Source organism: Lemur catta, chromosome 23 (genome assembly GCF_020740605.2).
Source record: "Lemur catta isolate mLemCat1 chromosome 23, mLemCat1.pri, whole genome shotgun sequence".
NCBI classification, from domain to species: domain Eukaryota; kingdom Metazoa; phylum Chordata; class Mammalia; order Primates; family Lemuridae; genus Lemur; species Lemur catta.
Window position 1 is genome coordinate 27289795 of NC_059150.1, and position 72089 is coordinate 27361883.

General features: G+C 40.0%; 1 protein-coding gene across 1 annotated transcript; it reads left to right on the plus strand.

Annotated features, from left to right (window-relative positions):
- The first annotated feature begins 10117 nt into the window (after positions 1-10117).
- LOC123626874 lies at positions 10118-30813 on the plus strand. Its single transcript, XM_045536098.1, has 4 exons — positions 10118-10246; positions 26528-26664; positions 29279-29366; positions 30505-30813. Exons 1-4 carry the CDS (start codon positions 10118-10120, stop codon positions 30778-30780), a joined length of 630 nt encoding a protein of 209 aa, XP_045392054.1. The 3' UTR covers positions 30781-30813.
- The last annotated feature ends 41276 nt before the right edge of the window (positions 30814-72089 follow it).

Consider the following 72089-nt stretch of genomic DNA (forward strand, 5'->3'; position numbering starts at 1 on the left):
TGCTATACTCTACATTTCTTTTATCTAGTGCAAATTTTTCTGTTACCTTAAAGGACATTTTCTGGATCCCTTCTTGTTACTTGATCATTTTGTTCTTGGTAATATGAGCAGCTCCTATTTCACAGGCCAATGTGTGTCTTGGATGACCATTAGAGGTCATCTAAGAAATTAAATATCCCACCTGCACCTCAAATTTTTCAGTCAGAGGTTGACCTTCACATAAATCAAAGAAAAAAAACAGTCTTGCATTAATGCTTTCTAACTCCAATAACATTTAATATTAAAGTCAAATCTCTTTCCTTCCTCCACTACCCACTTTAAAAATAATGTCTTTATGTCTGTGGAAGATTCAGTGGCATTTGATTGTATTTTCCCTGTGGTTGAGTGGTGTTTTATGGCTTATTTGGAACATATTTCATTTTCATGCTCTTACTTGTTACTTTCACATATTTTGCTCTTTTATACTTATTTGAATTAGTTTATGCCAAACAGCAAATCTAAGAAATCTTGGAGTCCAAATGCCTAATTTAAATTATTTTAAGCCTGTTTTATTATAGTGGTAAGTATTTTTGCTATTGTATTCCTCCCACCCCTCTATAACGATGTTAATTATATATGATATGCCAGAGTTCAAGCAATTGGCATTGTTTTGTTAATACCTTTACATCTTGATGGATATGTCATCATCATTATTCTTTTTTTTTTATTTCAGCTTATTATGGGGGTACAAAAGCTCAGGTTATATATATTGTCCATGTCCCGCCCATCCCCCTGAGTCAGAGCCTCAAGCGTGTCCATTCCCCAGACAGTGCGCCTGGCACTCACATGTAGTCATACCTCCATCCCCTCCCCCCACCCCCACCTCCCCAAGTCAGCACCTTCAAACATGGCCATTCCCTAGACGGTGCGCAATGCACTCATCATGTAGGCATACACCCATCCCCTCCCCCCACCCCCCGCCTCAGTCTGATATCCAGTTGGTATCATTCCCCAATGTGCATTTAGGTGATGATCAGGGAAACCAATTTTCTGGTGAGTACATGTGATGCTTGTTTTTCCATTCTTTGGATACTTCACTTAATATAATGGGTTCCAACTCTCTCCAGGAGAACCAAAGAGATGTCGTATCACCGTTATTTCTTATAGCTGAGTAATACTCCATGGTATACATATACCACAATTTACTAATCCATTCGTGAATTGATGGGCACTTGGGTTGTTTCCACATCTTTGCAATTGTGAATTGTGCTGCTATAAACATTCGGGTGCAGGTATCTTTTTTATAGAAATGTCATCATCATTATTCTTGAAGGCTGCAGTCATTACACTTTATAACCATTTAGAATTGGTCTAAGTATGTGAAAATTATTTCTTTCTATGTTCTACCATTCTATATAGGGAAAATAATGCAGAAAAGATTACAAAGCACAATATAAATTATTAAAATTAAAACAAATTTTGTTCTAAAAAACTTCTTTCTTTGAAGACAGGTTGGAGATGACAAGCACCAGCTGTCATGGTGAATTTCATATGTCAACTTGACGGGGCCACAGGATGCCCAGATGTCAGATTACACATCATTTCTGGATGTGTCTATGAGGATGTTTCTGGAAGAGGTAAGCATTTAAATTGGCTAAGTAACATAGGCAGTCCTCTCCAAGCAGATAGGTATTATCGAATCCCTTAAGGGCCTGAAGAGAACAACAAGGTGGAGGAAGGCTGAATTTCCGCTCCCCTCTGCCTGGCTGCTTGAGCTGGAATGTGAGTCTCTCCTGCCCTGGGTGCTGCTGGCCTTCAGACCGGGTCTGGGGTCTACACCCTCATCCTCCGGCTCTCAGGCCTTTGAAGGACACCGCTGGCTTTCCTGGGTCTATGACGTGCAGATGACAGATCATGGGACTTCTCAGTCCCCATGATCATGTGAGTCAATGCCTTATAGTAAATTTCTATATCTGTCTCTCTGTCTTTCCATCCAATCTATACCTCTTGGTTTTGTCTCTCTGGAGAACCTTAATATATCATCTAAATATATACTTGCTAGATAGGAACGTTAGTTTGCATTAAAACATATAAGTACTTCCCATATAGCAAGAAAGTTATCCTGATAAAGCAGCACCAGACTGTCCCGAGCTGGGGCTGGCTGGGATTCCAAAGAGAAGCACTAGACGCCAGGGTGGTCAGTCCAGGACATTTATTAGCAGAGCCACTGGCAGAGGTGCCGCAGCTCAGCCAGCGGTTCTACATGTGTCCGAAGTAAGGGGCTCAGGACACGGAGTTTTTATGAGGGTTTAAGGAAATTGGCTCAGGGATGGGGCCATTTCTTTTAGTGTTTTGGGCAACAGCCTGGCTATCTGGATCAGGTCTGTGAGTGTTCGAGGCCCCAGGTTGGGTTGGAGGCTGCTGGGAAGAGCCTGCAGCCGGTGGGTCCCACGGCGGTCACTGCAGGATTTTCAGTCACGACACAGACACGGGGCAGGGACCGGGGAGCCCACACAGAACTAACCCGTTTATTTAAATTGTATATATAATATAATAAAAATTAGATATAATGTTATTGTAGTTACCGTTTTAAAACACACACATATACACACATTTTATTTTTTTTGAGGTTAAATGCTGGCCATAGCTGTGCAAGCTGAGTTCTTCACCCTCTTTCACCATGTTATGTGGAAGGGATTCTTTGGCAATCTTTTAAGATATGAACTCCTTTTAAAAAACACATAATAAAATCTCATTTTGATAGAATCACTCAACTTTTCACCTCCTTAATTCATAACCCACTGTACTCCCAAACAATAAAAAAACTTCACATGATATCACCTGGCAAAAATCTCTTGGAAGTCCTTACATCATGGAAAAATGCCTTCAAATTGGGTAGATGCGGTGGCAGAAATAACATTTGATTTTAGGGTGCCCAGATAGCTATCAAACTAAATTAGGTGCTCGTTGAAAAACACTCCCTGTATGATATTTTTTGCTCACTTATGATTTTGTATTGACAATGGCATAAACCCTGTAAATGTTCTTCACAGTCCTCAAATCTTTTGTTCTTAGAACACCTTTAGACTCTTACAAATTATTGAGGCCCCCAAAGAGCTTTTGTTTATGTGTATTATATTTAGATATATTGAGTGTATTTAAACTAAAACTGAGGAAATTTAAAAATATGTACTGAAAAAAATGACCAGAAATCAAATAACAGCATGGCAGTAGTAAGTCCTTAACTTTCAATAATAATACTGAATATGAATGGACTAAACTCTCCATTTATTTTAAAATAACAATCTATTATTTTAAAATAACAATCATTTAAAAATAATCTATTATATAAACTATGTATTGATCATTTATTTAAAAATAATCTATATTATATACATTTTAAGATTTATTTTAAATAAATTATTATTTTAAAATAATGATCTATTATTATATCTATATATGGATATGTAGATTGTTTAAAATAACAATCTACATATCTATTATGTATATGTACCACAATTTCTTTATCCATTTTTCTGTTGGACACTTAGGTTGATTCCAAATCTTGGCTATTGTCTCATTAACACAAAAATCCTACCCATCATTTATTTTTAAATAACAATATATTATAATATTATATATTATAAAATAACATAAATAACTTTTTTGTGAAAAATAACCTTATTTTTTAAAACTAAAAAAAAGCTTTAATTAGAAAATTGGCATTGTTTCACATTTTTGCAAGTTTCTTTATGGTCTGGCTTAATAGAATACAGCAGGATTCTTGTATCTGCCTCTGTGTTTTATTTGTTACAACATTGCAGATGATGTAGCCTCTGTAAAACTTCACTGTATGCTCATGAGAGAATGAGAATGAAAAGGGAAAATAATGTCTCAGTATTATTATGAAAATAGTTTGACCTCATGGACTCCCTGAAAAGGCCTCATGGACCGCCCCTGGGTTCCCAGGTCCCACTTTGTGAACCACTGTGCTAGACTGTAAAAATTTGGCTATCCTTATACATCTTTATTGTGGAATAAAACCACTTATTGGAACCATTATTGCAGCATGGTATTGGAGTGCTACAGCCTAGGATTTGAAGAATAGCTCTGACATTCAGTTGCTTTGTTATCTTGGGAGAGTTAAACTTTTGAACCTCAGTTTCCTCATCTGAAAATGGGTATAATAATGTTTACTTCATGGGTTATTTTTAAGGATTGGCATTCTTAGACACCTATAATTTCTGGTGGTTTTCAGTTATCAGAAGCTTATTACTGAGAAACTGGTGGACTCTGGGTATCTTGATAAAGATCTCTTTCTGGTCCTCGAAAGTGGAGAAACTGTCTTCGTATTATGGTAATTTCAGAAAACAAATGAATGGCTGAAAGATACTGTGGCACCTGTGTGTGAAATTACTGCCAACTGCTACTACTGGTATTATCCTGTGTCATGACGAGGACTCTGAGGCCCACAGGTGTCCAGTCACTCTGACGAGACCAAGGCCAGCAGGAGGGGGAGGAATGGGACCCTGCAGGGTCTGCCTTCAGAGTCCTTACTCTTAACCAGCACTCTGCATGGCCTCTCCTGGCAGCATTTTTATTGTCATACTACAGATTTGGGAATTGGACTCTTGAGTTTAATGTTTGTCATTTTCTGAATGAATTTTATGTTACAGAAAAAATATTAAAATTTACATCCATGTTAGATGAACCACGGGCCATTGCTATGAAATAAGGGCTGTCCAATGTGGATTTCTTCAGTCCTTCACTTGTGGTCAGCTCTGCTTTCCTTTGCATTTGGTTTGATTTTGTAGGATTTCATGTTACTAATTGTGGAGATATGTTCTTATAATATTCTCTCTATGGAGTTTCTCACCACTGATTGTCTAAAGAATAGTTTTCAGCATGATTATTGTCCAAGTGATGGCATTTTAAAAAATGTTAAGCAAAGAGAAATTCCTTCATTTGTGGGATTTTATGAATGAAATAGCTAAAACATATTTTCCCTTCATTCATTTTAATGAATTTTTAACTGCACTGGACATGATGCTTCTTACTGTGTCAGTGACATCATTCTGCAAAGCACTTGCACCAGAAGTGGTCCAGGGGCAAAGCTGGGCCCGAGAGAATCCCTAAGCTGGTCTCCTGGTGACTCCTGCTTCTCCTCACAGCCCGGGCCATACCTCTGTCCTGACGCGTCTGGTCCCTTATGCAGAGCTGACAGTTTCCTGGAAAGAAATGATCTCTTAGCTTATTACTGCTTTCATTTCGGTTTCATTTGTTTTTTCCAACAAATATTTGATACAAAAATTGTATTTTTATATGTATGTAGCAATTACATGGCTGATTCAGATCTCAGTGTAAGAGGATAAAATTAATCTTTTCTGATGAGTTTTATTTATTTTATCAGAGGAGAAACTTCCCTGTGAAGCTAGACTGCTAATATTCATTGTTTTTCTTCAATAAAATTATGTGGCACAATTTAGGTGACGTGTGCAATCTAATTAGTCTTAACAGGGTCAGCATTACCATCTGGACTATAACATAAGACCACCAGTTGAGGAAAAGAAATTATGGAATTTTTAAACTTTTTATAAGAGTTTCCTTTTAATAAGGTTTATTTAATTATGATATCAAAGGAAAATTCCATTCTTTGAGAGTCAGTTTTAAAAATATTTCACAGTTAAAGTTAGTGCAAATACTATGAAGTCACTTGGTTTCAGCAGTTTGAAGAAAGCTCTGAGCGAAGTGTGAGATGTTAGAGATCGATCGTAGTTCCTGCGCATGCTGGCTCCCACTACCTTAAACATTTCTGGCTCTATTTGCCGCCTCATCTCCTATAAGCATTTTGTTTTTAATTGCTTTTTAACCCTGAACTCTGTAAGTCTCTCTCTGGGGTTTCTCATTGATCATGAGCATTAACATCCTTCTTCCTCTACTCCTAATACTCTCTAAAACAGACAGACTCTTGCCAGGCTGGGTCTATAAGGTTTCTTACATCTTTCCATTTCTCTCTTCTGCACCCATTCTTACCCTACTTCCAGCCCATCTCCATCTGTATTTGCTATAATGAAGCAGACTCCTCCTGCTTCCTATGTTAGATTAAGCTAAAACCCCAAACATTTTATGAGATAGTTTTAAAAAAATTGTACTTTGATTTGCTAAAATTTTGTTGAGGATTTTTGCATCTATATTCATGAGGGATATTGGTCTGTAGTTTTCTTTTTTTGTTGTGTCTTTTCCTGGCTTTGGTATCAAGGTAGATAATTGGCTTCATAGAATGAGTTAGGAAGAATACCATCTTTCTCAATGTTGTGGAATAATTTCTGTAGTATAGGTATGAGTTCTTCTTTGTATGTTTGGTAAAACTCTGAAGTGTAGCCATCTGGTCTGGGACTTTTCCATTTCGGGAAGTTTTTAATTGCTCCTCCAATTTCTAAGCTTGAGATTGGTCTATTCAGAAATTATATTACCTCCTGGGTGAACTCAGGGAGGTCGTATGTTTCCAGGAATTAGCAGCATGTCAAAGAAATAATTCACCATGACCAGGTGGGCTTTATTCCAGGGATGAAAGGCTGGTTCAACATACACAAATCTATAAATGCAATTCACCTCATAAATAAATGAAAGAACAAAGACCATATGATTCTCTCAATAGATGCAGAAAAAGCATTTGACAAAGTCCAGCACAGCTTTATGATAAAACTCTTTACAAAATAGGCATAGATGGGTCATATCTCAAAATTATCAAGTCCATTTATGATAAACCCATGGCCAATATCATAATAAATGGGGAAAAATTGAAACCATTCCCACTTAGAACCAGAACCAGACAAGATTGTCCACTATCTCCAAGTCTATTCAACATAGTGCTGGAAGTCCTTGCTAGAGCAATTAGACAAGAGAGGGGAATTAAGGGCGTCCAAATTGGGGCAGATGAGCTCAAACTCTCGCTCTTTGCTGATGATATGATATTATACCTAGAAAACCCCAAGGATTCAATGAAGAGACTCCTAGAATTGATAAATGAATTCAGTAAAGTCTCAGGATACAAAATCAATACACACAATCAGAGACATTGATATATGCCAAGAACAGTCAAGCTGAAATTCAAATAAAAAACACAATACCTTTTACAATAGCCTCAAAGAAAATTAAATATCTAGGAATATATTTAATGAAAGATGTGAGAGACATATACAGGGAGAACTGCAAAACTCTAAGAAAAGAAATTATAGAAGATATAAACAGATGGAAAAATCTATCTTGCTCATGGATTGGTAGAATCAATATCATTAAAATGTCCATACTACCTAAAGTGATCTACAGAATTAATGCAATCCCTATCAAAGTACCATCATCATTCTTTACAGATCTAGAAAACATAATTCTATGCTTTGTATGGAACCAGAGAAGACCTCATACGGCCAAAGCAATCTTAAGTAAGAAGAACAAACTGAGAGGTATCAGTCTACGGGACTTCAAGCTGTACTACAAGGCTATAGTAACTAAAACAACATGGTATTGGCACAAGAACAGAGACATAGACCTTTGGAACAGGACTGAGAATCCAGAGATGAAACCATCTGCATATGGTAATCTAATCTTTGACAAAACAGACAAAAATATACACTGAGGAAAAGAATCTCTTTTCAATAAAGGGTGCTGGGAAAACTGGATAGCTACATGCAGAAGATTGAAAGTGAATCCCCACCTCTCACCTCTCACAAAAATCAATTCAAGATGGATAACAGACTTAAACCTAATGCATGAAACCTTAAGAATTCTAGAAGAAGATGTTGGGAAGACCCTTTCAGACCCTTTCAGATTGGCCTAGGTAAAGAATTTTTGAAGAAGTCCTCCAAAGCAATCACTACAGTAACAAAAATAAATAAATGGGATCTGATCAAATTAAAAAGCTTTTGCACAGCCAAGAAAACTATCATTAGAGTGAATAGACAGCCTACAGAATGGGAGAAAATATTTGCTCTCTACACATCCGATAAAAGGCTGATAACAAGAATCTATATAGAACTTAAAAAAATCAACAAGAAAAAATCAAACAACCCCATTAATAAATGACCAAAGGAAATAAACAGAAACTTTTCAAAAGAAGACTGAATAATGGCCAGCAAACATATTAAAAAATGCTCAACATCTCTAATCATTAGAGAAATGCAAATCAAAACCACAATGAGATAGCACCTAACCCCAGTGAGACTGGCCTCTATCAAAAAATTCCAAAACAACAAATGCTGGTGAGGATGTGGAGAGATAGGAACACTCTTACACTGCTGGTGGGACTGCAAATTGGTGCAACCTATGTGGAAAAGAATTCGGAGATACCTCAAAGAGCCAAAAATAGAAATACCATTAGATCCAGCAGTAGCACTATGAGGCATGTACCCAAAAGAGCAAAAGACATTCTATAATAAAGACATCTGCACCCACATGTTCATGGCAGCACAATTCACTATTGCAAGGATGTGGAAACAACCCAAGTGCCCGTCGATTCATGAGTGGATTATTAAAATTTGGTATATGTATACAATGGAATATTACTCAGTTATAAGAAACGACAGTGATCTAGCACCTCTTATATTTTCCTGGATAGAGCTTGAGCCCATCCTCCAAAGTGAGGTGTCACAAGATTGGAAGAATAGGCTCCACATGTACTCGCCATCAAACTGGCACTGACTGATCAACAACACTATGATGCTCACACGGTAGTAATGTTCTCCAGGGATTAGGGGGTTGGGGGGGTAAACTCACAACTAATGGACATGGTGAGCATTGTAGAGGGGAAGGGCATGCCTCTAAACCTCCCTTGGGTGAGACAAAGTCATAAAATGTAACCAAAATGTTTGTACCCTCATAATATCTTGAAATAAAAAAAAATTGTACTTTGAGGTGTAGTTTTTGTTCTTGTTGTTCTTGTTTTAAATGAATCCTTCTGATAACTCCCAAATTAATTACATGGCATAAAATTTTATATCTCACCCTCCATAACTTGGTAGAGTGATTATGTATCATTCTCATTCTTCTGGGGATTGTTAAACCTAAAGTATTTTTAAACAATTTCCAACATAAGTTATTTGAATAAAATAGATCTAAATATTCAGTTTAGAGAAGCATTTAAAAAATTTCCTCTGATGGTTTGGTTTACCTGTAGGTGATTGGTTTTAATTTTAATGAGTTATTATCTTTTCAACTTCAGACTACACAGTAAGAAAGAGAATACTGGTTGCAGTAAACATGAGACTGTGAAGGTGAACAATATTTTTGATGTCCCAAAAGTATTGCCCATTTTATACTTGGGGAAATGACTAAGGATTTCAAAGACCTGTTTTCCTAGGAACAACAACAAGAATTGCTTTTTAAAGAGCCATGCCGAAGGCAGGGATTTTAGGATTTCCTCATCAAAATCCCAAAGGGAAAAAGGACCCTAAGCACAGTCCTCTAAAAGGTTATCATGCAGTTACAAAAATCATGTCTTAGATTAACATGGCCTCTTATGTATGGGAGTCAATGTCTTCAGTAACTACAGTTTCAAACTGTTTATTCTGTCAAATGAATGCATTTTACTATGGTGGGATAGTACACTACATTTTTCTTTTGAATGACTGCTGAACTTGTCCTGGTACTTAAGATCTATAACAGATAGGAAACTAGAATTGTCACACAAAGACTGAAGGGTTCAAGGAGCAAATGTAGGCAGTCCGTTTCTTCCTAAGATACAGATTTATAAACTCTTCTGATGTGTGAGGATATTCCAAGGGGTATGCTATTCATCTGTAGTTCAGATGTATTGAAAGCATACTAGAAGGAAATAATGACTCTGTTTCTGGAAAAATACATTTATTTTTATTGAGTAATTATCCTTTCAATCAGCAACTGTCTAGTGAGTATCTACTGCGTGCCAGGCATTCTTCTAGTGCAGGAAGATACGGTAACGAGTAACAGAGCGCACCCCTGGCGGTGTTTGGCGTGCTTTGAGGAGTGGGGTTACGTGACGGAGGAAAGACAGTAAGCTGAAGTCATTCCTGTTAGCAGCAAATACTGTGTGGATAAAATCAGGGAAATGGAATAGAGGGTAGCTGGGGAGACACCTTTTTATTGAAAGCTTTTTTCTAAGAAGATGATTTTTAAATATAAGGCCTACCTGGAAATGGGATTGGCCCTGCATGGATGCGGGGCTCGCACGTTGCAGGCGGAGACAGGGGTGCGGGCAGAGGCGGTGCGGGAAGAGGCCCTGCGGGCAGAGGCGGTGGGGCAGAGGCGGTGCGGGCGGAGGCGGTGCGGGCGGAGGCGGTGCGGGGGGAGGCCGTGCAGGCGGGGGAGGTGCAGGCGCAGGCGGTGCGGGGGGAGGCCGTGCGGGCAGGGGCCGGGCGGCAGCAGCCGGGGCGTCCGGGCGGTGAGGCCAGTGGGGGGAGGATGAGAGTGCAGAGGCGAACGCAGACAGGGGGGCAACCGACAGGCCACACGGGGCCTCGTGGACCTTGGTGAGGTTTTTACTTTATTTCAAGTAACTGAACAGTTTGTAAGCAGGGAATTAATATATAATATTTGGATATATATTGTTTAAAAAAAGATTATCCTGGCTGCTCTGAGGATTATGGAATGTAGAAAAGATACCATATTGGTGCCTTGCATATATTATTTTTAATCTTCATAATATACTGATGGAGATATTTATGATTTCTATATAAAAGATAAAGAAATTTATGATTTCTGTATAAAAGCCCTGAGGCTTAGAGAAGGGAAGTGGTTGTGCAAAGTTACGCAGCGTGTAAGCGGCAGAACCAGGAGCTGTGTGTCAGGCCAGTCTGTCTCTGAAGTCCAGACTCTTTCTGGGAGGTGACTACAGGGTAGGGCAGCCTAGAGCATAACCGTAGAGGACAGTGAACCCCCATAGTCATTATGTCAGAAAAGTTTTAAGTAAACTTATTTGATTGTTGTATAACATGCAGACAAAAAAAGTGCACAATCGTATAAGCTTATCACTGAGGAATTTTTACAAAATGAACACACCTGCATTGCTACCACCAGGTCAAGAAGCCTCCCTAGGCCCTTCATAGATGCTACCATCTACACAGGTAACCGTTTTTCTGATTTCTAACACCAGAAACTAGTTCTGTCTGTTTTAAAACCTTATATAAATGGAATCATTATTCTTTGGTGTCTGGCTCTTTCTATGAACATTATGTTTGAGAGAGATGCATCTGTCTTGTTGGGTATAGCAGTAGTTTGTTCATTCTCATTATTGAATATTATTCCATTGTATGTATATACCACAATTTATTTTTTTCCCAATCAATGGACATTTGGGTTCTTGCCAGTTTTGAGCTTTTATAAACAGTGTTGCTGTGAACATTTTTGTATGTAGCTTTTGATGAGTGTATGTATACATCTCTGTTGGGATTGTAATTAGGAGGAAATTTGCAGGGTTATGGGAAATATGTGTCTTCAGTTCTAGTGAGAGGTAACATGGATTGGCTCGTACCAGCTTACAAAAGCCAACTTTGGACATCTCTTCCCAAGTTCATGTTCAGGGACATCACATGGGTAGCTTGAGATTGGCCATCAGGGGAGTATTTACACCATGGAAATTGGCAAGTGCTACAAATTACTCCCTCACCTCCACCACCAGAGAACCAGTTGTTAGACATTTACTGGCACACCACTGACTTTAGTAGTTTTCTTACAGTTTTCCAAATTGTACCAATTTTTATCCTACACCAACAGTATATGAGAGTTCATGTTACTTTACATTCCCACTAACATTCAGTGTCTTGGTTTTAACAGCCATTCTGGTACATATGTAGTGGAATCTCATTGTGAGTTTAATTGGTATTTGGAAAAGTTTTGATTTATTCAAATTAGCCTGGTACCTGCATTTGTGAACTCAGTTGTAACTTTTGAGAGCAGATGTTTCTCAATGAAGACAGAAGCAGTTGAACAAATTAAGATTATTTACCCAAAACTTATGCTGTAGGAGAAATTTTTTCATTCTACAGAAGGGTAGCAATGCTTTTGAAAGCTTAGATGGTTTTCTTTCATTTAGAGATATTTGGGACTTTATTTGAAACTTTCTCACTACTTGTTTTACTTAGAAACTTTGGGATTAATTTTGATATCAAATGAAATTTAACAATATCCATAAATAGAAAACGACATCATGTGATGTCAACGTAGAAGATGAATTTTTTCTTGACTGCCACTTGTGTGGTGCAATGGGATGACAGATGGCATGAACGACAGTAAACTATTAGCTCTAACACCATGTCAACTTCTTCTCGGCTTATTGTGTTTGGGGACAGAGGCAGAGCAGACTTTTCAGCCTGTGTCACCGCTGCACGCAGCCTTCTAACTGGTGATTTGTGGAGATGGCTCCAGCTGCTCTAGCTTTGTCTAAGTTACATGCTCTTCTACACCAGGCAATTGACTGATGGTAGCAGAGCTTAAAATAACTCAGCGAATTTGGATTTGAAAAGTTAAAAGCTCTTTTATACTAAGACAGCATTTGCCACTATGTTTGAAAATGATCTAACTACCCTGGTGGACAAAGCACAGTGATATGTTTTATTTTAGATCTCCTATTATTTATTTCTTAATTGAGTAATGGAAAAGAAATGAAAGGATATATGAATATAGAAACACATTTCTAGAGCGGAGATACAGTCTGTGAAGTACTGGTGATATTATATCCAAGAAGTAATTTGGAAGCCACACTGATATAAAAAATGAAAGTGGCACGAATGGAAGCGAGTATCAGGACCCTAATAATATCATAAAAGGACACTGGGGAAGAATGTATGGAAAACTATATGTAGTGACTCTGCATCCTGCCACTTTTTTTGGCTACTCCTAATTTATTTTTTGTCCTGAAATATTTTGCTCATCACATTATATTGTGTAAATAAAGTTATAGGGTTATGCTGTCAACCCCTGAATTGGCAGTGCAAACTTTGTAAATACTTCTTGTTTTAGGAAAATAACTTTTACATGGAATTCTTGGAGATTTTAAGGCAGATAAGATGTGTTGAAAATTTAAATGTAGAAAGAGTTCCTGGTGGTAAAGAGTAAATGAGTTTGCAGGAGTAACGCAGAGATTCTGAGTTATGGGGAGGCGAGGACAGGGCTTCCAAAGCTTCCGCCAGTGACTCCACAGCTTGGCCCACACAATCTCTTTTCCCACCTTGTGGTCTCCCTTTGCATTTAATCTTTCACTTGTGCCCTGGACCCCACTCATGCTTCTCATCAACCTCTCCATCATCCCTGCACCATTACAATCCTATCAGAGCACAGACATGCTCTGTCCTTTCCTGTCTTTGGAAAAAAAACAAACCCAAACTTCCTGGGTCCCCACAGTCCTTCCAGCAATCTCTCCATCCCCTGCGTCCCCTCAACAGCTGCACTTGAGAGAGACAAAGATGTGAATTTCTTTGTGCGCTCTCTTTTTCCTTGCTGCCTTTCTCTCCTGCTAGTTCCAGAGACACCTATTTTTTTTTGCTCCTTTGTCTCCATTTATTTAGTTATTTTTATGTTTCTTTTTCTTTTTTTAAATTTCAGAATATTATGGGGGCACAAATGCTTTGGTTACATGGTTTGCTTTTGTACTGCTTTAGTCAAAGTTGTAAGTGTGCCCAGCATCCAGATAGCGTATATTGTACCTGTTAGTTATGATTTCACCCTTCCCCTTCTCTCCCCTCCTACCTGAGTGATTCCCTTTGAGTTTTACTTCTGTCTGTGCACATGAGTGCTGATCGGTTAGTTTCAATTTAATAGTGAGTACATGTGGTGTTTGTTTTTCCATTCTTGTGATACTTCACTTAGGAGTATGGTCTCCAGTTCCATCTAGATTGTTGCAAAAGTTATTAATTAATTTTTTATGGCTGAGTAGTATTCCATGGTGTACCTATACCGCATTTTATTAATCCACTCATGAATTGATGGTCACTTAGGTTGATTCCACATCTTTGCAAGTGTGAATTGTGCTGCAACAAACATTTGAGTGCAAGTGTCTTTTTGATAAAATGACTTTTTTTCTTTGGGTAAATACCCAGTAGTGGGATTGCTGTATCAAGTGGTAGATCTACTTTTAGTTCTCTGAGGAATCTCCATACTATTTTCCATAGAGGTTGCACTAGTTTGCAGTCTTACCAACACTGTGTAAGTGTTCCTTTCTCTCCGCATCCACACTAGCATCTTGTTTTGGGACTTTTTGATAGAAGCCATTCTCATTGGGGTTAGGTGACATCTCATTATGGTTTTGATTTCCATTTCCCTGATGATTAGTGACACTGAGCATTTTTTCATATATTTCTTGTCCATTAGTCTATCTTCTTTTGAAAAGCTTTTATTCATGTCTTTTGTCCACTTTGTAATGGAGTTGTCACCACTTCTATTCAACATAGTGCTAGAAGTCCTAGCCAGAGCAATCAGACAAGAAAAGGAAATCAAAAGCACCCAAATGGGGGCAGAAGAGGTCAAACTATCACTCTTTGCTGATGATATGATCTTCTATATAGAAAACCCCAAATATTCTGCCAAGAGATTCCTGGAATTGATAAATAAATTCAGTAAAGTCTCAGTCTACAAAATCAATGTACACAAGTCAGTAGTGTTCCTATACACCAACAGTCTAGCTGAGAATCAAATCAAAGACTCAATACCTTTCACAATAGCTACAAAGAAAATAAAATACCCAGGAACATATTTAATCAAGGGGGTGATATATCTCTACAAATCACAGAGGAAGAAAATTGTAGATGACGTAAACAAATGGGAAAACATATCATGCTCATGGATCGGCAGAATCAACATTGTTAAAATGTCCATACTACCCAGAGTGATGTACAGATTCAATGCAATCCTCATCAAAATACCAATGTCATTTTTTGCAGATGTAGAAAAAATAATTCTACACTGTGTTTGAAACCAGAAAAGAACCTGAATAGCCAAAGAAACCTAAAGCAAAAGGAACAAATCTGGAGGCATCACTATACCAGACTTTAAGCCATATTACAAGGCTACAGTAACCAAAACAGCATGATACTGGTGCAAAAATGTAGACATAGACCAATGGAACAGAACTGAGAACCCCGATATAAAGCCATCTGCATATTTCCATCTGATCTTTGACAAAGTAGACAGCAACATGCACTGGGGAAAAGAATCCTATTCAATAGATGGTGCTGGGAAAATTGGGTAGCCACATGTAGAAGATTGAAACAGGATCTGTATTTGTCACCACTCACAAAGATTAATTCAAGATGGATAATTGACTTAAATCTCAGACATGAAATCATAAGAATTCTAGAATGAAATGTTGGAAAAACTCTTCTAGATATTGGCCTAGGCAAAGGATTTATGAAAAAAGACCCTAAAGGGCAATCACAGCAACAACAAAAATTAATAAATGGGATTTGATAAATTAAAAAGCTTCTGCATAGCTAAGGAAATAATCAACAGTGCAAATAGACAACCTCCAGAATGGGATAAAATATTCACATCCAATAAAGGGCTAATAACCAGAATCTATAAAGAACTCACCTGACTGTTATTTCTGGTATAATTGCATCTGGTATAATCCATGTTACCCAAAACATGGTGGCTGCCAAGTCCAGCAGCCTCGTCTGTCACCGTTTTTCTCTGCTGTCTCTCAGCAGCACAGCTTAGAAGGCTCTCATGGGCTGAGCCCTGCACTTTCTCCAGCCTCATGCTTTGCCCTTCTCCATGCTGACCATGTTCCAGTCACATTGGTCTTCCCTTAGGCCTTTGAACACGTCTAGCTCTTTCTCTCCTGAGGGCCTATCCCCTGTTGTATTTTTGGCAGGAAAGAGCTTCTCCCCACTATTTGCATGGATAATTTCTCATTCTTAGGTCTCTGCTTTCATGTTGTCTTCTTAGAGTTGCCTCCCTTAACTACTTTATTCCAACTCACTCCCTGATTCTTTATTTTAGCTACTTTTTTTTTTTGGCATTTATAATTTACTTTGTATAGTTGTGTATTTACAGTTGTGTTTACTTCTTTCTTTTCCTCATCTGTCTTACTAGACTATACAACCCATAAACTGTATCTATGCTCTGTTCACAATGGCAGCTTTGCTATTTAGAACTGTCCTAGATATTATCTATGAATAAATATAAATGGGATCTAACTGATTATAGTTTATATTAATATTACCATGGTTTCATTCCAATAAATAAGTCTTGCTTTGAATTCAAATAGTTAAATGTGAGATATACCATTCCCAAGCATTTTTAAACAAAGAGTTTAATTTTTCCATAGATAAGATACTGCTATAAATAAATTGCCTTTTCATTTGAGGTTTTCATCCAAAAATTTTAGGTAACATTTTAAAAGCTTTGGATCTGATTATAACACCTCACTTAACTGAATCTGCATGCTTGTATTCAACCTAAATTAAGTAAAGGTGTGCAGCTTGACACATTGTAAACGATGCTAAAATCCCCACACTCTCAATTTACTCCTCCCTGGTCTGTGAGGTTGAAGTTCTGCCTTGCCCTGAGTCTTAACTCCTGCCCTCGTAATTGCAGCCAGAAGTGCAGAGTAACTTGAATGCTTTTGATAGGGATAGCTTCAGATAATACTTTATTTATGTAATTAGTTTGGCTTAATTAAGGGTCAAACCTGAGGGGCTTCTCCTACCGTCCCTACCTATACCTTGTATTAAATGCTTTTAGTTTTGTCCAAGGTGATTCTGTTCCAGGACAGATAAATCCCAGCAGGACATTCTGTCCTGGTTCTGTGCCCAGTACACACAAACAGATAAACTCAACGTTAGCTCCAAGGTCCTTGTGTTTTTTTTTTTTTTTTTTTTTTTTTGAGACAAAGTCTCACTCTGTTGCCCGGGCTAGAGTGACGTGGCATCAGCCTAGCTCACAGCAACCTCCAGCTCCTGGCCTCAAGCAATCGTCCTGCCTCAGCCTCCCGAGTAGCTGGGACTATAGGCATGCGCCACCATGCCCGGCTAATTTTTTCTATATATATTTTAGCTGTCCATATAATTCCTTTCTATTTTTAGTAGAGACGGGGTCTCGCTCTTGCTCAGGCTGGTCTCGAACTCCTGAGCTCAAACGATCTGCCCGCCTCGGCCTCCCAGAGTGCTAGGATTACAGGCGTGAGCCACCGTGCCCGGCTGGTCTTTGTGTTTTTTGATGTGTTCATCTTTTCCAAGGCTGCATTGCAGAGACATTGCTTCTACCCTGATTTCATTTCATTCTCTTTTTCTAGCCCCCAATGTTCTCTTTTTCTAAAGCTAAAATAGAAGCATTATCTTCAAAAAGCTGTTGATAACTGCTTACATATCTGGGAAGAGAGGCAGGCCCTGACTAGGACATGTGGCTTTTTCATTTCTACTCTGCTTTAGCACAGAAATTCTTGCTAAATAGTTTCTTGTCATTTAGAAATTTTAATAGATACATGGAGTTAAAAGATAGGAAATAAAGCAAAGATATTCTGCATTAACAGGAGAAGGCCTGGGGCTGCTGAATGAAGGAGAGTGGCTGCGAAGACAGGCCCCTGAGGAGCAGGAATTGACAGGGGGGCTTGGAACTGAAAGAGATGGTAAAAGTGCTAGAGATCAAAGTTATGTGTGGTAAATATGAATATATCAAGTACTCATTCTCCAGGTTTTCTGTACCTTGGTTTTACTCCTACCAGACAAATGCCTATGACTGTGTGAATCTTGTCCAAACTCCTTAGTGGCCTTTGTTATTCTGCGGGAGGAAGAATGCATGGTCCTTAGGGAACGCTCCTTGCCTTCCTGACCTTCCCCTGTCAGTCCATTCTGTGCCTTGGGTGGCAAACTGATTTGCTAAAACGCCCCTTTCGTCCTGTCGCTTTACTACTCAGGAATCTGTAACGATCCCTAATGGCCCACTGCATAGAATGTAAACTTCCCATTCCCCAGTCTACCCACAGCCAGCGTTATTTCCCACTATTTCCCCACTCAGATCCTTTGCTGTCTCCCTCAACTCACTCCAGACTTCTTGGCTTTGCCTTTTCAAATTAATTTCTATAGAACACAGATATCTCTGATACCAACAGTAAGACCGGTGCTACCCCCCTCTGGATGATACAATTATTAATCAGGTAAGTGGGGAAGGGGAAACCCTAAAGCCAAATACACAGATAACGATCTTTATGCAGTTCTTTTGCCTGGAAGGCCTTTCTTTTCTTCTTTTTATTATAATGTAAATTATTTAGTGTTCACAATTTTTAATTCTTTATCATGTATCATTTTTATATCAGTGCTTCTCAAGCTTGCATGTGAGCAAGAATCACCAGGAGAGCCGATAAAACAGATTCCTGAGCCCCACTTGCTGAGATTCTGAGCCAACACATGTGGGTTGGGACCCTAGAATTTTCATTTCTCCCAAGCTCCCTGGTGCTGCTGATGTTGAGGGTTCAGGAGCCACACTCTGAGCAGCTCTCGTCTATCCAGCAGCCCTGGCAGGCAGGTTGTATCGTCTTCAACATAGACACGGGGAGAAGGACACTCAAAGAAAAACAGTTGACAAGTCATAAGGCCTATGACTTGTGAATGGTAGCACTGAAACTCAGGTCTTCTGGACTGTGATCAGGTGTCATTACTACACTGCTGGTGGGACTGCAAACTAGTGCAATCTCTGTGGAAAGCAATATGGAGACACCTCAAAGAGATACAAGTAGAACTACCATTTGATCCAGCAATCCCATTTCTGGGCATCTACCCAAAGAACAAAAGACATTCTATAAAAAAGACATCTGCACTCGAATGTTTATAGCAGCACAATTCACAATTGCAAAGATGTGGAAACAACCCAAGTGCCCATCAATACATGAGTGGATTAATAAACTGTGGTATATGTATACCATGTAGTACTACTCAGCTATAAGAAACAATGGTGATATGGCACCTCTTGTATTATCCTGGATAGAGCTGGAGCCCATTCTACTAAGTGAAGTATCACAAGAATGGAAAAACAAGCACCAAATGTACTTACCATCAAATTAGTTTTAACTGACCAATATTTAAATGTACATATAGTAGTAATATTCATCAGGTGTTGGGCAGGTGGGGGAGGGGATGGGTACATACACACCTAATGGGTGTAGTGCACACCGTCTGGGGGATGGACATGCCTGAAGCTCTGACTTGGGTGGGGCAAAGGCAATATATGTAACCTAAACATTTGTACCCCTGTAATATGCTGAAATAAAAAAATTAAAAAAAAAACATATTCCAGGAAAGAAAACCAGAACACAATAAATTAAGAAAAAAAGGACTGCAAGTAGACACCGTAATAAGTAAAAACATGGCTTTGTAAAGGTATCAGTCTGTGAGTGATGTGTTTTATTTTCTCTGTTATCTGTGATTGGTTATATTAAATTTCTAACTAAAATGTAATTATTAACATTTGTTAAAAAAATAAAAACAAAGAAAAAACTATTGCATCCTACTGCCTGTGTACAGCCTCAGTCAGGCAAAGGGTGAGAACTCTTGTTTGTAATCATTTATGGTACTTAGTACCTGGATTAGTAGTTCTCAAAATGCAGTCCACAGACCCTATGGGTCTCTGAGATCCTTTCTGGGTGACTTAGAGGCAAAGCTCTTTTCCTAGTAATACTAAAACGTTGTTTACCTTTTCACTAGGTTGAGATCTGCAAAAGCAAAAGCAATGGTGATTTGTAAAGCTGCTGGCATTTCAGCATAAATCAAGGCCGTGGTACCAAACAACTGTACCAGTAGTCATTGTATTTCTTTATCACCATATACTTGCAGTTTAAGAAATGCCAGTTACACTGAAGAGTATCCTTATGAAGCAGTAAATCCTTCATAAATCTCAGCCTTTGAGTGGATGTCATTTTAACATTCTGTATGACAGAGTGGGAAGTAAGCATAAAGTACTTCGGTTGCATTCTGAAGGGTGATGATTGTGTTGAAGAAAAACCCTTGTATGTGTTTGAGTTGCAAGCTGAACTAGCTGCTTTTTTCATGAACGTCATTTTTACTTGAAGGAACAACTGACAGGTAAACTAGAGTTATTCTAATTTATTTGGCAGACTTTTTTTAAATACATAAAGTGAGCCAGTTGTTTTTTAAAAAGCAACTGACATTTTTTGTTGCCAATGAAAATAAATTGAGTTCTCATACAAAAATTCAAAATTTGAAAAATCTGTATTCATCACCATGAGCTAGACAGTTTCCCAATACCTAAAGACTTTTCTGATGAGATGGTTGGTGGTATTAATGATTGTGATTTTGGGCTATATTATGAAATGGGTCAGCATTTGGAAGACCTGAACAGTTTAATGAACCAGTACTTTTCACGTGGCCAACGCATTATGTTATAAAATCACGCATGGTTGACAAAAAGGCCCATTTAATGTGCAATATAGACTAATGACTTTTAATGTAATAGGATATAAAAAGTTCATGTATATGGTTTCAAGTGTTATATTTTGATGTAGTATCAAAGAAAAATAAACATAAGTACCTGAAAAGGCTATTACAATATTCCTTCCTTTTCTAATAACACATCTGTGTGAGGCCACTTTTTTTTTGTAGATTTTAACTAAACAATGTATCACAACAAACTGAATACAGAAGCAGATATAAGAAATAAACTATCTTTGTTAAACCAGAAGGTAAAGAGAATTGCAAAAGTGTTCATCAATGCTACTATTCTCACTAAAGGATTTTGTTTTAGAAAATGTGGTTTTCTAAAATAAAAATATTTTATTTATGACAACATACAGTGGGTTTATTATTGTTATTTTAAAGTAGACCAATAAGCAAACATTTTTGTTTCAATTTTATTTTCTAATATGGTAAATATCAAACAACTAAAATCTATAGAATTTTTAAGAGTATGAAGGAATCCTTTGACCAAAAAATTTTAGAAGTTCTGGCCAATTTTATGAATTTTGGTGATGGCTTACATTCACACAGCATGGAAATAGAAATGGCCCAACCTTAAAAATAACAACAACAAAACACTGATTTAGCCTTTGCTAAAATTAAAACAGTTCTTGGTTACAATGGTAAGTGTCTGGAATAAACAATCCTATCATGCAAAGTACTTTTTTTTTTTAACATACAAAGAGCTGAACATATTTAATGTATACACCTTGATGAGTTTTCAGATAAGGATACACAGCTGAAACCATCACCAGAATCTATGTCACAAACTTCTGTTGCCTCCAAAATTTCCTCCCACTCCAGGATAATATTTTTTAATTGTAATATCTGGATGAATATACTCCCTGAAATTTTCCTTGTCCTATTAAAGATAGTTTACTATTTTCCCAAGACTAATAAAGCCATCCTTGATTTTGCTTAATTGCTTTTCAATACTGCATTAGTTCATGCAAAGTACTTTTCATCAAGTTTAAGTTTGTCTTTTTAATCTAATACTACATATATACAAGTTAAAAAATAAAATTACATTTTAAGAGTCCTATTTTAATCTTACTACCCATATTTCATTTTTCCATGGGCAATTCCATCCAGGTCTTTCAGTTTTTTCCCTTAATCCTTACTCCCTTGATCAAACAACTCCCTATGTGCTACTTCAGAGTCAGACAACCTCACTCCTCTCTAGAGGGTGTGGCACTTGTTCTGTCACCTCCCAGTGACCAGCTCTGTGTAGACACTAACAAACATCACTGAGCCGTGCCCAAACAGCCCCTCACTTCCAGCTCAATGCCCATCCTCTTATCTCTCATCAGGGCTTCCCTATGGACACTGAGGTGTCGCCTTGCTCACCTGATGATCACGTTTGCTTACCTCAAAAATATGAAGTGAACCTTTGACCAATAAGGTTGGAAGCTGGTGGTTAAGTCTTCTCCCCTTCCCCTTATGGCAATGGACTGTCTCGAGTCATGGTCATTTCCACAAGGAGCCGTCCATCAGTCCAGCTTGATGTCAAGAGTGGCTGACTTGATATCAACTATTAATACCTTGGCAACCGCCTCCGATCAGTGCTCATCCTGTCTTTGTCAGTCCCCCTTTCCTTCATTTCTCCTAGTAAGTGAGCAGCACACCAGCCTTTGCTGCAGTCTCTGCTTTTTGGGGAACCCAGGTTCAGACTTTCCATATAGATAAACATATGTAAACTCTTACCTTTTTATTTTTCAATTTACAACATTATCAACTAACTTTTTTCATGAACAATGAGGATTTGGCTCTTTTACATCTCCATTCCCCATTCCCAATACATGTGTCCTCCGCTATTCCCTCTACAGGTCATACTTTTTCGTTAAATGAATATTCAGTGTTTATGTTATTAGAACTGCCTTAGCATAATTTGCATATGAGAGACATAGTACACTAGGATATATTTCTTTTCTTTTTAGTTACTTAATTTTATGTGCCTATCACTAATTAAACTTCCTAGTTTCTGATAGAACATAAAACTTCTCTCAGTACAGTTAAACATAGCAAGGAATCTATGAGTTCAGTGTGTGTGTGTGTGTGTGTGTATGTGCACATGCTTATTGTTTCTTATTCATCTTTTTGCCCCAATCAGAACCTCCTCTCCATGTTTGCTGCACCGTTGTCATTCTAGAATATGTTTTCACCATTATCATTGGAATTCAGTTCTTTTCAACTCTTGTTTTTTGGGTCTTCTCTTTTTGGGATTTTGCATCTTCTTCTTTCTTGGATTTCTCCTTTGGTTTTGCAGAACCCATCTTCCGGTAACTTCCTGAGAAAGTTTTTGGAGGGTAAATCTTTTGAGACTGCACAAGTCTGCAAAGTCTATCTACCTTTATATGTTGATGGTTTGGCTAGATATAGAATCCTAGGTTGACTATCATTTCCCCCCAGAATTACGTAGGCATTTCCATTGACTTTCTCTATTCCTCTTGAGAAATTTGATGACATCCTGGTTTCTGGTTCTTTCTAAGTGACTTTTGTTTCTGTCTTTGGAAGCTTTTCGAGTGTGTTCTTTATCACAGGTAATTTTAAATACAACGGTAATATGCCTTCGTGTGTGGCAGGTGTGGCTGGTTGTCCAGTGAAGTCCATTCTGTTCTTCACAGTGCAGAGCTGAAGCTCGAAGAGGCTGACAGATGAGAAACCTTATTTCCAGCTCTGAGAAACTCTCTATGGCCATATGACTAGTTCTCATCAATAGCATGTTAGCAGAAAGGGTGCATGCTATTTTTGGACCAAGGCTTTTATGAAACAGGTGAACTTTCTCTATGTTTTTTCTTTCCCCTTCCATATGCTGGACGGTGAAGAACTAGGGGATGGCAGAGCCACCAAATGGAATGATCATGGACACCCGAATCATTACGTGGAAGAGACTTCCTTGCCTCCTTGAATGTCTGTGTGAGTGAGATATAAATTTCTATTGTGTTTGAGCCATACTGTTTGGCCTTTTTTTTATTTTTTTCAAACCATGGTGTCATTTACTATAACATAGGATGGGTCTATTCATACATTATTTGGGTACTTTGTGGGCCCTATTTATCATAATGAAAACATGCCATTTATTTATGGAGAACTTTCTTTTATCATTTCTCTGTTAATGTATTCCACGTCACCTTCTCAGTTCCTTCTTTCTAGAACATCAGTTAGGCAGATGTGGATCTCTGAATTGATCCTCTAATTTTCTCATTTTTTCTTTTCTGCCATCCAAACTTTTTTTGGCAGGGGGGTGCAGATTAGGAATGCTCTCAAGTTTGTCTTTAACACTTCTAATAAATTTTTAGTTACATCCCAATTTTATTTCTAAAAGCTCTTGTTCTCTGAATTTTTTTCTAACATAGGCTGCTTGTTTCATACTGGACCATCTTCACTTATCTTTCTGTAGGTGTCAATTATAACTGTGTGGAAGTTTTCTTCTGCTTCCTTCATTTTCTCTGTTTCTTCAAATTTTTTTTTCATCTATTTGCTTGTTCAGGGTTCTTTAAGATTAGAGGCTGCTACTTCAGTGATTACTAATGTCTATCTATAGAAAGGAGGGAGGCATTAAAAATTGGTTGGAAGCTCTTGTGCGTGGGTGGAGACCTTGCTTTGGGCCTCACTGTAGTGTGATGGAGGTGACAAAGTGGCTTTTTCATTAGGGCCTCCCATCATTTCAATGTCTATATGTCCTTTTTAAATAAATAAATTCCAGTGATGTATAGTATGGAAATAGCATTCGTACTATATCCTGAGGAGAGGCCTTTGTGGTCCCTAGCCTGGGAGACTTCGGCTTGCTCACCCTGGTTAGGCAGGGGCGGGGCAGGGGAAGGAGCCGGGCGTGGTGGGGTCGGGTGTTGGGGAGTTTCACCGTTCTTCATGGTGGCTTTCACTTAATCGGTTTTCCTACAGCATCTCACTCTTGCAATCATCTTTATAAAGAAAACTTTAAATTTTGAGTTCCTGAAAGAGCTTGGTTTCTTAGCTTGTATGTGGAAGGATTTTAATTGTTCCTATACAAACATTTAACCAGTCTTTCTGTTTTCAGTGCCGGGCTGTGTCCTCACCTTGGTACCAGGCAACTCCAAGTGCCTGAGTCTGAGGCTCTGGGGCAGGAATTACCGGTCTCTTATTGGCATTTCACCACAGAAAGCTCATATTTTAGCCTTCTCTGCTCTAAATCTGTCAATGGTTGTCCATAAATTTTTCAGATTCTAAAATTTTTTAAAATCTTTTATTTGGTGTTATCTCATTCCCTGTTCTCCTTGTCTTTGTGGTATTATATGTTTCTCTTTTATGTCACATTAGTGGAATCCCAAAGAGAGAGAGAAGACAGAGATGTGTTCAATTTGCCACATTTGACCCAAAAGATATTTCCTTGGATTTTTAAAAAGGAGTTTGGAAAATATTTGTAATTTTGTTATCCCAAGAGTACAAGGCAAGAAGAGACCAGATAGGTGGGGGAAAAGGTCTTATTAAAATTTCAACCCTGTGCTTTAGTCCTTGTAATTTTACTGCAAAACTTCCTGGGTTATTCAGTCCAAGGGTCTTCCTGGGCTAGTTATTCAATGTGAAACACAGAGCCTCCCTTCAATCTTCCTGGAAAGTGACATTAAACTTTAAAACGTTAAATTCTTCACTTAATCTATAGAATGTATTGCTCATATAAGTTGTAAATGAACTGTGTTAATCAGATCCACCACTAAGTAAATTGCTTAAGCTTTCCTGCCAGTTAGAAAAACCTCAGACTCTTGGGCCTAGTTTTTCTCTTAACTGACAATTCAAATTAAAGAAGAAAAATGTTGACTCTAGTGGATTAAAACCCACACACAACTTGAAGCCTAAATGCTATTTTATATTATTCCCAGAAATGTCTTTTCTGTTAATTCAAATTAAGTTGCTGGAGGGCAGAAGCTGTGGTATGTACTTCTTTTCTGTACTCTATCTCCTCTTCAGTGGGATTATTTTTAAAGATTTTTTCTATGCCACCTGTATCAGAATCTTCTTAACTGCTTGTCAAAGATACACACCTACTGAATCGGAATCTCCGTGGATGGGCCTTGGAATCAGACTTTTTAACAGGCATCCAAGGTGATTCTAATCACTTTAAACTTTGAAATTCACTGCCTCACAGTGTGCTAAGTAGTGTAGATGCTTTTAAATCTTTATTTAATTAAGTAAATGTTACTTCCATACTATATGTCATTGGAATTTATTTACTTAAAAACAGAATTATGACAATTAATAATGATTAGGTTTTGCTAAGCAGAGTCTCCAATGAAGCTTGTGTAAGGATTTATATAGCTTCAGAGGAAATTCTTCTAAAATTGGGGCAGGAACATTTTATAAGATGTTAACAATTGAATCTTGATGTTTTAATGTTATCTGCTCTTTAAGTTCAAGCTATGCAATATGCATGAGACAATTTCCTGTTCCCTTTTGGAGTATTTCCACGGTTTTGCTCTCTTGCTGCTCTGGTTGTATATTTTTGTGTCACAAACCACCCCAAATATGGTAGTAAAGACAACAACCATCTCATTGTGCTTATAATTTTTAAGAGCAGAAATTTGAATAAGGCACATTGGGGTGGCTTTTCTCAGCTCCACTATGTGTGGGGCCGCAGCAGGAAAGACCCAGAACGGCTGGGGCTGCAGCCAGGTGGGGACCCCCCACTCACACGTGTGGGCTGGAGGGGCCGGGGCTCCGCTGGGACCCGACCAGGGCACGGCCCGTCCGTGCGGCTCCAGCCTGCAGCCCGGGCCCGCGTTCCGAGGGGGACGTGCGCCCTGCCCGGTGCCACAAGGTCGCTTCTGCCCTGCTGTGTTCAGCCATTTCAAACCCACCTGTAATCAAGGGGCCGGACATAGACCCCGCCTCCTAATGGGAGAAGTCCTGAAGAATTCTGTGGCCATGTTTTAAAACTACTACAATGGCTAAACTGAAAGCACTTCAAATCATTTAATTTCTAAAATTCCTCTTTAGCCTTTTGTTTGATCTTTAAATATAATAGTATTCTGTTTCTCTGGTGAAGGCAAATGCAGCCACACACTCTACCTACATATTCTTATTTACAGGAATAATTTTCACAACAATTCTGTTGTTACCATCCTCCTCACATCACAAAGGACAGCGACGCGCTGAGAGGCAAAGCAGCTCGGTCAAGGTCACGGGCGGAGGGGTCTGGCTCCGGAGCCGGGCCCTGGCTACTGTCTGATCAGCAACACTTCCATATTCATGTGAGGTCCTCACCGAGGGAATCCGGGTGAGTTTACATATCTAAATGTCACTGGTGAGAGCTGAAATAAATTTCTAAGCTCACTCTATCAAATATCCTAAACCTTTTAAAAAGTTGCTTTTGGCTAAATGGTGGCTGGATCATAAACCTTATAATCTATGAAACACTTAGGGGCTACAAATTTTTAAGGTTTTCATTTCCTGTGGAAAAAAGAAAATGTTCTTATTCGTACTCTGCTGCTGAATTTGACCAGGGAGTAAAAGATGCCTTTCTCTTGAAAAAGGGCAGGACATTTCCATTTGTTTTTCCCTGAGGGGTTGGCTATTTGATCTAATTTTCGTGATAAGCTGACTAAGGTTTAGGGAATGTCAGGCGTGCACAAGGCAGCAGAGCCTTGGATGGAGAGAAGAAGGCTGGTAACAGGCGGAGGCCAAAAATAGAATAGAGGGAGGGGCAGATCCGTGGCATGACATTAACCATCCTAAATCAGTTAAAGCTGGACTCAGAATCTGTATACCGAGTTGAGTCCAAATGTGGTTAACGAAGCTGAAGTCCAAACTGGAGATAAAAAAACCTAAGCCAAAGAAGCAGCAAAAGTCACCTTTTATAGAATAAAAAAACGAGGCTACACCAATGTGCACCTCCTCTCCTCGTAGGCCTGTTGCGTAGGTGGTGGAGGAAGGGACGGAGTGGGTGTCCACTCTCCCAAGGTTTGCTCACAACTCACAGAAACAAGAACAGAACAGTTCTAATAAGGAGCTTGGGAGTCAGAAAGGATAAGGCAAAACTCAAACTTATTTTTATCATTTCTTCTTAGATTTCAGTTTCCTAGCATAGTGTCACTCACTTGTGAAATTATTTGTATTTCTTTTCTATGGAGAGATGATGTGGTTCTAATTCTATCTTTAAAGATATGGGAGCATCTTTTCTTGATATTAGGATTTCCCTGAACCCGTGAGTTCCATGCAGACTTACTCCCTATCTCGCCCCCACATGCTGCATGAATTTGTGGAATCAATTCATAATCGATTATATAATAATTTGATAATTACTATATACAATTATCTATTATATAACTATGATATAATTATCTATTATATAATTGTTATGTAACTATTATATAATAATTAGATAATTATTACCTAAACTTCTTTCCTTCCTGAACAATCTAAATAATTAGTACAATGCTTTAAGTCAATCAACAACATTTATTTAGCACCAATTTTGGTTTTTTTTGCCCACTTTTGTACTAAGTTAAAGGACAAAGGGATATATGGGAAATCTAAATATGTCCCTTGTCCTTTGTCTGTGGAAGACAGACAGTTGGTCACTGTGCACCAAACCCGACCTCGGATCTTTCTCGACAAGTTTCAGGTAGCCACTCCCATTGGATTTGAGTTGATACTTGAGGTGAAACCTAAGGTGTTATTAAGTGCTAATGGTGAATAGAGAAAGAAAATAATCAATTTGGACTAACTATGGGATAGGTCAGATTGACTTAAAGGAATGAGATGTGTGTAATAAAATATCTAATAGCAAATGGAGGTCAACTCGGAACTAGGTGCAACAGAAGCTGTTGATGCTCCTCTGCTGTCCTGGTGGCTCCTCTGCTGTCCTGGTGGCTCCTCTGCTGTCCTGGTGGCTCTCGGGTTTCTAGCGCCCACCCAACCAGCAGATTCCCGCTGTAACAACTGCTTCTTTCCCTATCTCTACCTGAGAGCTTTCTCCAGTGTTACTAGAGTTTGCTCAGCTGCAAAGATAAAGCCAGAAGGTTCTTCGAGGGAGCTAACCCGCTGGGAGGCAACCCTGGGTCAGTAGGGAGGGCGGTGGCTGGCAGATGCTCCCGCCCCCTCTGTACTGGTGGGAGGGTGCTGGGGTTTGTCTTGCAGGGTTCTTCAGAGGATCTCCAGCAAGATGGAGACCCTCGAGCTCGTTATTGGTTCTTCTCCCTTCCCTGTCTCAATTTCCTAACTTCCTTACATGGCTTCCTGGTTTACCTTCCAATTTATCTATCTATCTCTAAGTCCTTGTCTTAGGGCCTGCTTGTAGAGAGCCCAAATTAAGAGCCAAGGCTAACAAACCATTAGAGGAACTATGAAATCAGTTAGGCAAGATGTGTGAGTTCTAGAGGTCTGCCATACAACACAGTGCCCAGAGTTAACAATACTGTATTGTGCATTTAAAAAATTTGTTAAGAGCATAGATCTCATTTTAAGTGTTCTTGCCACAAAGCAAAAGAAAAACAAATGAATACCTACAAAGGGGAATGAGGACATTTATGGAAGTGATGGTTATGTTTATCACCTTGATTACAATGTTGGTCTCACAGGTGTATACATCTGTTCACACTCATCAAATTGTATTAATTAAATATGTGTAATTTTTTACATATAAATTATACTTCAATAAAGTTAAAAAATAATTTTTATAATCAACGTCATTTTTAATATATCCATACGGGAGTCATTAATTTTATTGTACAATCTTTAGAGTTGGAGAAACCAGTGGTAGATTGTATTGTTGTTGACAATTATTCATTTCCTCTCCCTGCAAAAAGATTGTACAATCCTACTATGCTGCACTCACGAGTGGCCGTGTGACAGTTCATGGTTTTCCTGACATTTTTTCCCTCTGCCTTAAGGCGGGCAAAGTTCCAGATGCAGCTACTGAAGACTGGGCTCTGGAGCGAAGATGATAGACATGGTGCAGAGCCTCAGTTGGACTACGATGTACGTTTACAAAGATTAAGAGATTAACTCTTTTTTTCCTTATAAGTTACTGAGATCTTGGAGTAATTTGTTATCACAGCATAACTTAGGCTAACTTGACTAATACAGAATTTTTAAGTATAATTTAGTCCAGTGGTCCCCAATCTTGATGAATCATCAGATTAATTAGGGGTATTTACTCAGGAGATTTTTACATTTATAGATTTAAAATTCTGTTTCTAATTCAGTAGGTTTGGAGTGGAATGCAGGAATCTGCATTTTTAAAACTCTTCTCAAATGGTTCAAATGATCTCGTTGTTTGTAACTCAACTATTTTGCTTAATTTTAAGGTAAAAGGAGTGACAATTTGAAAAGTTTTCTATTCTTTTAACTAATTTACAAAAAAATCATTGTGCTCTAGATCAGAGTTTGAATTAATTATAAAATCTATTCTCCTAAAGAGCAGAAAAATGAGCTTAATTGTACACCTGAATAAGGGAAAGTTCTGAATTTGTATTATCAAAACTAGTAAAGTTTAATTGTATGTCATATATAGGCCACCTAGGTTCAAACCTAATCAAAAATTATAAATGCAGCATTTTACTAAGGTCATTAGTAGTCCAGAAAGGCAAAGAATAGTAAGGCTTTAATAACAGAAAGTAAATTTGTTGCATAGACTCAGAAAAATAGTGTCCTTGCTATTAACAGATTATGGGTCTACAAGGAGAACTCAGTGTGGAGACCAGCAGATCAAATTAAAGGTGGTTCAAGGGCAGCTGGTGAAATTTTCTAGTGTCGCCCCTGGCGGCTCTGTGCCATCCACTTGCTTAGGTCACTGTATATGTTTACATTATAGAAATTACTTATTCAATTCAATTTTGAATTTTTCCTTTGTATCTAATCTGAGAAAGGCATTATAATAGATGCTCCTGGTGCCCTAAATTCCTTCAAGGGGGAGAGAATGGAGGCAAAATACTGGCTCACATAGAAGGTAATATAATGCAGAATATGATAATCAAACAAGAAGGGAACATCCCCCAAACTGACTTAGGTTCTTTGCTGATCTATTGCTGTAAGAGAACGTCTGTGTATGGGGACTCTCGCATAATTGCTTGACTTAGGTCCCACAGTCAGGGATGTTGCTTCGTGTACTCCACAGGACTCACCGGTGTGTGAACTGCTGCGAAAGGGGCGTCGTGGGCCAGCCTGCACGTCATCGCCCCACTCATCTCAGCCCGCCGTGACCTGGCGCTTGCACTGCCGCGTTTCTCAAGCTGACCTGCCCAAAGTTCACCAAGGACTTACCCAACTCATTCTCTCTCCAAATTTTGACATTATTGATAAATCTTTTTTTCTTGAAACTTCTTTTTCTCTTAGATGTTACAATATTTCAGTATTAATTACATGTCTACTATATACTCACCCTGTGCTTTAGACATGTAACAATAAAAGTTTTCATTTATAAGCACTTGCTACATGCCAGGGACTTTCTATATATTATTTTAAGAACTTGCAATAATCCACTGAAGTACTATCTCCATTTTTTGTATGAGGAAATTGAGGTTTAAAGAGGGTCAGTCCTTACCCATGGTCCTCCAACAACTACATATTAGGGGTGAGACTCGAAGCCACGTTGAACTCTAAACTTGTGTTCTTTACCTCTATGAGGGTCTCAGAACCCCTGCGATGGTGAATTTTTGTGTCCACTTGACTTGGCTAAGGGATCCTAAGATAGCTGATTAAACAGTATTTCTGGTATGTCAGTGAGTATTTCTGGAAGAGATTTGAATTTACATTTGAATTTGAATTTGTAGATTGACTAAAGAAGATCCCCTTCATTAATGTGGGGGGCATTGTCCAGTCTGTTGAGGGCCCACATAGAACAAAAAGGTGGAAGAAGGGCAAGTTCACTCTCTCTCTGTTTGGGCTGGGACATCCCTTCTCTCCTGCCCTCGGAAGTCAGCGCTTCTGGTTCTTGGGCCTTCGGACGTGGACTGGGACTTAACACCACTGGCTGTTTCAGTTTTCTAGCTTATAGACGGTAGACAGTGTGAACTAAATCCAATAATAAATTTCCTCCTATATGCCTCTATGTATCCTATTGGATCCGTTTCCCTAGAGAACCCTGACTAATGCAGATTTTGGTACCAAAAGTGGTTCTAGGGGAACAGAATTTTAAAGATGAGTTTCACGAATTGGTTCTGGAGTTTCTCTAATTTGGCTTTTAATCTGATTAGATACTGAGAGCACTGATAGCCCATAGTGTGAACTGTTTGTAGTAGAGACACAAAATACCTGCATTCCATACTCAGCCACCTAAGAGAAGCAAGAAGCTAAGTGACTCTGTGTGTAATACTTTCAAACATTTTTGGAAAACAAAGGAATATGATAGTGTTGATTGGCTGCTCCTAATGTCTCTGGACAAAGTGGTGAAAGAAAAGGTTGAGCCCAGGGATTTGAATTCCTGGCTCAAGTGCCTCATAAATGACCTAAGAGCCTCAAGGTGTGTCCTGGGGAGCCGCACCTCCTTTAGCAGCAGGGCTGAAATAGCTGAAAATTAAATGCAAATACCGTCTGCAATTGGCTGAATTACAACACAAACTGGACTCCCAGCCTCACGGGGTCTCCACTGTTGAAGTGAGGCACTGACTGGGGAAGAATGGGGTTCTATACATCGGGATGGGATGTGTGGGAGGACCCTGAAGAAGCTGGGGACAGTGAGCCCCTAAATTCTGAGACTCTCCTTTGCTAGTGGAAGAGGTCTCCCTCTCCCCAGTGGAAGGGACTTTCCCGCCCCCAGCAGAATTGGTCTCCCTGTCCCCACCCCTAGTGGTGGCTGCCACCCTGTGCATGACATTATGGCCTTTCTGCCTTAGTCTGGTGGGATTAAGGAAATGGCAATGGCCTTCCCTGAGGCCGTTTCCACAAACGACAATGCTCGTTCTGCTCTGGGCCTGCCCCCACCACCCCTCTTTGCTTCTAGACCTATGAATAGACTAAAGTCCCAGCTGGCCTCTAGAGATGAGAAACAAATTGTGACCCATGAGGAAGTGCACTACACTCCAAGAAACTGCACAAGCAGGAATCTGGGGAATGTGTGTGGCAGTGGATATTAAAGGTGTGGATAATGATGGAAGGAATATAAAGTTGGATCAGGCCAAATTTATTGGTGTGGGCTCACTAAGCAGATTCTGCATTTAATGCTGCAGCTTGGCGAGTCAGAGAGGGCTCATCAGTCTGATTAGCTGACTGAAATCGGGATTGAAAGGTGGCCCGCTGTGAGTGACTCGGCAATGCCCGGACTGCCTTGCTTTCGTGTGGAGGGAAGGATTCAAAGGCTCAGGAGGACTAGAATGGTAGAGTGGATTTTCCTTGTAAGACCTAATCACCCCCACTGGAAGGATCCAGAAGACATCACTTTCACTTTGAGAAATAATTTATGAGAGAAGCCTCCGTGTTCTTGAAGAGCTCCATGATCAATTCCTTTATGTTGGCCAGACTTTACAATGGGAATTGCAGCCACTCAACTGGACAACCTAAATATAGTGGGAACAATTAGATCTTGGGGTGGTGCTATAGTTTGGATGTGTCCCCCAGATTTCATGTGCTGAAAAATTGCTCACCAAATTCGTATGTTGACTGGAGGTAAGGGCTTTGGGAGGTACTTAGGATTAGATAAGGTCATCAGTTGGGGCCGTACGATGGGACTGGTGGCTGTATCCTAAGAGGAAGGATACCTGAGCTGACATGCATGCTTTTGCCCCTCGCCAGGTGATGCCCTGTGCCACGGTGGGTGACACAGCAAGACGGGCCTCGCCAGATGCCAGCGCCACGCTCTTGGAGTTCCCAGCTTCCAGATCATGAGCCAAATAAACCTCTTTTCTTTATTAATTACCCAGTCTGTGGCATTCTGTTATAGCAACAGAAAACAGTCAGACATGGAGCAAGGGCCAAGTGGTGGCCCTTAACTGTCAAAGTCATGGTAGGCGTAGTTAGCCTAACAGACGTTAGAATCAACACATTAATCAGAATAGCCGGACCCCTGTAGACCTATAGTGTTGGCTAGTTATTTATAGTGTTTCTAGAAGTGAAATAGATAGGAATTCTACTAAATTCTTAATTTGATCTGTATAAACATAAAAGTACCAGGTCAAGTGAACAGAAGTCTAACTTGAATCATAAAAACAGAGTCACGGACCCTCAATCAATTCTTGGACTTCAGCCAGTTGACAGACCCAGAAGCCCTTGAATGAGGGGAAGGCTGAGGAAGGATTCCTCAACCCTACTGAGAATCTGCACTATTAACCTTTCTCCCAGCCTTCACCAAGGGGTGGTATGGCCTCTACAAGGGCACTTTTGTACTGGGGAAAAGGAAATAATCACACTTTGTGGGGACTACTGGACATGGACTCTAAACTGACACTGATTCCAGAAGACCCAAAATGTTGCTGTGGCCCTTCAGTCAGAGTAAGGGCTTATGGAGTCCGGGTGATTGATGGAGTTTTAACTCGGATCCATCTCGTTATAGCTCCAGTGGGTCCTTGAAGCCATGCCGTGGTTGTTTGCCCAGTTACAGAATGTGTAATTGCAGCAAATATACTTGGCAGCTGGCAGAATCTGCACACCCTTTCACTCAGAAGTTATTAACAAGCCCAGGGGATTTTTCTTATGTGAGTTGTATCTATTTATCACAATAAAAATTTAAACAGAAAATTTAAGAATATCTGCTAGGCCAGGCACGGTGGCTCACGCCTGTAATCCTAGCACTCTGGGAGGCTGAGGCGGGAGGATCACTCGAGGTCAGGAGTTCGAGACCAGCCTGAGCAAGAGCAAGACCCCGTCTCTACTAAAAATAGAAAGAAATTATCTGGCCAACTAAAATATATATAGAAAAAATTAGCTGAGCATGGTGGTGCATGCCTGTAGTCCCAGCTACTCGGGAGGCTGAGGCAGTAGGATCACTTAAGCCCAGGAGTTTGAGGTTGCTGTGAGCTAGGCTGACGCCATGGCACTCACTCTAGCCAGGGCAACAAAGTGACACTCTGTCTCAAAAAAAAAAAAAAAAAAAAAAAGAATATCTGCTAATTTATTTAAAAATAATGAAACCATTATACATTGACATAAATGTTATTACAAGAAATAACTATTTCTAAACAAAAAGTGTAGTAATAAAAGTGACATCCTTCACATTTTTTACAACTCTTCTTCGTGTCTGGTTTAAAGGCAGCCTAATTCTTATATCTGCTTCTGCATTCAATCTGTTGCTGTATGTTATTTGGCTGAAGTATCTGAAGAAAATCCAGCCTCACACAGGTATGTGGTTGGCAAAGGAAGAGTATTGTAATAGCATTTTCAGATAATTGTGGATTTCTTTCTTTGATAGTGTACAAACATTCAGGAAGTGGAAGTTTCTTAAAGGTTAGTAGTAATGAGGAACCTGAAGCTGTATCAGTGAACTTCTTGTGTTCTTTTACATCAGAATTCATCGGTCTATTTTGCACTTTGAATAGATCTTTTACCTGGTCCGGAGCTTTAATTATACCTCTTCCTTTTATAACATTCTGATGAAACTAAACATGAATTGTAAAATGTAAAACTAAGCATGACTTACAAAACATGAAACTACAGAGGAATTTACTTGAAAAGAGCTAGGAGATTTCTAAAGCAAATTGATGAGAGCTGATGATAAAACTACACTTCAGGGAAATTTCTGGTTTTCATGCCTATTGAATCAGACTGTTGACTTGGAACGCTCTTGATAGTTTTATTGAGGCTGATATATACTATTTCCTAGATGCCAATGTATTCACTTTATTTGGCATTAAATATAAATAGCTATTCATCTTTTGCCATTAACCACCTAATTAACTCTGTTACCGCTGATAGTTTTCAAATTCTTCAGGTCAAGGCTACTGAGTGCTCATTTCATTTTGGCAGCATCTTAAGATGTTACTTTGCCCATCTATGGCAGCTTTCCACCACCCCATTCCGCATAGGTGACATTTCCCCATAGGTTTTCTCTCTCTTCCACAGAATGGAGACTCCACCATACTTATTAGCATTGTTAAAGGCTATTGAGGACGAACCTTCTCGCAAAAGTGCCAGGTCATTTTGATTTTGTTATTTTTTATTTAAATGTTATAAATGTCACAAGTAAGTGTAAAGGGGACCAGAGCTGTAGACCCACACTAATGCTGGTTCCCAGTGTAGGGAGAAGCATATGACAAGTGTTCATGTTGGAATCCTTTTTAGTCTCCAATTGCCAAGAAACAAATATAGGTCATGCTTTGCTTAACGAAGGGGGTACAGTTTGAGAAGTGCATCGTTAGGCAATTTTGTCATTTTGTGAACATAATATAGCGTACTTTCACAAGCCCAGATGGTGTTGTCTACTACACACCTAGGTTACATGGTGCAGCTTCTGGCTCCTTGGCTACAACCTGTGCAGCGTGTTACTACGCTGAATGCTGTGGGCAACTGTGACGCAGTGGTAAGTATTTGTGTATCTACACATGCCTGAACATAGAAAAGGTAATGAACGTATTGAGTTACGACATTAGGATGGCTTTGATGTCACCAGGGGCTGGGAATTTTTCTTCTCCATTATAATCTTATGGAACCATCCTTGTGTATGCAGTCTGTTGTTGACTGAAACATCCTCTGCGGAGTGTGGCTGTAAATAGTTTTCAGTTAGATATTGTATGTTGATTAAAACGCAATTATTGCCCACGAAGAGATGAAAGCATACTGCCATTTCTATAATTTGTTTGGTTCTTGTATGTCTTGTTCTTACTCAGGAGGCAAACCTTTTCACCTTTATACAGATGATCCTTAACTTATAATGGAATTGTGTCCCAATAAACCTATTGTAAGTTAAAAATATTGTAAGTCAAAAATGCATTTGATATATCTAATCTACTGAACATCATAGCTTACCCTTGCTTTCCTCAAACGTGCTCAGAATATTTTCAGTACAGTATTCAATAAATTACATGAGATATTTAACGCATTATTATAAAATAGGCTTTGTGTCAGATGAATTGGCCCAGCATTGTACCACCTATTGCTAGCCTGGGAAAAGATCAAAATTCAAAATTCAAAGCACAGTTTCTACTGAATTCGAATCACTTTTGCACCATAGTGAAGTCAAAAAATGATGTCAAATCATTGTGAGTCAGGGACCCTCTGTACTTTCCACAGGCTTGACTATGACAAAAGAAGACTGATTTAATAACTAGTCTTGCAAAAACTAACCTAAAACACAAGATATATATATATATATATATATATATATATATATATAGTTATTTACATTCTTAAAAAATTACCAGGTACTTCTATGTCCTCTCAAACATGTGCACACATTTGTGGGTCAAGCCCCTGCCTTAACTGTGGGGCAAGCGTATTTATACATAAGGGGCTACTTTTCAGTTTTTAATAGGTAAAATTCTAAATACTGTATTTTTGTAAAGCCTCTTTTGCTGACCTTTGTGGAATTAGTAAATTATGTTGCTAGCTGGAGCTTCACGTTCTCAAGAGGGTTATAAGCCTCTCAGTACCTTTGTTCTGCAAGTGGTACCGCCCAGGTAGAACTCGGCAGGGAGACGTGCATTTGGACGGAGACTCGCAGTCCTCGCCGGTCTTGGCCTTCACGGCCGCCTCCGCCCTTCATACGTTCCAGTGAGCGCCCTGGCTCAGGGGATTGCATAGCGTCCCAGCCGTCGTCACGTGAGCTGTGGTCCACTTCTGTGTCACCTTTCAGCTGAGGTTCTTGGGGAGCCTTTCCAGACAGAAAGGAATGCAGCACATCGCCAGTGTCTTCGCCCCTTCTGTGCACAGCGAATTTCAACTCCTTTTACAGTCTCACCTCCTGCAGGAAGGCGTCCACGGTCGCCTCTGCCCTCTGCTTCTGGGCCATGTTCCTCCTTTGGCGTCTTTCACGTGCCCCCGTCGCAGCACAGCCCTTACGCTGTGGGACACACGTGTCTGAGCCTCTCTCGGCCATGTGGCAGAAGAGTCCCTCATTTCTTTATCTCTGGTGCCTGGTGCTGTGTCTGGCGAGGTGGTCGTGTGATCCAGCGGTGCCGAACTGGCCCCGCGGCACCTGGCAGGGCGTCTGTTAAAAGTCGTGGCTTAACCTCTGTGCCTTCGGGAAGTTCCGTGAACTAAAGGGAGAGGCTGTGCTTGAGCTGGAGGGGCTTAAACACAGAAGAAAGTTAATCAGGTTTTCAGTGAACTAGGGGCAAAGGAGAAGCAGAACCTAAGAGAACACTGTTCTCACTAATATTTCTGAAATACTTGTGTAGCTAAGTCTACAAAAAGAAAAGTTGTTGCCAGGATAGATAAGTCAAATTTCACACTTTAAGGTAAGAATATCCCAGTAAGGGTGATGAGGTTATATTCTCTGATACTACTTTCTCTTGTTAAATGTTCTGTTTCAATCACATTATATCACTTATAATTATCAACTTCAACTATGTTGATAAAGAATGAAAAAATTCTGTCTTTAAATTGCTATGAGTTTTGGAGGGATTGGAGGCAGGAGAGTAGGATTTTCCATAACGACATGGTAGGGAAACATCTGTCTCACATACTTGAGTCCCAGGCTCATTGAGAGGCTCTCGAGCTCTTGTAGGACCCAAGGAAAGAGCTCAGTGGCCGCATTTATAACACTATAATGAAATCTTGGATTTGTTTTTTCTGCTTTTACACTAAAGTGTCAGTTTTTTGTGGATTATTAAATAAATATAAAGTATTTAATATTGATTTCTTGGGAGCTACTACAAGACACAGTACATAGAAAGAGCCCAGTAAATATCTGTGGATATTTTTCTTAGAGATTTACCCAGAACCATCCATATGATAGTCCCTTCTCTCCAATGAGTAATGGTAACTTTTTCTTCTTATTTTCCCATCCCATACCTTCGTCCAAGTCCATCTTAAATCACTGGATTTGGATAAGATCTTTTGGAAGACTCATGCTTTTGGCATCTCTCCCCTGCTGCTCTGGCTGCCTCGTGTTGGTTCTTTATTCTTAGAAGCTGAGGAAGTCTGTGGATATAGCTAGCAGGAAGATGAAAAAACTTTCAAAGAATAATGTTGTCTACACACTGGCAATGAGGAAGAACTCATTAAAACCAAATTTAATGTGGCAATTTCCAAGGAGGACACTATGTATTTCTTTTCACTTTGGGTAGCAGAAACCTAGGCCAGGTACCTCCTCCATCTCCTTCCCTCAGGCTAATTCCTTGATTCGATTTTATCTTTCATAAAAATGGTATGTCTGTGGAGAAGGATGAGGATTGAGATCTTAAGTAACTCACTATGATATTGGAATGTTAAAAATATATGCCTCAGATAGCAGTTTGACATTTGAAGAGACCATCATGAAAAGATCGAGAAAGTAGCTGAAATCAAATTTAGCTATTCTTTATTTATTCTACAGAGAAGAAAATAGAGTTCATGTTATTTTGCCAAAAATGTTTTGAAACAAGCAGTTTTTAGAAGTATGAATAAAATTTACTGCTAAGTTGTAAAAACAAAACAAAACAAAACAAAACAAAACCCACCATAGCCAATTAAAAAAACCTCACCCCAATTTAGCCCTAAGCCACACAGGCACCCAGGCAGCGTACTTTAAAAACAGACATGCTTACTGAATTTCTTCTCACAGGTCCTATTGTGAATTAAGGTCTGACTTCTCATTTTTAGCTATCGTTTAAGCCGGTTTAACACTAGTGGGCAAAAGTGCTGCACCGGTTTCATAGAGAACAGCATTCTCATTGCATATGACCTAGGGCAGTGCTTCACAGATTTGTATACCAACAAAATTGTTCCATTTGGGAACCCTCAGAAACAGACTTTGAGACAGATTCCTAGTGCAAAATAATTTATTTGAGAAGTGTAGGAAACACCAGTAGGGAAGTGGGGAAGAGAGACTGGAAAGGAACGGCAGCTGGTATAAAGTATATTATCAAACCAGTTCCTACTGATGGCATTGGCCTGAGGAGTGTCTGTATTTATACGTCTATGTTCGTATCTATCTATCTATCACATATCTATCATCTATCCATCTGTCAATCATCTATCCAGCACGCTGAGTATTAATCTTGCACTCCCACCCGTCATTGGTTGAGGCTGCTCCAAAAGGACTAATTCCAGAAACTTCTGTCCCACCATTTGCTTGGGCAGTTCAGGCTTTTGGAAGCCTCAGAGAAAAGCCCCCAGGCCCTGGGATTCAGGCAGGAGGTGACAGTTGGCCCGTGAACGCTGAGGCACCAGCACAAGTTGTCACACTGGAGGGACGTACTGTGCGTCTATCACAGTAACTATTTGGTTTCAATATTGGATTCAATAACTTTGAAAGGCTAACAAATTAAATTTATATTACAATGTAAAATTAATAAATGATTGTGAGGGGAAAGAATGCATTTTTCAATTTTTTGTTTTTTGTATAGAAAGAAAACTGGCAAAAAGCATCTGGATCCAGTAAAGGAACAGTGGATCTTGGCAAAGCAGCAGGACGTCAACGACCGCACACCTCGCCCCAGAGCGTGTCCCTCGCCACCCTCTGCCCTGAGACAAAGGTTCCTGCCCTGTCACCGAACCGGCCCTTCGCGGGCACCGTCCCCGCCGCCGCTGCAGCCCCTCTGCGCGGGTTTCCTATGCTGACCCCTGGAAGTGTGAAATTTCTTTAAAATTTTGTGTTTTAAGATACCAATGTGCATTTTATTTCATAACATCTTTGTAATTACTTATAAATTTAACATTGCATACAAAATTAGTTATGAGTTGAATAACTTAATCTTTTCCTCCAACCCAGAAATTCTTTAAATGAAAGACTATGTCTTAGCCTGGTTTCCTTTGACAGCAGAGCCGAAGGCAAATTTGCACCCACGTGCGTTTGGGGACTGACCGCTGGGCCGGGAGGAGGGGCCGGAGCGAGGCTGAGTTGCCCAGGGGCTACTGCCGCGCCGGCTGGTGCTCCATGTCGCCGGGATCTTCGCAGGTGTCTATCGCGTGTCGTTCAGAGTTGTCCCACCTGGCGCCTGGGAGGTGGAAGCATTTATGCAGTATCTCCTGCTCCCCGGCGGTTAATGTCATTAACAGCCCCACGGCAGGGACTGTGCTCCCCTGTGGTGGCGCCTGCCCGAGTGACGCTCAGGTCCGGGACACCCCTGGGTGGAACGGGCAGGCCCGGCAGCCTCGCCACCCCGGGCAGGTGACGGGCCGCGCAGAGGGGCCGCAGTGGCGGGGACGGTGGCCGTGAAGGGCCGGTTCGGTGACGCGCAGGAACGAGCGGCTCAGGGCGGAGGGTGACAAGGGACACACTCTGGGGCGCGGCGTGGGTCATTGACGTCCTGCTGCTTTGCCAAGATCCACTGTTCCTTTGCTGGAGCCAGATGCTTTTTGACAGTTTTCTTTGTATACAAAAAAACCCCCAAAACTTAAAAATGCATTCTTTCTTTTCCCCTCACAATCATTTATTAATTTTACATTGTAATATAAATTTCATCTGTTAGTCTTTCAAAGTTATTTATTAAAATCATAATAATTGAGACCATTTGGGAAGACGCAAAATATAAAAAATCGTGTTTCTTTCAAAATGTAAAAATCCATTAATATAATGACAACATATAGGCATATGTTTCATAAAACGGAAAACGTCATTACTTTCAAGTGGTACAGTTTGACTTTCTCCGTGTCGCAGTCCGCGCCCTTCGTAGTCACCGTGGAGAGCGAGCCCCGCTTCCCAGGCCCAGCCCCGCCGGACGCCCAGGGAGTCGGAGCGTCCCGCATTGGCCCGAGTCTTCAGTGCGTGGCGTCCTAAAGCTGCGGTCCCCAACCCCGGATCCCCGGGCCGGTGTTGGTCCGTGGCCTGTTCGCAACCGGGGCGGGAGGTGAGTGGAGGGCGAGCGGGCGAGGAAGCTTCGTCTGCATTTACAGCCGCTCCCCATCGCTCGCATCCCTGCCTCCCCCCCAGCCCTGTCCGTGGAAAAACTTACATGCTCACAGGAAACCCGCCCTGGTGCCGAGAAGGTTGGGGACCACTGTCCTAAAGTGAGCAACACCACGGCACTGCTCTTGGCCATCCAGCAGCCTTGTCAGTGGGCTGGGCCAGCAGGACATGGGCCCAGGGGAAATGGAGGGAAGCCTCCCAGCAAAGGATGCTTTTATTATACTTAGAGATGTAAAAGGCATATAAATAAACAGTTAAATATTTGATTTAAACATTTTGCTTTATTGGTTTAAATACAGTATGTGTTTCATTATGCCAAGAACAGAAGTCTTTTCAAATCAAGATTCAGGAAAGCCTTTTCATCTTGTGTAATTGTGAAAAGGAGATGCTGGTACTGATTTTTAGTCATTCCTAACAATATTACTACCAAGTCCTAATGGAGAAAATTGCAGAATGCTCCCTTACTTGTGACCACTTCAATGGTGGTGATGATTGCTCGATCATAGAATAGGTATAATATTAATAATTATGTCTTTAGTATACATAATGAGATAAGAATGGTGCTTGGCACATAGTAAACTCTTAGAAAATGTTAGTTATTAATATTAATATTACTATATTAATGTATTATATAACCTGCTTGGGTTTTCAAGTGCTTATCTAAATCTAGGTAGTAGAAACATCCAAACATTCCAAGCAAATAACAGGCTAAATAAAGATATTATTAACAACAATACAACCATAATTGATAATATATTGTATACTTGAAAATTGCTAAGAGAGTAGAACTTGAGTTCTCACCACAAAAAAATGATAAGTATGTGAGGTAATGCATATGTTAATTAGCTTTATCTAGCCATTTCACAATGTATACATATTTCAAAACATGTTATGTACCACAAATATACAATTTTTATTTTTCTATTAAAATAAATTAAAAAACAAAAACAATAAAAGACAGCACTACAACAATATTTAAATCTAAAACTTTAAAAATCAGGGGGAATGCATAATTCTCAAAACAAAGTATATTAAAAATTTAAACCATATCCTCAATTTTCCCCTCAAACATCCTCAATGTATATATTCCAGATAAAATGTATGAAGTACAAATTCCTTCTCATTTTCAGGGGATCTTTAGTGAGTTCCTGCAGTATGCCAACACATTAGATCCAGAAAGTTCATCTGTGATCAAGACAGTCAGAGTCCCTGACATCAGTGGGCCTAAACTGCAATGAGAAAGACAAGGCAATGAAAAACTAAGCAAGTACATGAACAAGATAATCACAGACTATAATTAGGGCTTAGGAAAAATAAACAGTGATGAGATAGACAGTAGGTATGAGAAGCCATTCTAGATGCAGGTTAGTGAATGCTTCTCTGAGAAGGTGACATTTGTGCCAAATGTTAAGAATAAGAATATCACTCAAGTGAAATGGGGTAGACGAGGGGAGGGAGAGAAAGCGTTTCAACTAGAAGGATTAGCAAATGCAAAGGGCAAGAAGAAGAAAAAGGTTTGGTGAGCTCAAGCCACAGGCAGGAAGGAAGGCCTTTCTGGGACTATTGTGGATGAGGGGGAGAATTGTGTAGAGTGAGGCTGAAGAAAGGGATACTAGGGTCAGGAACTTGGTTTTATTCTGAGAGAAAGGAGATAACAATGAAGCATTTTAAGCAAGGGATAATAGAATCTAACTTACGTTTTAAAATATCTGACTGTTTTATGGAGTGTGGGTAGCTGGTGTTGTGGGAATGATATGAAACAGAAAACCAATCCAGATACTCTGGAACAGTCCCGGGACGAGATGGTGGAGCCCTGGGGTAATACGGTGCAGTATGGATGGAGAGCAGGGAGCTGACTTGAGGTGCATTTGGACCTGGAACCTGCAGGACCTGGTGGATTAGAAAGTATGGGGAAAGAAGAGTCATTGGTTTTGGCTTGAATGATTCAGTGGATTTGGGTTCTGTTTCCTGAATTGGAAAGACTTGGGGGAAGAGCTATATTTTTCCCTCATGGGACACCTATCACACATTCAAGAGGAGTTTTCAAGTAGGCAGGGGTGAGGTGAGGTCTGGACTTTGATCTATGTATAAATTTGGAAGTTGTTATCATAGATGGTATTTAAAAGTGCAGGACTCAGTGTAACAATCAAAAGATGCTGCAGAACAAAGACATGTCATAAGAACAAAAACAGTGTGCAAGGATTTGGCAACAAAAAGTTGTTGGTGACCTTAGTATAGTCGTGGACTGTGGAATCTAGCTGGAATGAAAAGGAAAGCAAAGACAGGGTGGGGGTGAAAAGGTGATGAGGCTATGGATGGATAGCAGAGTGAAGTGGAATTAATGAAGCAGACATTCTAGAGTGAGACAGAAGAGAAGGATCAAAGTGGGCTGTTTCAGATGGAGATTTTGGTGCTGATGCATTTATCGGCAATAACAATTGTAATCAGTTGGAATAGCAGGAATGGGTGGCTAAGGTGGAAGAGAAGTGTATGAAGGTGAAATCAAAGAACTGGAAAAGCAAGGTTTCTGATGAATAATCCATATGGTTGCCGAAGTGTGGAGGAGTGACGAATGGTGCAGGGAGTCAGGTGGCAATGTCTTCAATAAATGGGAGGTCCATGTCAATGAGGTCCATGGAGGGAGCAGCCAGAGGGTGGGTGGCATAGCAAGATGGCAGAACTTCAAAGGAGCTGTGGGTTTGGAAAACTTTTGGTGGAATAAATGGTGTAGAAGCAATAATGTGGATCTAACGGACTCGGACTCCTTTTCTGTCCCTGCAACAGCTAAGAGAACAATTCTAGATAAGCACAGGAGCAAAGGGACGTTCACAGAACTGGGGCGCGTATGAGCAGGCTTGCTGGGCATAGATCCGAAGTCACAGCGAGCACAGCGAGTAGGGGAGGGCGGGGGAGGAAATGGGCCAGTTAGGAAAGGTAACAAGACGTCAGTCCTGGGGGTACTGAATGTCTCGGAAAACTTGGATCTTAGGTGGGGATCGACTGTTCTCTTCTGAGAGCTGGTGTGGTGGTGTAGAACACAAACACGGCATGCCCAGCTATCTGACACGAATGTGCCCTGAGAAAACATACGGAAAGAATCACACTGACACAGAATTGCATAAATATTTGAAATGTTTGATTACCACTTATGTGCATCATGGAATGTTTGAAGGATTAAATCTTAGGTTGTGGTGCTTACTTAAGGAGTCTCATAAGGATTCCTCCTTCTGTCCTACGGGGGATCAGTTTTTAGAGTGGACTAGACTTAGAAATTTCTCTCATCACCAAGAGGAGTTGGGCAGAAACTTAGAGAATGAAATTTTCAGGTTAGAAAAGAAAACACATTTCTAGTGGCTGCTTTTTCAGAGTGCACTGTAGAGGCAAAACGTCTCCTTAGGAAACAGTGAAACATGACTCTTATTTTGAATTCGAATTCTGAGTGACTGTAGACATACAGCCTGTATCAGTCATACAAAAGATGGGTCACAACAACACATATTCACATGGGGAAAAACAACATGGGGTTAGGGAAAAAATGGACCCTAAGAGAACGAAGAAAACAGGCAGGAGGCTAGGAGCTTCACGAATTCCTAGCGAGGGGCTTTAATACTAGAACCTCGCTGCTTAGTGTTTGTGTGTGTAATTATGCTAGTGCATACATAGTAACCTTTCCAATTTTAATTATGTTGGTTTAGTTATTCTCAATCACTTTTGTTTTTTTTCTCCTAAAGTCTCCAGACAAAGACTATCTCCCAATACTATTAAATATAGATGTCTGGACTGAATTGAACTTACACGGCAATTGCAGTTGAGATTCTGGGACTCAGAACGGGCAGACCAGGTAAGCAGTGGCATTTTTAGAACGTTGTTTTAATAAGGTTTATTCCTGTCTAGGTCGGCTGCACTTCACATTTGTAATCACCAGGCTGTGAGTATGAAGAGTCATTGCCATGACAACCAGGGCTGACTGACTCGCCTTCCGGAGATGGTAACGATTCAGCATGTTTGTAGATGATACCTGTGGTTCTCAGTGACTTTCTAGAAGGTCATATGGTTTTGGCAAATATTCTTGGTGGTGTGGAAAGACTACTGGGTGGGAAAAAACGTGAGCTAAATTCTAGTCATGCCTCTCCCCAGCCAGCTGTATCGCCTTAGGGAAATGTCAACCTACCCACCCCTCAGTCTCTTCATCCATTTGATAGGAAGCTGTAGCCAGACTAGATAGTCTTTATAGTTCTAAATTTCTCTGATTCCATAGACTTATACATTTACGAACCTTTTGAGCAAGACTGTTTACTCACTCCATAATACTGTCATCGCTTTTAAACATTTTGTGACTTCTCTTTTTGTCTTACCTTCAGAACTGGTTTGAATCACAAAGAAAACCACTTTCTTAATATTATAATTTTTGATCCAGCCTCCTCTCCAGATTTTCATTTTAAAAAACCAAACAACCTAAATCTCTTACAGGTTAAAAATTGTCCATGAAGAAAAATGTTTCGAGCAATTGTGGCTTTTTTGAGCTGCAAGTATAATTTTTCAAGATAATGGATTTGATACACATGTATATGCTGGAATTTTTTTTTAAATATCAAAGCATGCACTTTAAACAGCAGTTGATTGTTTTGATTATTGTTCACAATAGAAATATGAACTCACTGCTTTGTGAATTTGTTCTTTGTTCTTCTTGGCTGTCTGTAGTGGCTGGTAATCCTTTTTAGCTATCATATATAATAGCTATTTAACTGCTGATTTTTGTGTAACATAAAGCAGTGCTTCATAATGAATCATTTTGTCTGTTCGTGTTCAAGTGCCCTACCATCTCTTCTGTCATTTGAAAAGCTGGTTATGATAGTATGGTTTCAATTGTCAGACGTATTCTTTATTGTAAAAAATAGGTTGACCCACATTTAGATGTTTTCGTAGTCAAAGGACTTTGAAAGAACTTTTATATAACACTCAGTCATTGCCCTGTTCACCATCCCTCTTCTGCTGCTTCTAATGAGGCTCCTCGGGTAGCTGGAATGGCCCTTTCCTTGGCAGGAAGGCACAGAGTGCCGACTTGTCCGTTACTTGGTTTGGGAGCCCAAATATGGACTTGCTTCTTTTGGTCCATCTTTTTAACATGGCTTTGGCACGTGGAGTTGACTTAGGTCTGTCTTTTCACTTTGGTCTTTCTTATCTGTTCACTTTTTTCATCTTTATTTCCTACTCTTCTCTCTTCCCTGTCATTCATTTAATCTAATCTCTTTCATCAGGCCTCCCAATATTTCCCTTTCCATTCCCTTAAATGTTTCTAGACTTTCATCAGAATCCATGTGCTAATCTTTATCTTTTCTCATTTTACTCATAGGCTCATGTCTTTGTAGCCCTGGTGAGCTTCATGGGACAGGGAGACTGGTGCATTTCCACCGGGCCCTGCACGTAGAAGGATGCTTCGTTTAATGTTCTGCTGTTGCCATCTTGAAATTTTTAATAAGTTTTGAACAAGGACTTCTGCCTGTTCATTTTGCACTGGCCTCCACAAATTGTGTAGCTGTTCCTGATTGTAGTTATTTTTTTCCATTTCTAGCTGGGTAATTCGTTTTTGTTTTAATCTCTAATTCTTTTTTATTTCTCATCATATTTTTTAGTTATTCGCTTCCTGAGGTACATCATTCTGGCTGCTATTTTAATGTAGTCATATTATCTCTGTTTATTTCTAATATCATTTAAGAGCATTTAGTTTTATAGAAAAATATTATATGGTCAACTTTTTATTAGCTACCCTAAGAGAAAAGAGAATGAGAGAATCAATAAAGATTACAATTCACAAAGGAAATAATCATTTCAGAGGGTATTGTATGGTTTTTCTCTTTCATGAGACTTATCTTTTTATTCTTGTCTCTCAGGTTAATTGGTTTGCACTCCCTGAATACACAGTAATTGGTGGTTGAGGCAACCCACTGCGGGCAGAGGTTAGCTAACCTGAAGTTCAATATCTCTGTTCATAAAGAACATTGATCTCATATTTTCTGTCTTTAAACATAAAACAATGAATTGTTCTTTGGTTTTCACTGTTTCCCTTGAGGAAATTAGTAGGATGTGAAGACTTTTCTGAAAATATTAAGATACCTCTCTTAATGTGGACAAACCAAATGGCCCATTCTTATCTTTTTACCTGGTGAGAGTCCAAGTCAGTTTACCCTGTGAGACTGTCTGCCCAGAAGCATTTAAACAGTAATTAAATCTGCTATGCCCACGGTAACCCAGCTGCCAAGGTGTGAGTTATTTAAAAGCTCTTTGATACTACTTATTAGGTGCCAGGCACTATTCTATGTACTTTAAAAATACAAGCTAATTTAATCCTATGAGGTAGATACTGTTAATTATCCCCATACTGTAGTTGAAGAAACTGAGGTACAAATAAGTCATATGACTTTCCCAAAGACTGAGCCAGTAAGTACTTCAATGAGGATTTGAACCCAGGCATTCTAGTTCAAGTCCATGTGCCTAGACCCTATATCATGCTACTGTTATACTGCGTTATCTGTTTAATTTTGATCTATTCACCCCCTTATAGAGTTGGAAGCCCAAATGCCTGATGGTATAAATCCTTATCATTGTAAAGGACTTTCTAAAAGCCTCTATTTCTTTAACTTTTCTTGTTAGGAACACATAACAACAATGTAAGTGAATATGAAAACAAACAAGCCTGGATACCAAAACTGCTTGTGACTCCAAAGTGGAAATGTCTGAGTTGCCATCCTTGATCTTACTGAGACGAATACTTGACAGTATATTCCTGGGGACTATCATTAAAGAGATGCTTCACTAACTGTCACAGTCCCTTTTGGAAACTTATGAACACATTTCTGACATCTTTTATCTGTTGCCACACTCTCTCTTTCGGCGAGATGTTGCAGAGTGTGGTGCTGGATCGATAGGTCTCCGCGAGCGGCCCATTAGGCCAGCGGCCTTTCCATTTCTCAGTCCTGTCTGGGCTTTGCACATTCTTTCGTGAAAAAAGAGAGTTTGGGGATTATTTTCTCTACCTGTAGCTTCTCATGGACAAATGAATCCCCTATTATTGTAGAAATCTAGTCAATAAAGCTGTCAGAATTTTAAAAACATTGACATAGAGCCAAATTCCGTGCACTTAACCTCAGTAGTAAGTGCTGAGTGTGAAATATAAGAGAAAGAAACGATATTTATAAGAGAGTGCGTGCGATGCGCACTGTCTAGGGATGGACACTTTTGAAGCTCTGACTCAGAGGGGTGGGGGGGCAAGGGCAATATATGTAACCTAAATTTTGTAGCCCCACGATATGCTGAAATAAGAATTAAAAAAAAAAAAAGAGAATGCCTTACAGTTTAAAATAAAATGGTGAAAATGTTAGATGATAGAAAAGAATCCTGAAGTTGAAGTTGGGAGAACTGAGTTCATGGTTTGGTTTTACTACTAAGAATCCTGGGCAAATCTCTGCAAAATGAGGTAATTTAACCTGATAATTGTTAGTGTCCAGAGCAGCCCCAAATGCTAAATTTTTTGACTTTGAAGAATTTTATTTGCACGAGTCCATTTCTCTCCCCGGTGGATAGATACATCTGGAATTTACATGAGAAATGGCACAGTGCTCTTGTTATTAGGGCCTCTACCCGATTCTTTTTCGAGCAGCTGAGCATCTGTTTTTCTCACTTCTCCTCTCCTGCCCCTCCCTCCTTAGCCAACTGGAACTCATATGTCAACTTTGATCCTGTTCTAGAACCCAGGAATTGTTTTCCCTGATCTCTTTCTTCAGGAGACAGGCAAACAAGGCTAGCATGGGTAACTTTACCTCCTACATACCTTAATTTCTCTCATAGAATCCTAGGAATTAAGCCCACTCAAAATAACCCTTGACTTAGGATAATGCTAGCAGATATAACATATAAATGCCAATCAGGCCTCCAGTGGCTTTACATAAAGTGAGTATTCTTGATCAACTGGTGGCTTTCCATTAAGCAGTACTTCAGGGATCCAGCCTCCTTGTGTCCTGGAGGGTCACCATCTTCTATTCACACCTTTCAGGGTCACCACCTTTGTTTGCAACAACACAGCAGAAGGGGAGTGTCAAAGAGTGTCAGGCCTAGAAGGTTTTTATGGGCCAAACCTGTAAATTGTACATTGGTTTTGTTCATATTCCATTGGCTACGTCCATGGTGTGTGGGAAAAGTAGTCTAGTTCTCTCCTAAGAAGAAGAAGAGACTGGTTTGACCAAAAGCTAGTCCTCTGGTTCTCAAAATGTAGGATGCAGGAATCACCTGAGGACTGTTAAAACCCAGGTTGCTTGGCCCCCAGACCAGGGTTTCTAATTCCACAGATATGGAATGGGCCCACGAATTTGCACTTCAAATCAATTCCCAGGGGATGCTGATACCTGGGATCCCGGGACAACACTGAAAACCACTGAGCTAATCAGTCTTTGTTATATTTCCTAAGCATGTAACGTGACATATTTTTTGACGAATTCCAATCTTTATCTGAGAGAGAGGAGAGAAAAGCAGTTCATTGAGGAGCAGGCCCTTGGCTTGGGAGGAGGCGGGGGTGGGGTGGGTTGGGGTCATCCAGAGCACAAGTGACCTGAGTTCTGGTCTTGGTTCCCCTAAGCTGAGTGGCCCTTGCAAATGATCTTATCTTTCCAAACTTTGGTTTCCTGTTTGTGAAATGGGAATGATAACAATATCAGTTCTGCCTAAAACAAGGAACAATTGAGATCAAATGAGATAAATGTGGGGTGAAATAGTTATCTTAAAAGCAGATACCTGGATTCTCTGTTGGGTAAGAACTGTCTTTTGTAAGAAAAATATCTTGATTTTTCTGAGCATAGGAAGGGAAGCTTGCAGTGCAAGACTGGAAAGGGAAAAAAAGGAGGCCAAAACCACTCTGCAGAAAAAATGACTAGGAATTTGGAAGGAGAGAGCACCCGTGAGAGAAGAGAAGAAACTAAGTGAGAAAGGACTGTTGTTTGCCAAAGCACATTTTAGAACAGCACGTTCTAATGTTCGCTTTTCAGTTTGTGCTTCTGGAAGTAAAGCTTCGCTGTCTCCCCCAACTTTCAGTGACACTGCAGTTGTCTTGCTGGTGGAAATCAGTGAAAAGAAAATGAGTTCTGTGTCTGGTTCAGTTCACAGCAGAGACAGGAGGTTGCCTGGGGTAGGTAGGTGAGCAAGGTGTGAGAGTGAGAGTGAACCACAAGGAAGCCGCAGCTCGGAGCCAGAGTTTACCATGGAAACCTTAGACCCTGAAAACGGGGTTAAGTCTCAACGCATAGCGTTTCATAAAACACATTATCTCTCTTGGCTGGGCGTGGCAGTTCAAGCCTGTAATCCTAGCACTCTGGGAGGCTGAGGCGGGTGGATCGCTTGAGGTCAGGAGTTCAAGACCAGCCTGAGCAAGAGCGAGACCCCGTCTCTACTAAAAATAGAAAGAAATTATCTGGCCAACTAAAAATATATATAGAAAAAATTAGCCGGGCATGGTGGTGCATGCCTGTAGTCCCAGCTACTCGGGAGGCTGAGGCAGGAGGATCGCTTAAGCCCAGGAGTTTGAGGTTGCTGTGAGCTAGGCTGACGCCACGGCACTCACTCTAGCCCGGGCAACAGAGCGAGACTATGTCTCAAAAAAAAAAAACCACATTATCTCAAAAATTTGTGTAGGAAGGATCTGACATGAATGCGGCAAATATATGATTAATTATTCCTAGACATGTCAAAGGGCATCTAAAGTTATAAAAGTTATAGTAATATTGATTAAATGATGTATTTGAGTATCTTGATTTTTCATTCATGTATTATGTATATTATTATACTATTCATTACACCTTCATTGGGCTTTTAAATTTTATACTTCTGTTTTAAGTTTAGGTGTGGATGCATTTTTTTAAAAAACTACAAAATTACCCAAGCAGAACAAATTGAACTTCAAGGCTAGGAAATTCTTCTAATCATAATTTATGGTCCAAGTATAATGTGATGAAGTAAGATAGTGCTCATGTAGGTAGCAACCTGAGACCATGTTTGCCAAGAATTTTATCAAAAATAGAAGAAAGGATATCTGGCTTTAGTTAGAAATGCCCTTGGAATGTATTAATTATTATTTCTAAAGAACACTGCATTGTATATACACAGATATTTTTCAGCAAAATGGTTTAATTTGTAGAGATTTCATCTCATGTAAGATTCATTTCCTTTGCATTTTTTTTAAAAAACTGTAGGAAGACTAGCCTCTCCCTTAATTTCTAAGAATATTATAACACCTTTATTATCATGGTACAATTTATTAAAGAGTGTAAATTTTACAATTTCACCTTTGAGAGTTATTTTTTCCCAAGCCTCTGCCTTTCTGAGTGTTCGCAGAGCTCTGCAAATGGCGGTGCGTCCACAGTGCTAGAATAATCTTCCTTCTGGGCTGTTCCTGGGGTGGTGATTAGCCGCGTCTTCACTGAATATTTAACTTCCCCCAAATTGCTTATCTGTGCTGTGGATCAGTGAAAGATCTGGGTGAGCTGTCGCTACTTTACATAATTAAGTTTTTCTTGCCAAAAAAAGAAAGTAACAAAATATGAAGTGAAAGAAGCCTCAGGTTGGGCTTTTAAAACAGTTTCTCTTCATATTATTTTCTTGTTTAAAATAACCTGACACAAAAGCAAAGTATGTGGGATTGAAGAGGGAGTTTATGCAGATGAGGTCGACAGGCTCACATTTCCTTGCAAAACTCCCAGGAATTTTGCTCCACAGACCCCTCCGCAGTCAGTGCTAAGAGGGAAAAGCCACAAAGAAAACAGTTTCCCATTGTTCAGAAGCTGACTGGTTTGGCATGTGGGTGAGGCGAAGGGGAGGGCAGGAAGAGAAGTCCTATTGTAAGAAAACCAATGCCAGACAGAGCTAACAACTCAAATGTGCTGAAATGATAGATAATTCAAGCTTCTCATGTCACTGTAAATTAGTACAAAATCACTGCCCAGGATTTGTGCTTATCCCACTTTTCCTAGGTAGAAAATAGGCCCCAGAATGAGGCTAAAATATATATCCAATGCCTAGGTGGGATATCCACTCACTTTCTTGGCATGTGTGAATGAAAACAGACTTTGCTTAGCTGCCCTGCATCCCTTGGTTCCCCCTCTCCTGAGTGGGCTGGTGTACCCAGTGGAATCTCCTCCCTGTATTTATTGAGTGCTCTAATGTATGGGGGTGTCTTTCCTCGGTTAGTGTAATAGGGAAAATTGCGTTTGCTTATCTATTGCAAATGAATATCATCTGGGGAATATAAAAAGCATTTTCAATTCTGCTACCATTATTTCAGAAGCAATCAAATGCAGAGGAATGAAAGTCAAACACGGAGAAAAATGCTGATAGATTGGGCAATCTGCTTGGCTCTCTGGGATCATCATTATTTCAGTGTTCAACAGGAAAATGCACGTTTGAAAGATGGTAAATTCCATCATATGCAATCAATCATTCATCTCCTATAGCAACAATAATTATGGAGGAGGTAGTGTTCAGACATTAACTATGTAGTTGTCCCCGCTTGTTTGTTCGTTTGTTTGTTTCAAGGCATACTAAATCCTATGTAACATTGTATATGGTGTGGAAATTCCAGCTCTGTTAGAATATGGCTCCTGGATGATTTTCAGTTACTGGTACTCGGTACCTATCACCTGTGAATGATGAAAGCAAAGTAAATACTGCAGCCACAAAGAGTAATATGCTTGTCATTGCCTTTTCTTCTCGAACGTTTGTCCTTTCATTCTAGATTTTAAAAATAGGTTATCTTTCTACATTTTATGCATTTTTTCTACCTTTATAATCTGAAGGTGATTTTATTAATACAGTAAATCTTAGTTGACTGATACTTTAGGAAGATGCTCTTTCTGGGTAAACTAAAAGCCTGACATGGCTCTTCCTGATGTTCTTAAATATTTTATTAGCAATGTCTCTCTTCCACTCCCTTCCTGTCCATAGTCTCCTTCAGTTTAATGATATAAAGCAGGTGGTAGAGTTGTCAAAACTGGGTTTCCATTAGAAACAATCTCTGAATGTGGTGTGTTTTCTTCCTTATTTTTCTCATTATTAGATGTCTCAAGCTCAAAAGGCCCATATGGCAGTTTGGAGAAAGTTATATCCTGTTGGAAACCAATGTTCTGAGAGTTTTGGAGCCATGAAATCAAATATCATAGTTTCTATGCTTTTTAAAAAGCTTTCAGTTGTGGATTCTGGGTTTCTCTTTTTCTTTTGAACTCTGGAAAAATCCCAATTTCCAACCCTACCTCCCCTCCCACCCGCTTCTGGTTCTGGATGGAGCAGCACTAGCAAGGAAAGAGTCTTACAGGATTATGATGGATTTATACATCAGTCTTGATATTTGGCAAAAGCTCTCTAGTCACTGACAACTTCTTTAATTATTGATGGTTCAGAAATTTTGTCTTTCTTAACTTTCATTTGTAATTCTTTCCTCTGAATTAAAGTGAGGCTGAACATTCAAATTATTATTTAGTGCAAGAAACTAAACATAGCTTTTATTTTTTTTAGATTTTTTTTGGCAAGAGAGAATTAAAGGGAAAAAAGAGAAAGAAAGGCAGGAAAGGTACAGTAGGGGATATGACACAGCAGGACCCCTGCCTTCGGAGGGGACGGAAAGAGAGCGTTGATACAAGTGAGGAGAGGGCCGCTCCCTGCTCTATTTGAGATGAACTACAAGCTCCAATTCTTCCCTTCTAAAACCTTTTATTGAAATATAACACACACGTGGAAAAGGGGACATATCATAAGTATATGGCTTGGTTCATTTTCTCAAATTATCACACCATAAGATCAATACCCAGGACGAAAAACAGACCTAGCAGCATCCAGAAGCCCTCCTTGTAGTTCCTTCCAGCTACGACTCCTCACTCCCACGGACGACCACTGTCCCAGCTTGTAATTGCGGAGATTTGCTTCGCCTGTTTTTTGTTGCTTAATATAATATAAATGGAATAATTCTATATATGCTGTCATATATTATATGTTTTACCATATAAGAAGTGTATATTTTATATATAGTATATGTCTATATACTAATATTATATACAGTTTTTATACTATATATACCTAAATATACTGTAAATAGTATATAGCATATTAATAGTATGCTATACATGATAATATATTAGTATGTATTAATATATTGCTATGTTTTAGTCTATGTAGTAATACATACCAGTATATATAGTAATATATCTATACATACACACACACCATAATCCTATATGTTTAATATAATATAAATCAAATAATACAGAATATGCTCTTTTGTTTGGCCTCTTTTACTTAATGTTGTGTCTGAGATCATCCATGTTGCTGCATGTTGTTTAGGTCATGCATTCATCCACCACCTTCTAGCTGTCTTAATTTGCTGTTATACTTGTGCATAGCCATTTTCTTTCCTTGGAGAGATGGGAGTGGTTAAGAGCACAGAATCTGGAGCTAGGATATCTATGTTGAAAGTCCAGTTCTTCTGTTTATTAAATATATCACCTTGTGAAAGTTACTCAAGATTTTGCTGCCTTAATATCCTTGTCTGTAAAGTGGGGATAATAATAATATCTTCCTTACGGGGTGGCTCTTTAATGAGGTAGATATTAACTTTTATTAATTTAGGTAAAGCATTTAGGGTGCCTGGCATGTGGATAGCACTATATAAGTGTAAGGCATTATTGCTACTCTGACTTGCGATTCATTTTCCTCCTTCCATATTGCTCAATCTCTGAGCGCAGAATGGGAGAATGAGGCACGCTAACTCATCAAAAGTAGAGAAGATGTGCTTTTGGCAGAAATAAAAGAGGTTCTTTATATCATTTGCCCTTTGCTCCTACTCCATTAATTTTATACTTTTTAATTTTCTATGGGTTATTGTTTAATTAAAAACCATAATTACTCACTAGAAATCTAGTAAATAATAACATTTAGTATGTGATGATGAAAACTTAATTTGCTACAATAACTATATTTTCTCACAAAATGATACAGGGGAATATTAGCTATAAGGAACTCCATATTTTTGCTTTAATCCACTTCCCTGGCCCATTATTGACTGTTAGTGTTGATAGCATAGAACTGCCTTTGCAGTATTATGATGGTGGTGAGGAAGAAGTGGTACCACAACCTGGATGACCCAAAATGACCACATTTCCCACCTTCCCTTCACCTGCTCACCTCCACTCCCCTGCCCTTCACCTTCTGCCCCACCTGTCTACCCCTTCCTTGTGCACAGATCCAGGCTGAGCTGGGAGTGATGGTGCAATATCATTTATCTACAAAATGTAATACACTAATAGGTAGTAAATTGCTTAGTTTTTCCTTTTATACCTCTTTCTTGATAATTCCCCAATTATCATCAGACTTAGGAAAGAGAGTCTCACAGAATTGAAAAAAACGTTTGTGAAACATGTAATTCTTTTTATAAGAAAGACAGTAGGATGTATGTGTATAGACATTTTATTATTTAAATTGGACATTAAATTTTCTCATATATACTTATGTTATGTTATTCCTGGAAATTTAGGTCTATAAAAAATGTAAGTTCTAAATGCCATCAGGTGCTATAATTTTCTGAGAAAGGGTTCAAGAAAGTTAAAAAAAAATGGCAGTGCTATTGCCTATTGCCTTAGTCTAAAACTTTACTTCCCATTTTTATTGGCGTATAATGTGTGAAACCAGAATCTCTAGAAGACATAGAACACAGATATTATAAAATCTTAAGGGTAGCTCTCCTATAGAGAAATTCTTAACTGGTTTCTCACATATAAAATTATAAAAAATGCTTCAATTTAACAGTTTATCTTGAAATACAAATCACTGAACATTTCTGTCAAAGTAAACAACTACCTTGGATTCCCTAGGTCCTCATGCTATGAGAAAGGAAGCATGCTCATAGCTGTGATGCTAGTAAACTCAGTTTTGAGTAAATTTATCCATATGAAACAAATTTTAAATATTTTAGTGTCAAGTTCCATAGAAATCAACCTGGGGCTAGGGGGTGGGAATATACTCTCACTGCATAATGTAATTGTGTAGAACCCTCATGATTACAGCCAGGGTCCTCTTGAGTTATTTCAAGGTGAAATTTGGTTTGTTATATTAAAAGTGTATTTTTGGGTTGTTTACTTTTGTCTTTGTGTCACACATTTATATTATCATGTGTACTTCTCAAAGTTTATCCTCAGCTAATGTTTATATATGAGTCTTTCTGCACTAGTAGACCAACCCTCAGGGAATATCATTGTAATTATTCAGAGGAGTTAGGATAGAGTGATTGTCTTAGTTCATTTTGTGCTGCTCTAACAGAATAGTTGATATTGGGTAATTTATAAAGAATAGAAGTTTATTTTTTACAGTTCTGGATGTTGGGAAGTCCAAGGTCATGGCATGGGCAGGTTTGGTGTCTGGTAAGGACTTGGTTCCCCCTTCCAAGATGGCACCTTGAGCACTATTCCTCACATGGCAAAAGAGTGTAAGATGAAAGAGAACCCACTTCTGAAAGTTCTTTTTAAAAGGTGTTAAGCTCACCCATGCGGGCAGAGCCCTCATGGCCTAATTACCTCTTAAAAGTTCTACCTCCCAATACTGTTACTTAAAGATTCTACCTCCCAATACTGTTACATTAAATTTTAACATGAGTTTTGGAGCGGACAAACATTCAAACTATAGCAGGGATCTTGGTTTGCCTGGGTCTGGTTTTAACACCAAAAGTCCCATGTTCCAGGAAACCTCTCAGGTGGGGCAAACTGGGGTGATTCGTCACCCTAAGAACTTCTTACCCCCAGATATCTCTACCACTGGCCTGTTGCAGAATCTTGAATGAATCCATTAGACTGAGCATTGTGTTTTCAGGAGTCCTTTGTTAAAATAAATCAAGATAACACATTAATATCCATTTTCATCATTCATTTTTCAGTGGGAATATGTTTTTCAGCCATGTAGCTTCCACTTCAGACAACAGAGAGCAGAGTGAGGACTGAAGAGTAATTATTGACAGTGGGGAGGAAAGGAAAAGAACAGCCGTTTGTTAAGCACCTACTATGTCTGAAGAGTCTGATAGGTTTTTAATGGAAACATTTAAAAATAAACTGAGAATCTGGAGAAGATATGAGATTGGGTTAGAGAGTGAGGAGATGAGAAGCAATTCTCTAAAAGAAGAAGATAGTCAGTACTTGAGTGGAGAAGTTAGCCTTGAGGTCAAAGGCCACATTTGCTCTTGAATCCTAACTGCATCTTTTTAATAATGAAATTGTGACCAAAAATCTTAATCCATAACATTGAGTTTCCTCACTACTAAACTGAAATATTATACTTTTTTATGGGGTGTAGTGTTTTTGAAAATTAAATAAGGTAATGTGTGTAAAATAGTCAGATAGTGTCTACTACTTAAAAAGCACTATATAAATTTGAAGTTGCAACTCCTACTGTTGCTATTATTACATGTATTCAGGACTCCCTGCTCAGAGAGCCATGGGCTCTTATTCATCCCTACTTTTAAGGACCTATCATTGCTTTGTCTCTTTGACATATAAGCTCTTTGATGCCATTGCTGGAAATCGCTGGGTTTCTTGTTGCATGTGCATATGGGCACACAAATAGGAAAAAAAAAAAACAACAAAAAGCAATTTGGCTTTGTTTATAAAATCATAGTGACCAAAAATAAATAAATAAATAAATAAATAAATAAATAAATAAATAAATAAATAAATAAGTAAGTAAATAAAATAAAACATCAACAACAACAAAAACAACAAAAACCCCCAAAAAGGAACATTGTTTTTCTTCTACACTTCATTCTGAGTTACATTCTATTAGGGTTCTCCCAGACATCAATTCAGTGCTTCCAATTTTTATGTGACTTAAGTTACATGTAAGGGGCTATATAAATGCAAAATAATAAAAAAGGAGAACAATTTTAGGACTTCCTGATCTATGCTATCAAAGGGACTGCACAAAATTTTTCATTTTCCTCCATATAACTCTGCCTGAACATTATTTATGGTAGTTGCAAAATAGTAGACAAGGAGTGGGAATCCATCCAGCTAGGGCATCTCAGTTATTCATAGGTAAACTGAAGACCTGAACTATCATCAAATTTCACCAGGAACATTACAATGATATAGTCATATAAAACCGAAATTGTAACGAAATGTAACTTTACATGTACTCACAGATTTCAAAGGAAGAAAAGAATACCATTTCCCCTATTGGTGTCAATTTAAAGTATACTTTCCTATTTTTTAATATAGGTGCCTACTAAAGATAAGCTCAATAGTTTTGGTGATAGGATAACATTTTTGTCTACTTTTATTCCCCAAATAAGTATTATATGTAAATACTTGCAATTGATTTTTAAAGCCTTGACATAAATATAAAGAACAGAAAATCACAGACTGTCAAATTTGTAAGGTATAGCAAAGAGCAGTTGGTATAATCCACTCATGTTACAGGTAAGAATTTTGCTCTGAGATTGTTCCCACATTAGATGAGTCTCATCTTTTAATTGCAATTGTTTCCATTCCATTACATTTTTTTTTTTTTAAGAAAAATTTCAGCAAATGATGTTGAAATAGGGTTTTAAGGAGAAGGTGGGGAAATAGCAGAGTGCCTTCTGGGATGCCGGATAGGGTCCAATAGTTTTAGTCATTTTAAAATGCTGATAAAATAAAGATATAATCAATGTTGTTAAGAAGAGCATAAGGAAAGTTGAACAAAGTGAACTTTTGGAATAGAATCCAAGGTGCCCAACAATGGCTTTTTATTAAACCCTAGTGAGAATTCTAAGGAAATTATTTATCTATCTAAATATTTATATACAACTTTGGCAAATTGTAATTTTGTATATTTATAGGGTAAATGTGATGTTTTGATATATGTTTATATTGTGGAATGAGTAAATCAGGCTAATTATCCATCACCTCACATACTTATCATTTTTTGGTGGTAAAAACATTCAAAATGTACTCTTTAGCGATTTCAAAATATACAATGCATTATTTATTATAGTCCCCATTCTGCTCGATAGATCACTAAACCTTATTCCTCCTGTCTAGCTGACAGTTTGTACCCTGTGATCTCCGTCTTTCCTTTGCCCATATACACCCCTCCCCAAGCCTCTGGTAACCACTATTGTTAAGACACTCTCTTCTGTGAGATCAACCTTTTATCTCCCGCACGTACGTGAGATTGTGTGTATTTGCCCTTCTGTGCCTAGCTTAAGGAAGTGATATATTACTGATTCTTTACCTGTTAATCTATGAGAATACATACTATACTTTTGGTTTTTCTCTAGAAAGTAAAGGAGTAAAAGCAATGGTTAACTAAACCCCATTTATTTCTGATTTCTAACCCCATTAGTTCAGAGTTTCTTAAAGTGAGTTCTCTAGACCACCATCACAAAAATTAATGTAGTGCTTTTTAAAAATGCAGTTTGTGGGCCATCCTTCAAACTTCCTGAATTGCAGTCTCTGAGGGATGGGACCTAAGAATCAGCCCTGTAACAGCCTCCTCAGATGACTCCGAAGTACAATAATATTTAAGAGCCATATTTAAGTTTTACTCTTCAATGTTGACTAATATTTGATACTAGAGATAAAGTAAAGGATGGTCTTATGCATTACTTAAGTTTTAGTACCATTTGAAAAGGTGGCTGTACTGTGTCATTTGTAGTGATTTTTAGTTCCATAGTTATGTGAAATAAATATTTCATTGTATGTAGCGGAAGCTGACAAGCCTACCAAAGAAATTTCTTAGAACATAAAAGGGTGAGTCTGTAAAGCGTGGAGGCAAGTCCTTTGCATAAACCTGTGGGATCTGAATAATGGACATTCTGTCTCTTAGAATTCTGTAGAATCAATTGGCTTACTTCAGAGATGGAAAAAGGCCACTGAGCAGAAGTTGGCAATTTCATTTTCTATAAAAGTCAAGATAGTAAATATTTTAGGCTTTGTGGGCTATACAATCTCTGTTGCAACCATTCGACTGTTGTAGTGTGAACACAGCCATAGACAATAAATAAATGAATGAGCATGGCTATTTCCAATAAAACTTCATTTACAAAAATTTTGTTTACAGTCTGTATTAGGCTTGTGGACCATTGTTTGCTAATCCTCTAACACAGAACATTTAGCATGTGATTCAATCAATATTTAAAGTGAAAAACAGTAGCACAAATATTGAATAAATTTATCTGTATTTATATGAGAACACTGATAAAATAGATAAAAATATAGATTCAGGGTTTCATTTGCTTTCTGTTCTATTTTTCTTTGCTTTCTGTCCCCATTTGTGATAGATTGGCCCTTTCATGACTAATCAGGGAGGTGGATTGTAAATGCAGCCACAAAATTGACCTCTCATCAGAAGGTTAAGTCTATTACCACAGCCCTTTGAGCTGGCCCTGTGATGTTTCTGTCCAGTGGGATGTAGCAGAAGCCATGTTATGTGAGTTCTAACCCTGTAAGAGGCCTTGCAGCTTCCACTCCCATGCTGGGAATCCTGATGGAGAATGAAAATATGTGCAGAGAGAGGTGCCAGCTGCCTCAGCTGTCCCAGCTGTCTCAGTTGACGCTCACACATGTGAGTGAACCCACCTGAGAACAGGTAAGCCAAGTACAAATTATGAAGTCACAGAGTGGTGATTTAAATAAGATGGCTATTGTTTCAAGCCACTATGTTTTAGTATGTTTTATTATGCAGCAACAGGTAATGGATACAAATAGGTAGCAAGGTCATGAACTGAGAATGAAAAAGGGGGAAGGTGGTTTTGAAGTTTGAATAGAAGTTATGAAGCAGAGAAGATAGGAGGTACAGCTATCTATCAGTGTCCGAGAATGAACTAAGGAAATATAGTAGGGTGCTGGCGACTGCTCAGAATGCACTTAAGGTGAATAAATGTATTCATGGTTAGTGTGCTTAAAGGAAGGCTGGTGCGAAGGCTCGTGCGGTTGTTTCCCCAGTAATGGTTTAGCAGTGCAGGTGGAGGTGCAGGTGCAGGTGCAGGTGGAGGTGGAGGTGCAGGTGCAGGTGGAGGTGCAGGTGGAGGTGGAGGTGCAGGTGCAGGTGGAGGTGGAGGTGCAGGTGCAGGTGGAGGTGCAGGTGGAGGTGGAGGTGCAGGTGCAGGTGGAGGTGCAGGTGGAGGTGCAGGTGCAGGTGGAGGTGGAGGCGCAGGCGCAGGCGGAGGTGCAGGTGGAGGTGCAGGTGCAGGTGGAGGTGCAGGTGGAGGTGCAGGTGCAGGTGGAGGTGGAGGTGCAGGTGCAGGTGGAGGTGCAGGTACAAGTGCAGGTGCAGGTGGAGGTGCAGGTGCAGGTGCAGGCACAGGCACAGGTACAGGTGCACGTGGAGGTGCAGGTGGAGGTGGAGGTACAGGTGCAGGTGGAGGTGGAGGTGCAGGTGCAGGTGGAGGTGCAGGTGGAGGTGGAGGTGCAGGTGGAGGTGCAGGTGCAGGTGCAGGTGGAGGTGCAGGTGCAGGTGCAGGTGGAGGTGGAGGCACAGGTGCAGGTGCAGGTGCAGGTGCAGGTGGAGGCACAGGTGCAGGTGCAGGTGGAGGTGCAGGTGCAGGTGCAGGTGGAGGTGCAGGCGCAGGCGAGGAGTCGGCAGAGTTGATTTAACCACGGGTGATGGAGTTTCAGCAGGTGAACGTGCTAAGAGTAGAGCAAGGGTCGCGAAGCATGGGTCTACTGTAATTACTGGGAGTGGTTATAATAATAGCTGGGCGCAGAGCAAACGGAGCATATAGTGACTGCGAGAAAGCTTGAAAGGACCAAGGGACTGCCAGTCCTGGTGGGGCCAAGGAGCTGTTGGAACAGATTACTAGAAGGAATGAGCTGGAAAGAGGGGAGCTGGCTGCCAGAGAGCACAGTGCTTCGAATGAACATCGCGGACGGGACGACGGTTTTGCGAGGTGCCAGTCTGGTCTAGCCGAACTTTCCCAGCATTCCGTGCCCGTGTTTGTATTCAGGGAGCGCAGGGCGGCCGCGTCCATTTTGGTTTCACGCCACGGAGGTCAAGGGTCGAAGGTCGAAGGTCGGGGAAGCGGCGCTTCCGGTGCCCGCGCGGTTGCTCGTCCTCCGGCTCAGCTCGTGGCTGTGCGGCCGCCCCTAGGTCCGCCTTGGCGTGGCCGGCCCCGCGCCCGTCCCGCCGCCTGCTGAAGGGGGTGCGCGCGTCGTGCGCGGCACCGCGTCGTCGGGGTCGGCGGCCGTGGGAGGCTGGGCCGGGCCTCAGTCCGTCCTTGTGGTTCCAGCAGGTTCTCTGCTCCACTGTGAGTCCCGCTTCCCTTTCTCACCGCCGGCCGTGCGGACCGGAGGCCCCGGCATGACAGGGGGACAGCGGCCCGCAGACTGAGTGGCCGGCTTCCCCAGGCCTGCCCGGTTCCGTCCATGCCCCTCTGCTTTGCGGCTGCTCCCCTGCACCCCGGCACGGGGTCGGCCCGGCGGTTGGCGCTGATAACTCGCCCGGCTGCGAACGCGCGCGGCTGGGAAGGCGGAGGCAGGCTCCTGGGAAGGCGGGCAGTCCGCAGGTGGAATAGCTCGGTGCTGCAGGGGGCGTCCTTGCGCGTGTCGAATTCGCCAAGAATTGTGACCAAAATGGTGTTGGAGAGAATGATACTGAACTCGGAAGCCAAAATCCCCAGAAACTGAGGCCTCGCAGTGGAGGTGGAATAGGCGGCTCTGTCTGATGCATGAGCTTTCCCGGGAAGGCTGGCGGGGTGCGGGTGCGGGGTGCGGGCTGGCGGGGCGCGGGGTGCGGGCTGGTGGGGTGTGGGCTGGCAGGGTGCGGGCGCGGGGTGCGGGCTGGCGGGGTGCGGGCTGGCAGGGCGCGGGGGTGTGGGTTGGCGGGGTATGGGTGTGGGGTGCGGGCTGGCAGGGTGCGGGCGCGGGGTGTGGGCTGGCAGGGTGCGGGCTGACAGGGTGCGGGCACGGGGTGCGGGCGCGGGGTGAGGGGTGCAGGCTGGTGGGGTGCGGGCACGGGGTGCGGGCTGGTGGGGTGCGGGCGCGGGGTGTGGGCACGGGGTGCAGGCGCAGTATGGCCAGGGACACAGATGGCTACGGAGGAGGGAAGTCACTAGGCCTGTGGTGCGAGGTAAATAGAAGAGTGAACTTGTCGTGAAGTCCCGTTCCTCTTTTAGCAGGCCCAGCAGTTGTCTGACCAGGTTATACCGTGACTTGACTTTAATTACTGATCTGCTGATCACAGGTGGGGATCAACTCCAAGAGTGAGCTGCATCTAGTTAAAAGGAAGTATGGGATGGTTAGCAGTTGTGGCCTTGAGGCCAGGTGCGCCCAGTGACAGGTGGCTGTAGGCCTCTTGCTTCAAGGTGGGGTGGGAGGCGGGGGCGACTCTCCAGGGCCATCCAGCCTCTGAGCTCCACGCACGGTTGGCTGAGGACGCGGCTGCACTTGCATCTTGGTTCTCCCTCTGTCCTGTGTTTCCTAGTTCCCTACAGAAGCTGACCCTGAGAACACTCCCAGGAAACCTCTTGCATGCACATCTCAGTCTTACAGTTTGCTTCCTAGGGAAACTGGCCAGTCATTCTCCCCCTCTTTGCTTCTGGGATTCCACATTCCCTTGGATCTTGCCCTGTCTCACCGTCTCCTTTTCCTGAGTCGTTTTCTGGGTTTTCCTTATCTCCCAGGCTTGTAAACATTGACTTTTTTCTTTTTTTCTATTATACATTCATTTAGAGGTGATATCATCCTGACTCATGGTTTTAAATACCACATATAAAAAATGGACTGAAAAAACTTGGATCGCTATGTCAAGGCTAGGAGCCCACTTTTGAGATTAATCATCATGAATTTAAAATGAGACCAGTTGGCAAGGTTACATAACTTCTTTTTCCCTAGTCATATTCAGTTGTCTGATCATAAATAGGCATTTATTCGTTTAATAAATACTTATTCACTTTCTTCTTTGTGTTAGGCGTTTTTCTAAGAGGAAACTGTAGGGAACAAAATAGACCCAAACCCTTGTCCTCCTTAGGTTTATACTCTGGCAGAGATAATCCATTCCTCAAAGGTCCTTGTTGGCTAGTGGGTAACACACAAATCCCTTGAGCTTTAGTTTCTTAAACTGTTGATTGGAGAGAATAACATCCATCTTGCAGGTGTGCTTTGAAGTTTAAAAAAGAAAATATATAAAATGCTTAGGATCTTGTTCTACGCACAGTAGAAATTCAACAAATGGTAGTCCATTTTTAAATAGAAATATCTTAGCATATATATTTTTTTGTTACTGCCGTAGATTTAGTTGCCTCTTTAAAACTCTGGGATTTCAAATATCCTTTAATCCATGATATTTATCTCACAACATTAATAAAAGAGATGAGTTCATTCTACCAATAAATATTTAATGAGTCCCTACTTGGGGCACACAGTAATAACAGACAATGTAATTTCTTATTCTTCTCTTGCTGCAGGTAGAATGACTAGTAAATATGCTTTGTACCCCAGAGCATGTTAAAAGAACACAATTCTCAACACCTGACGATCCTTTTCCCTGTCACTGCCCTTGAATAGCCAGTTATGAAGCTGCTTTCAGCTGGCCCCAATCCTCCCCTCTCACAGAACCTAGATTCTTAAAAATGAGTTTATTACTTTTCCTCTTTTGAATTTTTTATAATATACTAATAGTTTCACTGTGGTTTCAATTTCTGGTGCTGTCCTAAACACCAACTAGTTCGTAGCTCCCTGCTTTTAGGTTGGTCTCTCCTCTTTCATCTTCGCGCCTCGGCCGCTTCCAGGTGACGAATTCTCCACAGGGTCTTCTCGGACCCTCGGCTCTCGTTCACTCAGTCTGGTCCCTCCATGGGTTCCTTGGTTCTTGTCCTTTGCTTGCTTCCCCTTCCGTGCCTAGGCGGAGTGTTCCTCCCTCTCTGTGCTACCGCTGTCCTAAAACTTCTCTGCTGGGACTGTCTCCAAGGCTGTTTCCCAGCCAGCTCTCTGCCTTCTCTCCCAGAGCGTCTAGCTCATTCTTGCACGTATTCTCTTCTCCCTGCCCTTGCCTTTCTCCTCCTCCTTCCATCCTCCTTTGTTTCCTCTCGGAGTCTCTTTTAATTACTGCTTTTAATTAGGGCAGCTGCGTTTCACAGGGATAGAGCAGTATAAAGGGACAAGGACACGATGGAGCCGACGGAGCCGCGGGTCTTCATGCTTCAAAGCTTTCTGCTTTTATCTTTGTCCTTCGGATCTGAAGATTCCGTTTCCACTTATATTTCCCATGGGTGTGAATATCCAACTTCTCCGTTTGCTGTGTGGCAAAAATCTTATCTAAGGTCCCAGAGATTTCCTTATTGCTAGAGGCAAAGGCCATTTCTCCTGAAGATCTTGCTACATTTTCAATGATTCTTCTAGAATATTCTTAATCTATATACTGTACCCCTTTTTACTTTGTTTCATTCTGTCCTGACCCAAACATTAATCTGAATAGTGACAACATCCTTGAGCTATAGGTCAGGATTTCCATATTTATTAACTTTCCAGTTTGAAAACAGTATGAATTCCTTTTGGTTTGGACCTAATTGCTTCAGTGTGTTAGTCTTTAGGCTTTGTGTTAATTAGTGAGACTACATAATACATGTGGCTGAAGTCTTTGAGACATTTTGCTGCTTTTTGTGATGTTATTTCATGTTGACTTTATAATTTATCTGACAGCAAAATATATGGCAACATCAGCATTTGGGATAGAATGGGGGGGGCTGGAGTAGAAGCAGAGAAGGAGCTAACCTTATTCTCTTTTTTCTCTATTGCTGCCTTTTTTTCTCCTGTCTAATAATCTGGTTCTCTTCTCTTCCAGGAGACAAGGAAAGAGTAAATAAGGAAAAGGAAGAAAGAGAGAGGAAGTAGAAAGATGGATGTGCAGGCAGTTGGAGGAGTTTTTCAACTGCTCGGATGAAGGGAGTAAATGGAAAGATTGTCAACAGCTATTCCAAATTTTCCTTTCTAATGTGCTACCTCAGTCCCTTAAAGCTGCAGCCTCCAATGCCCCAGGCCACAGCCCGGCACCGGCCTGGGGCCTGTGAGGACCAGGCTGCAGAGCTCCGTCCCCACCCACCCCCAACTGTGGAAAAACTGTCTTCCATGAAACCGGTCCTTGGTGCCAAAAAGGTTGGGGACTGCTGCAAGGTGTTAGTGCTGGCCTTTTGTCTTCTAAGAGCTTGTTGGACCAGAAACCTGCTGCTTTCATGGAACAAACATGAATGGATCTCTATTCTTCAAGTGAGATTAGTGACTATAATTTAGAGCTTTATTTACTAGCTACGTAGATGAAAAATAGACTGTAAAATGTGATTATCTAATCAGTTAGGTAATAGGAAACAGCTGCAATAGCTCCAAGGTGGTCGTATACTTTCTTATAACAGTCATGTGAGACCTACATCACAGGGTACCTAAAAGGTAGGTTTACAATAAAGAAGAGGGAAGGGCTGTGCGTAAACATATTTTTTTTTGTGTGAGCAATATGTAAATTTGAGAGATGACAGGAGATTGCTGATTCTTAATAAGTAAATTTCAGCTGCAGAATTTAAATGCTGTAACTTTAGTAACAGAATAAGCTAACATTTAACAAAGCAATGAAGCAGGTAGGATCTTAAGAAGTCTTTAAGTCTTTAGGTTTAGTTTGGGACAGGGGTCAGCACATTTTTCCTGTAAAGGGCCAGATAGGAAACATTTTTGGCTTTGCAGGACGCATGGTCTATGTTGTAACTACTCATATAAGATGCATATTAGTAGAGTTCTTGGAACTAGCAAATTTCAGATTTTATCATTAGTATTCTGGTGAGAGCAAATAGAGATACTTGGTTTAAAAACTTTAACAGCAGCTTCCTTAGGGCATTTCTTCATACAACTTCTTAAATATGATGGAAATCACCTAAATAAATGGATTGTTCTCTTCAAATTTAGGATATATTTGGAAAAGCCATATGGAATAGAATGTACTTCATATGACTTTTTGAATAAATGACTTGATTCGTTTTTCTCTTACCTGTCAGAATGCTCTTCTGTAATAGGCTGCGTTATTGTGCTCTTAATATTTCATTTTTACATGGAACAATATTGAACAGTGAGATCGATGACGGTTTTCTATGGTGTTTGGCTACTCACTGGGGGTATTTGCTGATGTTTTAGAAGTAGACATCAGTGTTTAACTCGTTTGTATTCACGTTTTGGAAATAAGAATGTGACTCACAGGTTATGACCCTTAGAATTCTAATCAAACTCATTTAAATGCCATATCTGGAGACATGGGTTGGAGATTGTAATATAATCAAGGGAAAATGAGATTTCTAATAATCCAATTGCATTTGTCAACTTCAACTTACTGGTGCAGAACAGTGCACAGGACCATCGTAAGTGGCACTATTTGGTAAGGGGAAGAAGAAAACAGAAGCTAAAAGTAAAATTGTTTCCTAGGACATATGAGAAGGTGTTTTTAAAGATTATGTCTGTCTATATGCCTACCTATCTATATAAATTGTAAGTCCATGTAATTCATTGGAAAGAAAATTAAAACGTGTAAGAAAGTTTAGGATGGTACTGCCATGTTTCATGTGCCATTTTAGTGATATCTTGTTTTACTGAACACAGCCCCCCAATTCTTGTGCTTTGGCTATTTGAGATTTCTTTTCACGGATATAAATAAAGGGGCAGTCAGAGTTGGCCTAAGTGGGAGGAATGAAGTGCTTTGCAGTCTTAACTCCCCTTTTAGTTTCTTCCTTCTTCAACTGGTCTGGGGGGTGGGTGTTTTCTTCCCATTGTCCGAGGCCTTGGGCTGAAGGATTAAGTCTCTTACGTAAAGTTTCAAACGGGCACAGGAGCAGATTCCAGGCAGGGTGTCCTTTCCCGTGCTCTAAATCCACGTGGCCCCTGAGTCCACGTTGCTCATCAGCACTCCAGGCAGCGATGTTGTCGTCTGTGCAGACGGGTACCAAGAGCCCAACCTATGTTAGGGGTACAGATTCATTGGCCTTTTGACTGTGATATGGTTTTCTGATTTTTTTGAGGGGAGAAAAAAAAAGAATTTGTGATTTGATCTTTCTACATAGCATCAATTTTCACATGTGAATTAGAATAGGGAGAGACAGACTGATCTAAACTTGATTTCCTGAAGAGAGAAAGTTAGATCTCAGTTGAAAGTCAAGTGAGAAAATGGAAATAATGAGTTTTAGAAAAGTATAAGGAAGCATCTGCAAAAACACTTAGGAGTACAAATAATTTGCTAAATAACTGTCTTATGGTGCTAGGTATATATTGTAAAGGTATTAGACCAAAAATGAAAAATAAAATGTACTATGGTTGTACTATCTTAATGGAAACCACTTATAAAAAATAAGTACAATTGGCATTTTGCTCCCAACACTGTTAAAGTGACATCAAAAACAAGTAAGAATGCATTAAACCTCTGTCTTGTAAGCAGCCTCCAAACTTTCAAGAAACAAATGTGTGAAGTGAAGAGAAAGTAATCATTTTATTTTTTGAAGGAAGACCTATATAATTCTTAGAAACGCAGATGCGACTATACTGACAAAGCTTGCTCCTTTCCTCATGTAGTTTCTCTTATTTATGGAGCCTGTCAACCAAAAAGAGGAGAAAGACCAGACTGCAGTGTGGTAAGGCGAGGTGTTTATTGAGGTCTTAGGAATTGCAACTCGAGAGACACAGATAAGGCTAGAAGCCAAATTGTGTTCTGAAGATAGGTAGGGGAGTAGGGATTTTTAAGAGGATGCTGAGGGTGATTACATAAGTTGTTTTGAAAGAATTGTCATTGGTGGAATTGGCTGGCTTAGTGCACGAGACCCAGTTCATTGGTTTTGCTGTTCAGGAGTTGCAGCACTGGCAAAATGCGGCTGCTTTCTAGGATGTTAAAGACCAAGGCAGATCAATAAATATTTATTAAATAATAAATAGCTCAAAGATATTGTAGTAGAAAGTATTACATGAGGGGAAAAAGGACAGATCAAGCATAGTGCTTGTCTTAAAATAGGTACAAAACTAAATAAGCTAAATAATATAATTTACAGCTAAAGACATAGGAGAAGAAATGTCCTTGTCTAGTTGTAATTTATAATTAATAGACAATTGAATTCTACAGATAATTTTCTCTCAGATTTAATTCTTGTGGATGGGCCATTCATATTTGCAGTTCTAGATGTGAAAACCTCCCTAAATCCTCATGTGGAACATGAGAAGGTGTGTTCCCACTTATGAAGTTCTCTAAAATAATTAAACTCACAGCAGAGGATAAAATGGTGTTTACCAGGGGCTGAGGGAGTAAGAAATGAGGAGCTGTTCAATGGGTATAAAGTTTCAGTTATGCAAGGTAAGTTCTAGAGATCTGCTGTACAACATGGTGCCTACAGTTAGCAATACTGTATTGTGCACTTAAAATTTAAAAGGATATATCTCATTTTTGTGTTTTTACCAGAACTCCCTCAAAAGAACGAATGACAAAAAAAAAAAAAAAAAAGGGTTGTGTAGAAATTTTCCGAAAGTGTTATTACCTTGATTATGGTTATTTCAAAGGTGTATGCATATGTCCAGAATCATCAAATTGCATATATTAAATATGTGCAATTATTTGGTATATCAACAAAAATGTAGATTTTTGCTAGAAGCTGTGGGGAGGGGAGGAAATGGGAGTGATTGCTAATGGTATTTCTTTTGGGGGTGATGAAAATGGTCTAAAATTGATTGTGGTGATGGTTGTATAACTCTGTAAATATACTAAAAACCATTGAATTATATACTTTAAATGGGAGAATTGTATGGTATGTGAATTTTATCTCAATCAGACTGTTAAAACAGGCTTTTCTATATTCTGCTGTGTGGCTAAATAAATCTTTCATTCTTTGTTTTGATATCTGTAGAAGACTGGCTTCAAACATTGAGGACTTTTCATGTTATTATCCAGGAATTGTAGGGGAAATCAAAATGAGCTATTTTGCCTGCTTGGTGGTAGGACCCGATTTCTCTCTGGAAGATCATAACGTTGCTTGCTCTTGGCTCATGTGGTTTGGAGAGGACAGGGCCATGTCCTGCTGGCCTGGCTAACTCAGTCCTCCCTGGATCTTTACTGAAAGGGTCAGGAAAAGATGCCCTGTTTCTGCTGAGGCTGCAGCAAGAACTGGTCGTCTGTGGCCCTTGAAGTTGCCGTTGACGTCTTTCTCTCCGTGTTGGGAAAGCCCACGGGAAAGCACAAGCCGCACACAGAAGCGAGGAGAGAAGGGGCATCTCCACAGCACACCCTAGATCCCCCCACTCCTGGGCTCGTTAAATACACGAGTCAGTCATAAGTTCTTTGTTTTTTTTTTAAATAATTGGGTCTTTAGGAATATGGTTCCCATTACTTGCCATTTATTTCTTCATTTTAGAACTCTTTAGAAGTTTGAGGTAGAAATTACATTCTTATTTTATGAATTTTTATTGTGATGCTTTATTAGGAGATAGTTATGATCTTAACTCCTAGGTCTCAAGTTTGAGTTCAGTCTGAATCTTTAATTAACATTTCTAATACAGTGTTCCGCTTTTTAAAAGTTTATGTATGAAGTAGTGAATCTGTTTTGTACTTCCTACTCAGAAATGGCAATTTTGTTCAAACATCACACACTATAATTCAGTCCAAGCTGTGTGTTCTACTGGTTGACTAAAATAAAACTTAAGCACATCTAAATTTTAAAGAGTTTATTTGAACATTCAGTGATTCGTGAATTGCGGCGCCACCAATCCACAGGCGGCCAGTGCTCCGCTGCCAGGGCGAGAGGGGAGTTTTGCACAGCAGTCCCCCTTTGGGGGGGGTACATCCCAAGGCCCCCATTGGATGCCTGAAACCGCCGGTAGTCACAAACTCTATATGTGTTTTTTAATGCAAAGTTTAATTTAAATATTAGGCACAGTAAGAGATTAACAACAACTAATAATAAAATAGAACAATTATAAGAATACATTGTAATAAGTTACCTGAATCCTCTCAGTATCTTAATATTTTCTGCCCTCAGTTGACTGTGGGTAACTGAAACCATGGAAGACAAAACCGCGGAGGAGGGGGTACTGCTCTGAAGTGGCTGCAGAAGCAACACAAAGAAAACACCGTTGATAGATTACAGCGGAGAGTTCCTGGTTAGAGCGTAGTTGGTGATTTCTGGTCGGTACTGCTATGCTGGGCAAAGGAACTGAGAGAACCAGAGCCGACCCAGCCTAATGGTTCCCAATTAGATTTTTTTTAACATGGTGAAGGGGTATGAAGCTTTATTCTAACAAGCTGTGGGTTCTAGTTATACATTTTAAATCATTTCTTTCATCTACCTCATATACAAATCACTGTAAAATATTTTAAGCTCTTAGTGTAGCTATCCTAGTATTCCTAGGTAGTAGTATACCGGCGCTAACTCAGGCATACTAATCCTTTCAAGGGATATTTAAGCGATCTAATAAAATCTTGCCTGAAAGGAACATTTTTCAGGAAATGTTTTAATGTTAGACATAAGGGTCACGTATCCTAACAATAGGTATTGGCAATTTAGCATTTTCTTCAGTAATACAAAGGAAAATAGAATGACTAAAATATCTTTGTCTTTTGAACATGTATATCATAGGCTTGATGACTAAACGTTCTATGTCTGATTGTACCATTGATTTGTCTTTGAATTTTCCCAATATGAATGAAAATTCTGACCTCAGAAATGTGAGTCTGGCCATCCAGGCAGGTAGTAGGATGGTGTAGCAGGTCATCTCGGTAGGGGGCAGGGGCGAAGGCTT

Excerpts from the sequence above, each read along its gene's own strand:
- LOC123626874 (XM_045536098.1), top strand. The coding sequence starts at position 10,118 with ATGATTTTTAAATATAAGGCCTACCTGGAAATGGGATTGGCCCTGCAT. Across the intron at positions 10,247-26,527 it reads AGGCCCTGCGGGCAGAGGCG|GACAGCGACGCGCTGAGAGG; the intron begins GTGGGGCAGAGG and ends CACATCACAAAG. Across the intron at positions 29,367-30,504 it reads AGCCTCAGTTGGACTACGAT|GACTCACCGGTGTGTGAACT; the intron begins GTACGTTTACAA and ends TGTACTCCACAG.